Source organism: Rhinoderma darwinii (assembly GCF_050947455.1).
Source record: "Rhinoderma darwinii isolate aRhiDar2 chromosome 3 unlocalized genomic scaffold, aRhiDar2.hap1 SUPER_3_unloc_18, whole genome shotgun sequence".
Lineage (NCBI taxonomy): Eukaryota > Metazoa > Chordata > Amphibia > Anura > Rhinodermatidae > Rhinoderma > Rhinoderma darwinii.
This window is the reverse complement of record NW_027461743.1, coordinates 586,550-658,638: the sequence shown is the minus strand read 5'-3', so window position 1 is coordinate 658,638 and position 72,089 is coordinate 586,550.

Sequence of the window (72,089 nt, the reverse complement as noted above, 5' to 3'; positions counted from 1 at the left end):
CCAGTGATACATCCTGTGATACATCCAGTGATACAACCAGTGATACAACCAGTGATATAACCAGAGATACAACCAGAGATATAACCAGTGATACAACCAGAGATACAACCAGAGATACAACGAGTGATACAATGAGTGATACATCCAGTGATACATCCAGTGATACATCCAGTGAAACAACCAGAGATACATCCAGTGATACATCCAGTGATACAAACAGTGGTACATCCAGTGATACATCCAGTGATACAACCAGAAATACATTCAGTGATACAACCAGAGATACATCCAGTGATACATCCAGTGATACATCCAGTGATACAACCAGAGATACATCCAGTGATACATCCAGTGGTACAACCAGAGATACATCCAGTGATACAACGAGTGATACATCCAGTGATGCATCCAGAGATACATCCAGTGATACATCCAGTGATACATCCAGTGAAACAACCAGAGATACATCCAGTGATACAACCAGTGATACATCCAGTGATACATCCAGTGATACATCCAGTGATACAACCAGTGATACATCCAGTGATATAACCAGAGATACACCCAGTGGCACATCCAGTGATACACCCAGTGATACATCCAGTGATACAACCAGAGATACAACCAGTGATACATCCAGTTATACATCCAGAGATACATCCAGTTATATAACCAGAGATACATCCAGTGATACATCCAGTGATACATCCAGTGAAACAACCAGAGATACATCCAGTGATACAACCAGTGATACATCCAGTGATACATCCAGTGATACAACCAGAGATACAACCAGAGATACAACCAGAGATACATCCAGTGAAACAACCAGAGATACAACCAGAGATACATCCAGTGATACATCCAGTGATACAACCAGTGATATAACCAGAGATACAACCAGAGATACAACGAGTGATACATCCAGTGATACATCCAGTGATACAACCAGTGATACAACCAGTGATACATCCAGTGATACAACCAGTGATACAACCAGTGATATAACCAGAGATACAACCAGAGATAAAACCAGTGACACAACGAGTGATACATCCAGTGATACATCCTGTGATACATCCAGTGATACAACCAGTGATACAACCAGTGATATAACCAGAGATACAACCAGAGATATAACCAGTGATACAACCAGAGATACAACCAGAGATACAACGAGTGATACAATGAGTGATACATCCAGTGATACATCCAGTGATACATCCAGTGAAACAACCAGAGATACATCCAGTGATACATCCAGTGATACAAACAGTGGTACATCCAGTGATACATCCAGTGATACAACCAGAAATACATTCAGTGATACAACCAGAGATACATCCAGTGATACATCCAGTGATACATCCAGTGATACAACCAGAGATACATCCAGTGATACATCCAGTGGTACAACCAGAGATACATCCAGTGATACAACGAGTGATACATCCAGTGATGCATCCAGAGATACATCCAGTGATACATCCAGTGATACATCCAGTGAAACAACCAGAGATACATCCAGTGATACAACCAGTGATACATCCAGTGATACATCCAGTGATACATCCAGTGATACAACCAGTGATACATCCAGTGATATAACCAGAGATACACCCAGTGGCACATCCAGTGATACACCCAGTGATACATCCAGTGATACAACCAGAGATACAACCAGTGATACATCCAGTTATACATCCAGAGATACATCCAGTTATATAACCAGAGATACATCCAGTGATACATCCAGTGATACATCCAGTGAAACAACCAGAGATACATCCAGTGATACAACCAGTGATACATCCAGTGATACATCCAGTGATACAACGAGTGATACAACCAGTGATGCATCCAGTGATATAACCAGAGATACACCCAGTGGTACATCCAGTGATACACCCAGTGATACATCCAGTGATACAACCAGAGATACAACCAGAGATACAACCAGTGATACATCCAGTGATACATCCAGTGAAACAACCAGAGATACATCCAGTGATACATCCAGTGATATATCCAGTGATACATCCAGTGATACATCCAGTGGTACAACCAGTGATACAACCAGAGATACATCCAGAGATATATCCAGTGATCCAGTGATACAACCAGAAATACAACCAGTGATACATTCAGTGATACATCCAGTGATACATCCAGTGATACAACCAGAGATACATCCAGTGATACATCAAGTGATACAACCAGAGATACATCCAGTGATACAACCAGAGATTCATACAGTGATACATCCAGTGATACATACAGTGATACAACCAGTGATACATCCAGTGATACATCCAGTGATACATCCAGTGATACAACCAGTGATACATCCAGTGATACAACCAGAGATATAACCAGAGATACAACCAGTGATACAACCAGAGATACAACCAGTGATACATCCAGTGATACATCCAGAGATACATCCAGTGATACATCCAGTGAAACAACCAGAGATACATCCAGTGATACATCCAGAGATACATCCAGAGATACATCCAGTGATACATCCAGTGAAACAACCAGAGATACATCCAGTGATACATCCAGTGATACATCCAGTGGTACAACCAGTGATACAACCAGAGATACATCCAGAGATACATCCAGTGATCCAGTGATACAACCAGAGATACATCCAGTGATACATCCAGTGAAACAACCAGAGATACATCCAGTGATACATCCAGAGATACATCCAGAGATATAACCAGTGATACAACCAGTGATACAACCAGAGATACAACCAGTGATACATCCAGTGATACATCCAGAGATACATCCAGTGATACATCCAGTGAAACAACCAGAGATACATCCAGTGATACATCCAGTGAAACAACCAGAGATACATCCAGTGATACATCCAGTGATACATCCAGTGGTACAACCAGTGATACAACCAGAGATACATCCAGAGATACATCCAGTGATCCAGTGATACAACCAGTGATACATCCAGTGATACATCCAGAGATACATCCAGAGATATAACCAGTGATACAACCAGTGATACAACCAGAGATACAACCAGTGATACATCCAGTGATACATCCAGAGATACATACAGTGATACATCCAGTGAAACAACCAGAGATACATCCAGTGATACATCCAGAGATACATCCAGTGATACATCCAGTGATACATCCAGAGATACATCCAGTGATACAACCAGAGATACAACCAGAGATACATCCAGTGATACATCCAGTGAAACAACCAGAGATACATCCAGTGATACATCCAGTGATACATCCAGTGGTACAACCAGTGATACAACCAGAGATACATCCAGAGATACATCCAGTGATCCAGTGATACAACCAGAGATACATCCAGTGATACATCCAGTGAAACAACCAGAGATACATCCAGTGATACATCCAGAGATACATCCAGAGATATAACCAGTGATACAACCAGTGATATAACCAGAGATACAACCAGAGATACATCCAGTGATACAACCAGAGATACATCCAGAGATACATCCAGAGATACATCCAGTGATACAACCAGAGATACATCCAGTGATACATCCAGTGAAAAAAACCAGAGATACATCCAGAGATACATCCAGTGATACATCCAGTGATACATCCAGTGATACATCCAGAGATACATCTAGAGATACATCCAGTGATACATCCAGTGATACATTCAGTGAAACAACCAGAGATACATCCAGTGATACATCCAGTGATACATCCAGAGATACATCTAGAGATACATCCAGAGATACATCCAGTGATACATCCAGTGATACATCCAGTGATACAACCAGAGATACAACCAGAGATACATCCAGAGATACATCCAGTGATTCATCCAGTGATACATCCAGTGAAACAACCAGAGATACATCCAGAGATACATCCAGAGATACATCCAGAGATACAACCAGTGATACATCCAGTGATACATCCAGAGATACATCCAGAGATACATCTAGAGATACATCCAGTGATACATCCAGTGATACATTCAGTGAAACAACCAGAGATACATCCAGTGATACATCCAGTGATACATCCAGAGATACATCTAGAGATACATCCAGAGATACAACCAGTGATACATCCAGTGATACAACCAGTGATACATCCAGTGATACATCCAGTGATACAACCAGAGATACAACCAGAGATACATCCAGAGATACATCCAGTGATTCATCCAGTGATACATCCAGTGAAACAACCAGAGATACATCCAGAGATACATCCAGAGATACATCCAGAGATACAACCAGTGATACAACCAGTGATACATCCAGTGATACAACCAGTGATACAACCAGTGATACATCCAGTGATACATCCAGAGATACATCCAGTGATACATCCAGAGATACATCCAGTGATACATCCAGTGATACATCCAGAGATACATCCAGAGATACAACCAGTGATACATCCAGAGATACATCCAGTGATACATCCAGAGATACATCCAGTGATACATCCAGTGATACATCCAGAGATACATCCAGTGATACATCAAGTGATACATCCAGAGATACATCCAGTGATACATCCAGTGATACATCCAGAGATACAACTAGAGATACATCCAGTGATACATCCAGTGATACAACCAGAGATACATCCAGTGATACATCCAGTGATACATCCAGAGATACATCCAGTGATACATCAAGTGATACATCCAGAGATACATCCAGTGATACATCCAGTGATACATCCAGAGATACAACTAGAGATACATCCAGTGATACATCCAGTGATACAACCAGAGATACATCCAGTGATACATCCAGTGATACATCCAGTGAAAAAAACCAGAGATACATCCAGAGATACATCCAGTGATACATCCAGAGATACATCCAGTGATACATCCAGTGATACATCCAGAGATACATCCAGTGATACATCAAGTGATACATCCAGAGATACATCCAGTGATACATCCAGTGATACATCCAGAGATACAACTAGAGATACATCCAGTGATACATCCAGTGATACAACCAGAGATACATCCAGTGATACATCCAGTGATACATCCAGTGAAAAAAACCAGAGATACATCCAGAGATACATCCAGTGATACATCCAGTGATACATCCAGTGATACATCCAGAGATACATCTAGAGATACATCCAGTGATACATCCAGTGATACATTCAGTGAAACAACCAGAGATACATCCAGTGATACATCCAGTGATACATCCAGAGATACATCTAGAGATACATCCAGAGATACAACCAGTGATACATCCAGTGATACAACCAGTGATACATCCAGTGATACATCCAGTGATACAACCAGAGATACAACCAGAGATACATCCAGAGATACATCCAGTGATTCATCCAGTGATACATCCAGTGAAACAACCAGAGATACATCCAGAGATACATCCAGAGATACATCCAGAGATACAACCAGTGATACAACCAGTGATACATCCAGTGATACAACCAGTGATACAACCAGTGATACATCCAGTGATACATCCAGAGATACATCCAGTGATACATCCAGAGATACATCCAGTGATACATCCAGTGATACATCCAGAGATACATCCAGAGATACAACCAGTGATACATCCAGAGATACATCCAGTGATACATCCAGAGATACATCCAGTGATACATCCAGTGATACATCCAGAGATACATCCAGTGATACATCAAGTGATACATCCAGAGATACATCCAGTGATACATCCAGTGATACATCCAGAGATACAACTAGAGATACATCCAGTGATACATCCAGTGATACAACCAGAGATACATCCAGTGATACATCCAGTGATACATCCAGAGATACAACCAGAGATACATCCAGTGATACATCCAGTGATACAACCAGAGATACATCCAGTGATACATCCAGTGATACATCCAGAGATACAACCAGAGATACATCCAGTGATACATCCAGTGATACATCCAGAGATACAACCAGAGATACATCCAGTGATACATCCAGTGATACATCCAGAGATACATCCAGTGATACAACCAGAGATACATCCAGTGATACATCCAGTGATACATCCAGAGATACAACCAGACATACATCCAGTGATACATCCAGTGATACATCCAGAGATACAACCAGAGATACATCCAGTGATACATCCAGTGATACATCCAGAGATACATCCAGTGATACATCCAGAGATACATCCAGTGATACATCCAGTGATACATCCAGAGATACATCCAGAGATACAACCAGTGATACATCCAGAGATACATCCAGAGATACATCCAGTGATACATCCAGAGATACATCCAGTGATACATCCAGTGATACATCCAGAGATACATCCAGTGATACATCAAGTGATACATCCAGAGATACATCCAGAGATACATCCAGTGATACATCCAGAGATACATCCAGTGATACATCCAGTGATACATCCAGAGATACATCCAGTGATACATCCAGTGATACATCCAGTGATACAACCAGAGATACATCCAGTGATACAACCAGAGATGCATCCAGTGATACAACCAGAGATGCATCCAGTGATACATCCAGAGATACATCCAGAGATACAACCAGAGATACATCCAGAGATACAACCAGTGATACATCCAGTGATACAACCAGAGATACATCCAGTGATACATCCAGTGATACATCCAGAGATACATCCAGTGATACATCCAGTGATACAGCCAGTGATACATCCAGTGATACATCCAGAGATACATCCAGTGATACATCCAGTGATACATCCAGTGATACAGAGCTCGACTTCAAGAGCCTGTCAGAAATATTAAAAGGGCACATGCATTATCTTTGATGGAAAAAGACAAATTAAAGAAGCTGAAACCAGTAGCGAAACATTTCAGAGAATTCCATCATGGCCAATGGAATAAAGTCTGAGGATTGAATGTAAATGGGTCACTGGACTCAGAACCATCTCACCCATGGGGCTAAATGAACGCTTGGCATCTCCATCATATTTGGGAGTGGTCTATGATCTCCCGTGACCTCTGCTTATACTTTGATTAAACATTCATATTTTGATGCAACATAATAATATAATATATATGGGATTATTGTTTAATACATTTGGTGATTCTGTAACGGAACCACTTCTTTTTGGGTGGGCAGGACTTTGAGAGGTTGGTCTGTTTTTTTGGGCATATTTACAATTGGCCATTTTTGAGTCTACCATGTAAGGTTTTTTCTATAGGGCTGTGGATATCAGTGCGGATGTTCTTATCAGTCTTATATTTACATCATCATGAGTGATGGACTGTATCTGAACATTATATACTCTATGAGTGATGGACTGTATCTGAACATTATATACTCTATGAGTGATGGACTGTACCTGAACATTATATACTCTATGAGTGATGGATTGTACCTGAACATTATATACTCTATGAGTGATGGACTGTATCTGAACATTATATACTCTATGAGTGATGGACTGTATCTGAACATTATATACTCTATGAGTGATGGACTGTATCTGAACATTATATACTCTATGAGTGATGGACTGTATCTGAACATTATATACTCTATGAGTGATGGATTGTATCTGAACATTATATACTCTATGAGTGATGGACTGTACCTGAACATTATATACTCTATGAGTGATGGACTGTACCTGAACATTATATACTCTATGAGTGATGGACTGTACCTGAACATTATATACTCTATGAGTGATGGATTGTACCTGAACATTATATACTCTATGAGTGATGGACTGTACCTGAACATTATATACTCTATGAGTGATGGACTGTACCTGAACATTATATACTCTATGAGTGATGGATTGTGCCTGAACATTATATACTCTATGAGTGATGGACTGTATCTGAACATTATATACTCTATGAGTGATGGACTGTATCTGAACATTATATACTCTATGAGTGATGGACTGTAACTGAACATTATATACTCTATGAGTGATGGACTGTACCTAAACTTTATATACTCTATGAGTGATGGACTGTACCTGAACATTATATACTCTATGAGTGATGGATTGTATCTGAACATTATATACTCTATGAGTGATGGACTGTATCTGAACATTATATACTCTATGAGTGATGGACTGTATCTGAACATTATATACTCTATGAGTGATGGACTGTATATGAACATTATATACTCTATGAGTGATGGACTGTACCTGAACATTATATACTCTATGAGTGATGGACTGTACCTGAACATTATATACTCTATGAGTGATGGACTGTACCTGAACATTATATACTCTATGAGTGATGGATTGTACCTGAACATTATATACTCTATGAGTGATGGACTGTATCTGAACATTATATACTCTATGAGTGATGGACTGTATCTGAACATTATATACTCTATGAGTGATGGACTGTACCTGAACATTATATACTCTATGAGTGATGGACTGTACCTGAACATTATATACTCTATGAGTGATGGACTGTATATTAACATTATTTACTCTATAAGTGATGGACTGTACCTGCACATTATATACTCTATGAGTGATGGACTGTACCTGAACATTATATACTCTATGAGTGATGGACTGTACCTGAACATTATATACTCTATGAGTGATGGACTGTAACTGAACATTATATACTCTATGAGTGATGGACTGTAACTGAACATTATATACTCTATGAGTGATGGATTGTACATGAACGTTATATACTCTATGAGTGATGGACTGTACCTGAACGTTATATACTCTATGAGTGATGGATTGTACCTGAACATTATATACTCTATGAGTGATGGACTGTACCTGAACATTATATACTCTATGAGTGATGGACTGTACCTGAACATTATATACTCTATGAGTGATGGATTGTACCTGAACATTATATACTCTATGAGTGATGGACTGTACCTGAACATTATATACTCTATGAGTGATGGACTGTACCTGAACATTATATACTCTATGAGTGATGGACTGTACCTGAACATTATATACTCTATGAGTGATGGACTGTACCTGAACATTATATACTCTATGAGTGATGGACTGTACCTGAACATTATATACTCTATGAGTGATGGACTGTACCTGAACATTATATACTCTATGAGTGATGGATTGTACCTGAACATTATATACTCTATGAGTGATGGATTGTGCCTGAACATTATATACTCTATGAGTGATGGACTGTACCTGAACATTATATACTCTATGAGTGATGGACTGTACCTGAACATTATATACTCTATGAGTGATGGATTGTGCCTGAACATTATATACTCTATGAGTGATGGACTGTATCTGAACATTATATACTCTATGAGTGATGGACTGTATCTGAACATTATATACTCTATGAGTGATGGACTGTATATGAACATTATATACTCTATGAGTGATGGACTGTACCTGAACATTATATACTCTATGAGTGATGGACTGTACCTGAACATTATATACTCTATGAGTGATGGACTGTACCTGAACATTATATACTCTATGAGTGATGGATTGTACCTGAACATTATATACTCTATGAGTGATGGACTGTACCTGAACATTATATACTCTATGAGTGATGGACTGTACCTGAACATTATATACTCTATGAGTGATGGACTGTACCTGAACATTATATACTCTATGAGTGATGGATTGTACCTGAACATTATATACTCTATGAGTGATGGACTGTACCTGAACATTATATACTCTATGAGTGATGGACTGTACCTGAACATTATATACTCTATGAGTGATGGATTGTGCCTGAACATTATATACTCTATGAGTGATGGACTGTATCTGAACATTATATACTCTATGAGTGATGGACTGTATCTGAACATTATATACTCTATGAGTGATGGACTGTAACTGAACATTATATACTCTATGAGTGATGGATTGTACCTGAACATTATATACTCCATGAGTGATGGATTGTACCTGAACGTTATATACTCTATGAGTGATGGATTGTACCTGAACATTATATACTCTATGAGTGATGGACTGTACCTGAACGTTATATACTCTATGAGTGATGGATTGTACCTGAACATTATATACTCTATGAGTGATGGACTGTACCTGAACATTATATACTCTATGAGTGATGGACTGTACCTGAACATTATATACTCTATAAGTGATGGATTGTACCTGAACATTATATACTCTATGAGTGATGGACTGTACCTGAACATTATATACTCTATGAGTGATGGACTGTACCTGAACATTATATACTCTATGAGTGATGGACTGTACCTGAACATTATATACTCTATGAGTAATGGATTGTACCTAAACATTATATACTCTATGAGTGATGGACTGTACCTGAACATTATATACTCTATGAGTGATGGACTGTACCTGAACATTATATACTCTATGAGTGATGGATTGTGCCTGAACATTATATACTCTATGAGTGATGGACTGTATCTGAACATTATATACTCTATGAGTGATGGACTGTATCTGAACATTATATACTCTATGAGTGATGGACTGTATATGAACATTATATACTCTATGAGTGATGGGCTGTATATAAACATAATATACTCTATGAGTGATGGATTGTACCTGAACATTATATACTCTATGAGTGATGGACTGTATCTGAACATTATATACTCTATGAGTGATGGACTGTATCTGAACATTATATACTCTATGAGTGATGGACTGTACCTGAACATTATATACTCTATGAGTGATTGACTGTACCTGAACATTATATACTCTATGAGTGATGGACTGTATATGAACATTATATACTCTATAAGTGATGGACTGTACCTGCACATTATATACTCTATGACTGATGGACTGTACCTGAACATTATATACTCTATGAGTGATGGACTGTACCTGAACATTATATACTCTATGAGTGATGGACTGTAACTGAACATTATATACTCTATGAGTGATGGACTGTAACTGAACATTATATACTCTATGAGTGATGGATTGTACCTGAACATTATATACTCTATGAGTGATGGACTGTACCTGAACGTTATATACTCTATGAGTGATGGATTGTACCTGAACATTATATACTCTATGAGTGATGGATTGTACCTGAACATTATATACTCTATGAGTGATGGACTGTACCTGAACATTATATACTCTATGAGTGATGGACTGTACCTGAACATTATATACTCTATGAGTGATGGATTGTGCCTGAACATTATATACTCTATGAGTGATGGACTGTATCTGAACATTATATACTCTATGAGTGATGGACTGTATCTGAACATTATATACTCTATGAGTGATGGACTGTATATGAACATTATATACTCTATGAGTGATGGACTGTATATGAACATTATATACTCTATGAGTGATGGACTGTACCTGCACATTATATACTCTATGAGTGATGGACTGTACCTGAACATTATATACTCTATGAGTGATGGACTGTACCTGAACATTATATACTCTATGAGTGATGGACTGTACCTGAACATTATATACTCTATGAGTGATGGACTGTACCTGAACATTATATACTCTATGAGTGATGGACTGTACCTGAACATTATATACTCTATGAGTGATGGACTGTACCTGAACATTATATACTCTATGAGTGATGGACTGTATATGAACATTATATACTCTATGAGTGATGGACTGTACCTGCACATTATATACTCTATGAGTGATGGAGTGTACCTGAACATTATATACTCTATGAGTGATGGACTGTACCTGAACATTATATACTCTATGAGTGATGGACTGTACCTGAACATTATATACTCTATGAGTGATGGACTGTATCTGAACATTATATACTCTATGAGTGATGGACTGTATCTGAACGTTATATACTCTATGAGTGATGGACTGTACCTGAACATTATATACTCTATGAGTGATGGACTGTACCTGAACATTATATACTCTATGAGTGATGGACTGTATATGAACATTATATACTCTATAAGTGATGGACTGTACCTGCACATTATATACTCTATGACTGATGGACTGTACCTGAACATTATATACTCTATGAGTGATGGACTGTACCTGAACATTATATACTCTATGAGTGATGGACTGTAACTGAACATTATATACTCTATGAGTGATGGACTGTAACTGAACATTATATACTCTATGAGTGATGGATTGTACCTGAACATTATATACTCTATGAGTGATGGACTGTACCTGAACGTTATATACTCTATGAGTGATGGATTGTACCTGAACATTATATACTCTATGAGTGATGGATTGTACCTGAACATTATATACTCTATGAGTGATGGACTGTACCTGAACATTATATACTCTATGAGTGATGGACTGTACCTGAACATTATATACTCTATGAGTGATGGATTGTGCCTGAACATTATATACTCTATGAGTGATGGACTGTATCTGAACATTATATACTCTATGAGTGATGGACTGTATCTGAACATTATATACTCTATGAGTGATGGACTGTATATGAACATTATATACTCTATGAGTGATGGACTGTATATGAACATTATATACTCTATGAGTGATGGACTGTATATGAACATTATATACTCTATGAGTGATGGACTGTACCTGAACATTATATACTCTATGAGTGATGGACTGTACCTGAACATTATATACTCTATGAGTAATGGATTGTACCTAAACATTATATACTCTATGAGTGATGGACTGTACCTGAACATTATATACTCTATGAGTGATGGACTGTACCTGAACATTATATACTCTATGAGTGATGGATTGTGCCTGAACATTATATACTCTATGAGTGATGGACTGTATCTGAACATTATATACTCTATGAGTGATGGACTGTATCTGAACATTATATACTCTATGAGTGATGGACTGTATATGAACATTATATACTCTATGAGTGATGGGCTGTATATAAACATAATATACTCTATGAGTGATGGATTGTACCTGAACATTATATACTCTATGAGTGATGGACTGTATCTGAACATTATATACTCTATGAGTGATGGACTGTATCTGAACATTATATACTCTATGAGTGATGGACTGTACCTGAACATTATATACTCTATGAGTGATGGACTGTACCTGAACATTATATACTCTATGAGTGATGGACTGTATATGAACATTATATACTCTATAAGTGATGGACTGTACCTGCACATTATATACTCTATGACTGATGGACTGTACCTGAACATTATATACTCTATGAGTGATGGACTGTACCTGAACATTATATACTCTATGAGTGATGGACTGTAACTGAACATTATATACTCTATGAGTGATGGACTGTAACTGAACATTATATACTCTATGAGTGATGGATTGTACCTGAACATTATATACTCTATGAGTGATGGACTGTACCTGAACGTTATATACTCTATGAGTGATGGATTGTACCTGAACATTATATACTCTATGAGTGATGGATTGTACCTGAACATTATATACTCTATGAGTGATGGACTGTACCTGAACATTATATACTCTATGAGTGATGGACTGTACCTGAACATTATATACTCTATGAGTGATGGATTGTGCCTGAACATTATATACTCTATGAGTGATGGACTGTATCTGAACATTATATACTCTATGAGTGATGGACTGTATCTGAACATTATATACTCTATGAGTGATGGACTGTATATGAACATTATATACTCTATGAGTGATGGACTGTATATGAACATTATATACTCTATGAGTGATGGACTGTACCTGCACATTATATACTCTATGAGTGATGGACTGTACCTGAACATTATATACTCTATGAGTGATGGACTGTACCTGAACATTATATACTCTATGAGTGATGGACTGTATATGAACATTATATACTCTATGAGTGATGGACTGTATCTGAACATTATATACTCTATGAGTGATGGACTGTATATGAACATTATATACTCTATGAGTGATGGACTGTATATGAACATTATATACTCTATGAGTGATGGATTGTACCTGAACATTATATACTCTATGAGTGATGGACTGTATCTGAACATTATATACTCTATGAGTGATGGACTGTATCTGAACATTATATACTCTATGAGTGATGGACTGTACCTGAACATTATATACTCTATGAGTGATGGACTGTACCTGAACATTATATACTCTATGAGTGATGGACTGTATATGAACATTATATACTCTATAAGTGATGGACTGTACCTGCACATTATATACTCTATGAGTGATGGACTGTACCTGAACATTATATACTCTATGAGTGATGGACTGTACCTGAACATTATATACTCTATGAGTGATGGACTGTAACTGAACATTATATACTCTATGAGTGATGGACTGTAACTGAACATTATATACTCTATGAGTGATGGATTGTACCTGAACATTATATACTCTATGAGTGATGGACTGTACCTGAACGTTATATACTCTATGAGTGATGGATTGTACCTGAACATTATATACTCTATGAGTGATGGACTGTACCTGAACATTATATACTCTATGAGTGATGGACTGTACCTGAACATTATATACTCTATGAGTGATGGATTGTACCTGAACATTATATACTCTATGAGTGATGGACTGTACCTGAACATTATATAGTCTATGAGTGATGGACTGTACCTGAACATTATATACTCTATGAGTGATGGACTGTACCTGAACATTATATACTCTATGAGTGATGGATTGTACCTGAACATTATATACTCTATGAGTGATGGACTGTACCTGAACATTATATACTCTATGAGTGATGGACTGTACCTGAACATTATATACTCTATGAGTGATGGATTGTGCCTGAACATTATATACTCTATGAGTGATGGACTGTATCTGAACATTATATACTCTATGAGTGATGGACTGTATCTGAACATTATATACTCTATGAGTGATGGACTGTATATGAACATTATATACTCTATGAGTGATGGACTGTATATGAACATTATATACTCTATGAGTGATGGACTGTACCTGAACATTATATACTCTATGAGTGATGGACTGTATATGAACATTATATACTCTATGAGTGATGGACTGTACCTGCACATTATATACTCTATGAGTGATGGACTGTACCTGAACATTATATACTCTATGAGTGATGGACTGTACCTGAACATTATATACTCTATGAGTGATGGACTGTACCTGAACATTATATACTCTATGAGTGATGGACTGTACCTGAACATTATATACTCTATGAGTGATGGACTGTACCTGAACATTATATACTCTATGAGTGATGGACTGTACCTGAACATTATATACTCTATGAGTGATGGACTGTATATGAACATTATATACTCTATGAGTGATGGACTGTACCTGAACATTATATACTCTATGAGTGATGGATTGTGCCTGAACATTATATACTCTATGAGTGATGGACTGTATCTGAACATTATATACTCTATGAGTGATGGACTGTATCTGAACATTATATACTCTATGAGTGATGGACTGTAACTGAACATTATATACTCTATGAGTGATGGATTGTACCTGAACATTATATACTCCATGAGTGATGGATTGTACCTGAACGTTATATACTCTATGAGTGATGGATTGTACCTGAACATTATATACTCTATGAGTGATGGACTGTACCTGAACGTTATATACTCTATGAGTGATGGATTGTACCTGAACATTATATACTCTATGAGTGATGGACTGTACCTGAACATTATATACTCTATGAGTGATGGACTGTACCTGAACATTATATACTCTATAAGTGATGGATTGTACCTGAACATTATATACTCTATGAGTGATGGACTGTACCTGAACATTATATACTCTATGAGTGATGGACTGTACCTGAACATTATATACTCTATGAGTGATGGACTGTACCTGAACATTATATACTCTATGAGTAATGGATTGTACCTAAACATTATATACTCTATGAGTGATGGACTGTACCTGAACATTATATACTCTATGAGTGATGGACTGTACCTGAACATTATATACTCTATGAGTGATGGATTGTGCCTGAACATTATATACTCTATGAGTGATGGACTGTATCTGAACATTATATACTCTATGAGTGATGGACTGTATCTGAACATTATATACTCTATGAGTGATGGACTGTATATGAACATTATATACTCTATGAGTGATGGGCTGTATATAAACATAATATACTCTATGAGTGATGGATTGTACCTGAACATTATATACTCTATGAGTGATGGACTGTATCTGAACATTATATACTCTATGAGTGATGGACTGTATCTGAACATTATATACTCTATGAGTGATGGACTGTACCTGAACATTATATACTCTATGAGTGATGGACTGTACCTGAACATTATATACTCTATGAGTGATGGACTGTATATGAACATTATATACTCTATAAGTGATGGACTGTACCTGCAAGTTATATACTCTATGACTGATGGACTGTACCTGAACATTATATACTCTATGAGTGATGGACTGTACCTGAACATTATATACTCTATGAGTGATGGACTGTAACTGAACATTATATACTCTATGAGTGATGGACTGTAACTGAACATTATATACTCTATGAGTGATGGATTGTACCTGAACATTATATACTCTATGAGTGATGGACTGTACCTGAACGTTATATACTCTATGAGTGATGGATTGTACCTGAACATTATATACTCTATGAGTGATGGATTGTACCTGAACATTATATACTCTATGAGTGATGGACTGTACCTGAACATTATATACTCTATGAGTGATGGACTGTACCTGAACATTATATACTCTATGAGTGATGGATTGTGCCTGAACATTATATACTCTATGAGTGATGGACTGTATCTGAACATTATATACTCTATGAGTGATGGACTGTATCTGAACATTATATACTCTATGAGTGATGGACTGTATATGAACATTATATACTCTATGAGTGATGGACTGTATATGAACATTATATACTCTATGAGTGATGGACTGTACCTGCACATTATATACTCTATGAGTGATGGACTGTACCTGAACATTATATACTCTATGAGTGATGGACTGTACCTGAACATTATATACTCTATGAGTGATGGACTGTACCTGAACATTATATACTCTATGAGTGATGGACTGTACCTGAACATTATATACTCTATGAGTGATGGACTGTACCTGAACATTATATACTCTATGAGTGATGGACTGTACCTGAACATTATATACTCTATGAGTGATGGACTGTATATGAACATTATATACTCTATGAGTGATGGACTGTACCTGCACATTATATACTCTATGAGTGATGGAGTGTACCTGAACATTATATACTCTATGAGTGATGGACTGTACCTGAACATTATATACTCTATGAGTGATGGACTGTACCTGCACATTATATACTCTATGAGTGATCGACTGTACCTGAACATTATATACTCTATGAGTGATGGACTGTACCTGAACATTATATACTCTATGAGTGATGGACTGTAACTGAACATTATATACTCTATGAGTGATGGACTGTAACTGAACATTATATACTCTATGAGTGATGGATTGTACCTGAACGTTATATACTCTATGAGTGATGGACTGTACCTGAACGTTATATACTCTATGAGTGATGGACTGTACCTGAACATTATATACTCTATGAGTGATGGATTGTACCTGAACATTATATACTCTATGAGTGATGGACTGTACCTGAACATTATATACTCTATGAGTGATGGATTGTACCTGAACATTATATACTCTATGAGTGATGGACTGTACCTGAACATTATATACTCTATGAGTGATGGACTGTACCTGAACATTATATACTCTATGAGTGATGGACTGTACCTGAACATTATATACTCTATGAGTGATGGACTGTATCTGAACATTATATACTCTATGAGTGATGGACTGTATCTGAACGTTATATACTCTATGAGTGATGGACTGTATCTGAACATTATATACTCTATGAGTGATGGACTGTATATGAACATTATATACTCTATGAGTGATGGACTGTATATGAACATTATATACTCTATGAGTGATGGACTGTACCTGAACATTATATACTCTATGAGTGATGGACTGTATATGAACATTATATACTCTATGAGTGATGGACTGTACCTGAACATTATATACTCTATGAGTAATGGATTGTACCTAAACATTATATACTCTATGAGTGATGGACTGTACCTGAACATTATATACTCTATGAGTGATGGACTGTACCTGAACATTATATACTCTATGAGTGATGGATTGTGCCTGAACATTATATACTCTATGAGTGATGGACTGTATCTGAACATTATATACTCTATGAGTGATGGACTGTATCTGAACATTATATACTCTATGAGTGATGGACTGTATATGAACATTATATACTCTATGAGTGATGGGCTGTATATAAACATAATATACTCTATGAGTGATGGATTGTACCTGAACATTATATACTCTATGAGTGATGGACTGTATCTGAACATTATATACTCTATGAGTGATGGACTGTATCTGAACATTATATACTCTATGAGTGATGGACTGTACCTGAACATTATATACTCTATGAGTGATGGACTGTACCTGAACATTATATACTCTATGAGTGATGGACTGTATATGAACATTATATACTCTATAAGTGATGGACTGTACCTGCACATTATATACTCTATGACTGATGGACTGTACCTGAACATTATATACTCTATGAGTGATGGACTGTACCTGAACATTATATACTCTATGAGTGATGGACTGTAACTGAACATTATATACTCTATGAGTGATGGACTGTAACTGAACATTATATACTCTATGAGTGATGGATTGTACCTGAACATTATATACTCTATGAGTGATGGACTGTACCTGAACGTTATATACTCTATGAGTGATGGATTGTACCTGAACATTATATACTCTATGAGTGATGGATTGTACCTGAACATTATATACTCTATGAGTGATGGACTGTACCTGAACATTATATACTCTATGAGTGATGGACTGTACCTGAACATTATATACTCTATGAGTGATGGATTGTGCCTGAACATTATATACTCTATGAGTGATGGACTGTATCTGAACATTATATACTCTATGAGTGATGGACTGTATCTGAACATTATATACTCTATGAGTGATGGACTGTATATGAACATTATATACTCTATGAGTGATGGACTGTATATGAACATTATATACTCTATGAGTGATGGACTGTACCTGCACATTATATACTCTATGAGTGATGGACTGTACCTGAACATTATATACTCTATGAGTGATGGACTGTACCTGAACATTATATACTCTATGAGTGATGGACTGTATATGAACATTATATACTCTATGAGTGATGGACTGTATCTGAACATTATATACTCTATGAGTGATGGACTGTATATGAACATTATATACTCTATGAGTGATGGACTGTATATGAACATTATATACTCTATGAGTGATGGATTGTACCTGAACATTATATACTCTATGAGTGATGGACTGTATCTGAACATTATATACTCTATGAGTGATGGACTGTATCTGAACATTATATACTCTATGAGTGATGGACTGTACCTGAACATTATATACTCTATGAGTGATGGACTGTACCTGAACATTATATACTCTATGAGTGATGGACTGTATATGAACATTATATACTCTATAAGTGATGGACTGTACCTGCACATTATATACTCTATGAGTGATGGACTGTACCTGAACATTATATACTCTATGAGTGATGGACTGTACCTGAACATTATATACTCTATGAGTGATGGACTGTAACTGAACATTATATACTCTATGAGTGATGGACTGTAACTGAACATTATATACTCTATGAGTGATGGATTGTACCTGAACATTATATACTCTATGAGTGATGGACTGTACCTGAACGTTATATACTCTATGAGTGATGGATTGTACCTGAACATTATATACTCTATGAGTGATGGACTGTACCTGAACATTATATACTCTATGAGTGATGGACTGTACCTGAACATTATATACTCTATGAGTGATGGATTGTACCTGAACATTATATACTCTATGAGTGATGGACTGTACCTGAACATTATATAGTCTATGAGTGATGGACTGTACCTGAACATTATATACTCTATGAGTGATGGACTGTACCTGAACATTATATACTCTATGAGTGATGGATTGTACCTGAACATTATATACTCTATGAGTGATGGACTGTACCTGAACATTATATACTCTATGAGTGATGGACTGTACCTGAACATTATATACTCTATGAGTGATGGATTGTGCCTGAACATTATATACTCTATGAGTGATGGACTGTATCTGAACATTATATACTCTATGAGTGATGGACTGTATCTGAACATTATATACTCTATGAGTGATGGACTGTATATGAACATTATATACTCTATGAGTGATGGACTGTATATGAACATTATATACTCTATGAGTGATGGACTGTACCTGAACATTATATACTCTATGAGTGATGGACTGTATATGAACATTATATACTCTATGAGTGATGGACTGTACCTGCACATTATATACTCTATGAGTGATGGACTGTACCTGAACATTATATACTCTATGAGTGATGGACTGTACCTGAACATTATATACTCTATGAGTGATGGACTGTACCTGAACATTATATACTCTATGAGTGATGGACTGTACCTGAACATTATATACTCTATGAGTGATGGACTGTACCTGAACATTATATACTCTATGAGTGATGGACTGTACCTGAACATTATATACTCTATGAGTGATGGACTGTATATGAACATTATATACTCTATGAGTGATGGACTGTACCTGAACATTATATACTCTATGAGTGATGGATTGTACCTGAACATTATATACTCTATGAGTGATGGACTGTACCTGAACATTATATACTCTATGAGTGATGGACTGTATCTGAACATTATATACTCTATGAGTGATGGACTGTATCTGAACATTATATACTCTATGAGTGATGGACTGTATATGAACATTATATACTCTATGAGTGATGGACTGTATATGAACATTATATACTCTATGAGTGATGGACTGTACCTGAACATTATATACTCTATGAGTGATGGACTGTATATGAACATTATATACTCTATGAGTGATGGACTGTACCTGCACATTATATACTCTATGAGTGATGGACTGTACCTGAACATTATATACTCTATGAGTGATGGACTGTACCTGAACATTATATACTCTATGAGTGATGGACTGTACCTGAACATTATATACTCTATGAGTGATGGACTGTATATGAACATTATATACTCTATGAGTGATGGACTGTACCTGCACATTATATACTCTATGAGTGATGGACTGTACCTGAACATTATATACTCTATGAGTGATGGACTGTACCTGAACATTATATACTCTATGAGTGATGGACTGTAACTGAACATTATATACTCTATGAGTGATGGACTGTAACTGAACATTATATACTCTATGAGTGATGGACTGTAACTGAACATTATATACTCTATGAGTGATGGACTGTACCTGAACATTATATACTCTATGAGTGATGGACTGTACCTGAACATTATATACTCTATGAGTGATGGACTGTACCTGAACATTATATACTCTATGAGTGATGGATTGTACCTGAACATTATATACTCTATGAGTGATGGACTGTACCTGAACATTATATACTCTATGAGTGATGGACTGTATCTGAACATTATATACTCTATGAGTGATGGACTGTATCTGAACATTATATACTCTATGAGTGATGGACTGTATATGAACATTATATACTCTATGAGTGATGGACTGTATATGAACATTATATACTCTATGAGTGATGGACTGTACCTGAACATTATATACTCTATGAGTGATGGACTGTATATGAACATTATATACTCTATGAGTGATGGACTGTACCTGCACATTATATACTCTATGAGTGATGGACTGTACCTGAACATTATATACTCTATGAGTGATGGAATGTACCTGAACATTATATACTCTATGAGTGATGGACTGTACCTGAACATTATATACTCTATGAGTGATGGACTGTATATGAACATTATATACTCTATGAGTGATGGACTGTACCTGCACATTATATACTCTATGAGTGATGGACTGTACCTGAACATTATATACTCTATGAGTGATGGACTGTACCTGAACATTATATACTCTATGAGTGATGGACTGTAACTGAACATTATATACTCTATGAGTGATGGACTGTAACTGAACATTATATACTCTATGAGTGATGGATTGTACCTGAACATTATATACTCTATGAGTGATGGACTGTACCTGGACATTATATACTCTATGAGTGATGGACTGTAACTGAACATTATATACTCTATGAGTGATGGACTGTACCTAAACATTATATACTCTATGAGTGATAGACTGTACCTGAACATTATATACTCTATGAGTGATGGACTGTAACTGAACATTATATACTCTATGAGTGATGGATTGTACCTGAACATTATATACTCCATGAGTGATGGATTGTACCTGAAAGTTATATACTCTATGAGTGATGGATTGTACCTGAACATTATATACTCTATGAGTGATGGACTGTACCTGAACGTTATATACTCTATGAGTGATGGATTGTACCTGAACATTATATACTCTATGAGTGATGGACTGTACCTGAACATTATATACTCTATGAGTGATGGACTGTACCTGAACATTATATACTCTATGAGTGATGGACTGTATATGAACATTATATACTCTATGAGTGATGGACTGTACCTGAACATTATATACTCTATGAGTGATGGACTGTATATGAACATTATATACTCTATGAGTGATGGACTGTACCTGCACATTATATACTCTATGAGTGATGGACTGTACCTGAACATTATATACTCTATGAGTGATGGACTGTACCTGAACATTATATACTCTATGAGTGATGGACTGTACCTGAACATTATATACTCTATGAGTGATGGACTGTATATGAACATTATATACTCTATGAGTGATGGACTGTACCTGCACATTATATACTCTATGAGTGATGGACTGTACCTGAACATTATATACTCTATGAGTGATGGACTGTACCTGAACATTATATACTCTATGAGTGATGGACTGTAACTGAACATTATATACTCTATGAGTGATGGACTGTAACTGAACATTATATACTCTATGAGTGATGGACTGTAACTGAACATTATATACTCTATGAGTGATGGACTGTACCTGAACATTATATACTCTATGAGTGATGGACTGTACCTGAACATTATATACTCTATGAGTGATGGACTGTACCTGAACATTATATACTCTATGAGTGATGGATTGTACCTGAACATTATATACTCTATGAGTGATGGACTGTACCTGAACATTATATACTCTATGAGTGATGGACTGTATCTGAACATTATATACTCTATGAGTGATGGACTGTATCTGAACATTATATACTCTATGAGTGATGGACTGTATATGAACATTATATACTCTATGAGTGATGGACTGTATATGAACATTATATACTCTATGAGTGATGGACTGTACCTGAACATTATATACTCTATGAGTGATGGACTGTATATGAACATTATATACTCTATGAGTGATGGACTGTACCTGCACATTATATACTCTATGAGTGATGGACTGTACCTGAACATTATATACTCTATGAGTGATGGACTGTACCTGAACATTATATACTCTATGAGTGATGGACTGTACCTGAACATTATATACTCTATGAGTGATGGACTGTATATGAACATTATATACTCTATGAGTGATGGACTGTACCTGCACATTATATACTCTATGAGTGATGGACTGTACCTGAACATTATATACTCTATGAGTGATGGACTGTACCTGAACATTATATACTCTATGAGTGATGGACTGTAACTGAACATTATATACTCTATGAGTGATGGACTGTAACTGAACATTATATACTCTATGAGTGATGGATTGTACCTGAACATTATATACTCTATGAGTGATGGACTGTACCTGGACATTATATACTCTATGAGTGATGGACTGTAACTGAACATTATATACTCTATGAGTGATGGACTGTACCTAAACATTATATACTCTATGAGTGATAGACTGTACCTGAACATTATATACTCTATGAGTGATGGACTGTAACTGAACATTATATACTCTATGAGTGATGGATTGTACCTGAACATTATATACTCCATGAGTGATGGATTGTACCTGAACGTTATATACTCTATGAGTGATGGATTGTACCTGAACATTATATACTCTATGAGTGATGGACTGTACCTGAACGTTATATACTCTATGAGTGATGGATTGTACCTGAACATTATATACTCTATGAGTGATGGACTGTACCTGAACATTATATACTCTATGAGTGATGGACTGTACCTGAACATTATATACTCTATGAGTGATGGACTGTATATGAACATTATATACTCTATGAGTGATGGATTGTACCTGAACATTATATACTCCATGAGTGATGGATTGTACCTGAACGTTATATACTCTATGAGTGATGGATTGTACCTGAACATTATATACTCTATGAGTGATGGACTGTACCTGAACGTTATATACTCTATGAGTGATGGATTGTACCTGAACATTATATACTCTATGAGTGATGGACTGTACCTGAACATTATATACTCTATGAGTGATGGACTGTACCTGAACATTATATACTCTATGAGTGATGGATTGTACCTGAACATTATATACTCTATGAGTGATGGACTGTACCTGAACATTATATACTCTATGAGTGATGGACTGTACCTGAACATTATATACTCTATGAGTGATGGACTGTACCTGAACATTATATACTCTATGAGTGATGGATTGTACCTGAACATTATATACTCTATGAGTGATGGACTGTAACTGAACATTATATACTCTATGAGTGATGGATTGTACCTGAACGTTATATACTCTATGAGTGATGGACTGTACCTGAACGTTATATACTCTATGAGTGATGGACTGTATATGAACATTATATACTCTATGAGTGATGGACTGTATATGAACATTATATACTCTATGAGTGATGGACTGTACCTGCACATTATATACTCTATGAGTGATGGACTGTACCTGAACATTATATACTCTATGAGTGATGGACTGTACCTGAACATTATATACTCTATGAGTGATGGACTGTACCTGAACATTATATACTCTATGAGTGATGGACTGTACCTGAACATTATATACTCTATGAGTGATGTACTGTATATGAACATTATATACTCTATGAGTGATGGACTGTACCTGCACATTATATACTCTATGAGTGATGGACTGTACCTGAACATTATATACTCTATGAGTGATGGACTGTACCTGAACATTATATACTCTATGAGTGATGGACTGTACCTGAACATTATATACTCTATGAGTGATGGATTGTACCTGAACATTATATACTCTATGAGTGATGGACTGTGTATGAACATTATATACTCTATGAGTGATGGACTGTACCTGAACATTATATACTCTATGAGTGATGGATTGTACCTGAACATTATATACTCTATGAGTGATGGACTGTATCTGAACATTATATACTCTATGAGTGATGGACTGTACCTGAACATTATATACTCTATGAGTGATGGACTGTAACTGAACATTATATACTCTATGAGTGATGGACTGTAACTGAACATTATATACTCTATGAGTGATGGATTGTACCTGAACATTATATACTCTATGAGTGATGGACTGTACCTGAACATTATATACTCTATGAGTGATGGACTGTAACTGAACATTATATACTCTATGAGTGATGGACTGTACCTAAACATTATATACTCTATGAGTGATGGACTGTACCTGAACATTATATACTCTATGAGTGATGGACTGTACCTGAACATTATATACTCTATGAGTGATGGACTGTACCTGAACATTATATACTCTATGAGTGATGGATTGTACCTAAACATTATATACTCTATGAGTGATGGACTGTACCTGAACATTATATACTCTATGAGTGATGGACTGTACCTGAACATTATATACTCTATGAGTGATGGATTGTGCCTGAACATTATATACTCTATGAGTGATGGACTGTATCTGAACATTATATACTCTATGAGTGATGGACTGTATCTGAACATTATATACTCTATGAGTGATGGACTGTCTATGAACATTATATACTCTATGAGTGATGGGCTGTATATAAACATTATATACTCTATGAGTGATGGATTGTACCTGAACATTATATACTCTATGAGTGATGGACTGTATCTGAACATTATATACTCTATGAGTGATGGACTGTATCTGAACATTATATACTCTATGAGTGATGGACTGTACCTGAACATTATATACTCTATGAGTGATGGACTGTACCTGAACATTATATACTCTATGAGTGATGGACTGTATATGAACATTATATACTCTATAAGTGATGGACTGTACCTGAACATTATATACGCTATGAGTGATGGACTGTACCTGAACATTATATACTCTATGAGTGATGGACTGTACCTGAACATTATATACTCTATGAGTGATGGACTGTACCTGAACATTATATACTCTATGAGTGATGGACTGTACCTGAACATTATATACTCTATGAGTGATGGATTGTACCTGAACATTATATACTCTATGAGTGATGGACTGTACCTGAACATTATATACTCTATGAGTGATGGACTGTACCTGAACATTATATACTCTATGAGTGATGGATTGTGCCTGAACATTATATACTCTATGAGTGATGGACTGTATCTGAACATTATATACTCTATGAGTGATGGACTGTATCTGAACATTATATACTCTATGAGTGATGGACTGTATATGAAAATTATATACTCTATGAGTGATGGACTGTATATGAACATTATATACTCTATGAGTGATGGATTGTACCTGAACATTATATACTCTATGAGTGATGGACTGTATCTGAACATTATATACTCTATGAGTGATGGACTGTAACTGAACATTATATACTCTATGAGTGATGGACTGTAACTGAACATTATATACTCTATGAGTGATGGATTGTACCTGAACATTATATACTCTATGAGTGATGGACTGTACCTGAACGTTATATACTCTATGAGTGATGGATTGTACCTGAACATTTTATACTCTATGAGTGATGGACTGTACCTGAACATTATATACTCTATGAGTGATGGACTGTACCTGAACATTATATACTCTATGAGTGATGGATTGTACCTGAACATTATATACTCTATGAGTGATGGACTGTACCTGAACATTATATACTCTATGAGTGATGGACTGTACCTGAACATTATATACTCTATGAGTGATGTACTGTACCTGAACATTATATACTCTATGAGTGATGGATTGTACCTGAACATTATATACTCTATGAGTGATGGACTGTACCTGAACATTATATACTCTATGAGTGATGGACTGTACCTGAACATTATATACTCTATGAGTGATGGATTGTGCCTGAACATTATATACTCTATGAGTGATGGACCTGTATCTGAACATTATATACTCTATGAGTGATGGACTGTATCTGAACATTATATACTCTATGAGTGATGGACTGTATCTGAACATTATATACTCTATGAGTGATGGACTGTATATGAACATTATATACTCTATGAGTGATGGACTGTATATGAACATTATATACTCTATGAGTGATGGACTGTACCTGAACATTATATACTCTATGAGTGATGGACTGTATATGAACATTATATACTCTATGAGTGATGGACTGTACCTGCACATTATATACTCTATGAGTGATGGACTGTACCTGAACATTATATACTCTTTGAGTGATGGACTGTACCTGAACATTATATACTCTATGAGTGATGGACTGTACCTGAACATTATATACTCTATGAGTGATGGACTGTACCTGAACATTATATACTCTATGAGTGATGGACTGTACCTGAACATTATATACTCTATGAGTGATGGATTGTACCTGAACATTATATACTCTATGAGTGATGGACTGTACCTGAACATTATATACTCTATGAGTGATGGACTGTAACTGAACATTATATACTCTATGAGTGATGGACTGTACCTGCACATTATATACTCTATGAGTGATGGACTGTACCTGAACATTATATACTCTATGAGTGATGGACTGTACCTGAACATTATATACTCTATGAGTGATGGACTGTACCTGAACATTATATACTCTATGAGTGATGGACTGTAACTGAACATTATATACTCTATGAGTGATGGACTGTAACTGAACATTATATACTCTATGAGTGATGGATTGTACCTGAACATTATATACTCTATGAGTGATGGACTGTACCTGGACATTATATACTCTATGAGTGATGGACTGTAACTGAACATTATATACTCTATGAGTGATGGACTGTACCTAAACATTATATACTCTATGAGTGATAGACTGTACCTGAACATTATATACTCTATGAGTGATGGACTGTAACTGAACATTATATACTCTATGAGTGATGGATTGTACCTGAACATTATATACTCCATGAGTGATGGATTGTACCTGAACGTTATATACTCTATGAGTGATGGATTGTACCTGAACATTATATACTCTATGAGTGATGGACTGTACCTGAACGTTATATACTCTATGAGTGATGGATTGTACCTGAACATTATATACTCTATGAGTGATGGACTGTACCTGAACATTATATACTCTATGAGTGATGGACTGTACCTGAACATTATATACTCTATGAGTGATGGACTGTATATGAACATTATATACTCTATGAGTGATGGATTGTACCTGAACATTATATACTCCATGAGTGATGGATTGTACCTGAACGTTATATACTCTATGAGTGATGGATTGTACCTGAACATTATATACTCTATGAGTGATGGACTGTACCTGAACGTTATATACTCTATGAGTGATGGATTGTACCTGAACATTATATACTCTATGAGTGATGGACTGTACCTGAACATTATATACTCTATGAGTGATGGACTGTACCTGAACATTATATACTCTATGAGTGATGGATTGTACCTGAACATTATATACTCTATGAGTGATGGACTGTACCTGAACATTATATACTCTATGAGTGATGGACTGTACCTGAACATTATATACTCTATGAGTGATGGACTGTACCTGAACATTATATACTCTATGAGTGATGGATTGTACCTGAACATTATATACTCTATGAGTGATGGACTGTAACTGAACATTATATACTCTATGAGTGATGGATTGTACCTGAACGTTATATACTCTATGAGTGATGGACTGTACCTGAACGTTATATACTCTATGAGTGATGGACTGTATATGAACATTATATACTCTATGAGTGATGGACTGTATATGAACATTATATACTCTATGAGTGATGGACTGTACCTGCACATTATATACTCTATGAGTGATGGACTGTACCTGAACATTATATACTCTATGAGTGATGGACTGTACCTGAACATTATATACTCTATGAGTGATGGACTGTACCTGAACATTATATACTCTATGAGTGATGGACTGTACCTGAACATTATATACTCTATGAGTGATGTACTGTATATGAACATTATATACTCTATGAGTGATGGACTGTACCTGCACATTATATACTCTATGAGTGATGGACTGTACCTGAACATTATATACTCTATGAGTGATGGACTGTACCTGAACATTATATACTCTATGAGTGATGGACTGTACCTGAACATTATATACTCTATGAGTGATGGATTGTACCTGAACATTATATACTCTATGAGTGATGGACTGTGTATGAACATTATATACTCTATGAGTGATGGACTGTACCTGAACATTATATACTCTATGAGTGATGGATTGTACCTGAACATTATATACTCTATGAGTGATGGACTGTATCTGAACATTATATACTCTATGAGTGATGGACTGTACCTGAACATATATACTCTATGAGTGATGGACTGTAACTGAACATTATATACTCTATGAGTGATGGACTGTAACTGAACATTATATACTCTATGAGTGATGGATTGTACCTGAACATTATATACTCTATGAGTGATGGACTGTACCTGAACATTATATACTCTATGAGTGATGGACTGTAACTGAACATTATATACTCTATGAGTGATGGACTGTACCTAAACATTATATACTCTATGAGTGATAGACTGTACCTGAACATTATATACTCTATGAGTGATGGACTGTAACTGAACATTATATACTCTATGAGTGATGGATTGTACCTGAACATTATATACTCCATGAGTGATGGATTGTACCTGAAAGTTATATACTCTATGAGTGATGGATTGTACCTGAACATTATATACTCTATGAGTGATGGACTGTACCTGAACGTTATATACTCTATGAGTGATGGATTGTACCTGAACATTATATACTCTATGAGTGATGGACTGTACCTGAACATTATATTACTCTATGAGTGATGGACTGTACCTGAACATTATATACTCTATGAGTGATGGACTGTATATGAACATTATATACTCTATGAGTGATGGACTGTACCTGAACATTATATACTCTATGAGTGATGGACTGTATATGAACATTATATACTCTATGAGTGATGGACTGTACCTGCACATTATATACTCTATGAGTGATGGACTGTACCTGAACATTATATACTCTATGAGTGATGGACTGTACCTGAACATTATATACTCTATGAGTGATGGACTGTACCTGAACATTATATACTCTATGAGTGATGGACTGTATATGAACATTATATACTCTATGAGTGATGGACTGTACCTGCACATTATATACTCTATGAGTGATGGACTGTACCTGAACATTATATACTCTATGAGTGATGGACTGTACCTGAACATTATATACTCTATGAGTGATGGACTGTAACTGAACATTATATACTCTATGAGTGATGGACTGTAACTGAACATTATATACTCTATGAGTGATGGACTGTAACTGAACATTATATACTCTATGAGTGATGGACTGTACCTGAACATTATATACTCTATGAGTGATGGACTGTACCTGAACATTATATACTCTATGAGTGATGGACTGTACCTGAACATTATATACTCTATGAGTGATGGATTGTACCTGAACATTATATACTCTATGAGTGATGGACTGTACCTGAACATTATATACTCTATGAGTGATGGACTGTATCTGAACATTATATACTCTATGAGTGATGGACTGTATCTGAACATTATATACTCTATGAGTGATGGACTGTATATGAACATTATATACTCTATGAGTGATGGACTGTATATGAACATTATATACTCTATGAGTGATGGACTGTACCTGAACATTATATACTCTATGAGTGATGGACTGTATATGAACATTATATACTCTATGAGTGATGGACTGTACCTGCACATTATATACTCTATGAGTGATGGACTGTACCTGAACATTATATACTCTATGAGTGATGGACTGTACCTGAACATTATATACTCTATGAGTGATGGACTGTACCTGAACATTATATACTCTATGAGTGATGGACTGTATATGAACATTATATACTCTATGAGTGATGGACTGTACCTGCACATTATATACTCTATGAGTGATGGACTGTACCTGAACATTATATACTCTATGAGTGATGGACTGTACCTGAACATTATATACTCTATGAGTGATGGACTGTAACTGAACATTATATACTCTATGAGTGATGGACTGTAACTGAACATTATATACTCTATGAGTGATGGATTGTACCTGAACATTATATACTCTATGAGTGATGGACTGTACCTGGACATTATATACTCTATGAGTGATGGACTGTAACTGAACATTATATACTCTATGAGTGATGGACTGTACCTAAACATTATATACTCTATGAGTGATAGACTGTACCTGAACATTATATACTCTATGAGTGATGGACTGTAACTGAACATTATATACTCTATGAGTGATGGATTGTACCTGAACATTATATACTCCATGAGTGATGGATTGTACCTGAACGTTATATACTCTATGAGTGATGGATTGTACCTGAACATTATATACTCTATGAGTGATGGACTGTACCTGAACGTTATATACTCTATGAGTGATGGATTGTACCTGAACATTATATACTCTATGAGTGATGGACTGTACCTGAACATTATATACTCTATGAGTGATGGACTGTACCTGAACATTATATACTCTATGAGTGATGGACTGTATATGAACATTATATACTCTATGAGTGATGGATTGTACCTGAACATTATATACTCCATGAGTGATGGATTGTACCTGAACGTTATATACTCTATGAGTGATGGATTGTACCTGAACATTATATACTCTATGAGTGATGGACTGTACCTGAACGTTATATACTCTATGAGTGATGGATTGTACCTGAACATTATATACTCTATGAGTGATGGACTGTACCTGAACATTATATACTCTATGAGTGATGGACTGTACCTGAACATTATATACTCTATGAGTGATGGATTGTACCTGAACATTATATACTCTATGAGTGATGGACTGTACCTGAACATTATATACTCTATGAGTGATGGACTGTACCTGAACATTATATACTCTATGAGTGATGGACTGTACCTGAACATTATATACTCTATGAGTGATGGATTGTACCTGAACATTATATACTCTATGAGTGATGGACTGTAACTGAACATTATATACTCTATGAGTGATGGATTGTACCTGAACGTTATATACTCTATGAGTGATGGACTGTACCTGAACGTTATATACTCTATGAGTGATGGACTGTATATGAACATTATATACTCTATGAGTGATGGACTGTATATGAACATTATATACTCTATGAGTGATGGACTGTACCTGCACATTATATACTCTATGAGTGATGGACTGTACCTGAACATTATATACTCTATGAGTGATGGACTGTACCTGAACATTATATACTCTATGAGTGATGGACTGTACCTGAACATTATATACTCTATGAGTGATGGACTGTACCTGAACATTATATACTCTATGAGTGATGTACTGTATATGAACATTATATACTCTATGAGTGATGGACTGTACCTGCACATTATATACTCTATGAGTGATGGACTGTACCTGAACATTATATACTCTATGAGTGATGGACTGTACCTGAACATTATATACTCTATGAGTGATGGACTGTACCTGAACATTATATACTCTATGAGTGATGGATTGTACCTGAACATTATATACTCTATGAGTGATGGACTGTGTATGAACATTATATACTCTATGAGTGATGGACTGTACCTGAACATTATATACTCTATGAGTGATGGATTGTACCTGAACATTATATACTCTATGAGTGATGGACTGTATCTGAACATTATATACTCTATGAGTGATGGACTGTACCTGAACATTATATACTCTATGAGTGATGGACTGTAACTGAACATTATATACTCTATGAGTGATGGACTGTAACTGAACATTATATACTCTATGAGTGATGGATTGTACCTGAACATTATATACTCTATGAGTGATGGACTGTACCTGAACATTATATACTCTATGAGTGATGGACTGTAACTGAACATTATATACTCTATGAGTGATGGACTGTACCTAAACATTATATACTCTATGAGTGATAGACTGTACCTGAACATTATATACTCTATGAGTGATGTACTGTATATGAACATTATATACTCTATGAGTGATGGACTGTACCTGCACATTATATACTCTATGAGTGATGGACTGTACCTGAACATTATATACTCTATGAGTGATGGACTGTACCTGAACATTATATACTCTATGAGTGATGGACTGTAACTGAACATTATATACTCTATGAGTGATGGACTGTAACTGAACATTATATACTCTATGAGTGATGGATTGTGCCTGAACATTATATACTCTATGAGTGATGGACTGTACCTGAACATTATATACTCTATGAGTGATGGACTGTAACTGAACATTATATACTCTATGAGTGATGGACTGTACCTAAACATTATATACTCTATGAGTGATAGACTGTACCTGAACATTATATACTCTATGAGTGATGGACTGTAACTGAACATTATATACTCTATGAGTGATGGATTGTACCTGAACATTATATACTCCATGAGTGATGGATTGTACCTGAACGTTATATACTCTATGAGTGATGGATTGTACCTGAACATTATATACTCTATGAGTGATGGACTGTACCTGAACGTTATATACTCTATGAGTGATGGATTGTACCTGAACATTATATACTCTATGAGTGATGGACTGTACCTGAACATTATATACTCTATGAGTGATGGACTGTACCTGAACATTATATACTCTATAAGTGATGGATTGTACCTGAACATTATATACTCTATGAGTGATGGACTGTACCTGAACATTATATACTCTATGAGTGATGGACTGTACCTGAACATTATATACTCTATGAGTGATGGACTGTACCTGAACATTATATACTCTATGAGTGATGGATTGTACCTAAACATTATATACTCTATGAGTGATGGACTGTACCTGAACATTATATACTCTATGAGTGATGGACTGTACCTGAACATTATATACTCTATGAGTGATGGATTGTGCCTGAACATTATATACTCTATGAGTGATGGACTGTATCTGAACATTATATACTCTATGAGTGATGGACTGTATCTGAACATTATATACTCTATGAGTGATGGACTGTCTATGAACATTATATACTCTATGAGTGATGGGCTGTATATAAACATTATATACTCTATGAGTGATGGATTGTACCTGAACATTATATACTCTATGAGTGATGGACTGTATCTGAACATTATATACTCTATGAGTGATGGACTGTATCTGAACATTATATACTCTATGAGTGATGGACTGTACCTGAACATTATATACTCTATGAGTGATGGACTGTACCTGAACATTATATACTCTATGAGTGATGGACTGTATATGAACATTATATACTCTATAAGTGATGGACTGTACCTGAACATTATATACGCTATGAGTGATGGACTGTACCTGAACATTATATACTCTATGAGTGATGGACTGTACCTGAACATTATATACTCTATGAGTGATGGACTGTACCTGAACATTATATACTCTATGAGTGATGGACTGTACCTGAACATTATATACTCTATGAGTGATGGATTGTACCTGAACATTATATACTCTATGAGTGATGGACTGTACCTGAACATTATATACTCTATGAGTGATGGACTGTACCTGAACATTATATACTCTATGAGTGATGGATTGTGCCTGAACATTATATACTCTATGAGTGATGGACTGTATCTGAACATTATATACTCTATGAGTGATGGACTGTATCTGAACATTATATACTCTATGAGTGATGGACTGTATATGAAAATTATATACTCTATGAGTGATGGACTGTATATGAACATTATATACTCTATGAGTGATGGATTGTACCTGAACATTATATACTCTATGAGTGATGGACTGTATCTGAACATTATATACTCTATGAGTGATGGACTGTAACTGAACATTATATACTCTATGAGTGATGGACTGTAACTGAACATTATATACTCTATGAGTGATGGATTGTACCTGAACATTATATACTCTATGAGTGATGGACTGTACCTGAACGTTATATACTCTATGAGTGATGGATTGTACCTGAACATTTTATACTCTATGAGTGATGGACTGTACCTGAACATTATATACTCTATGAGTGATGGACTGTACCTGAACATTATATACTCTATGAGTGATGGATTGTACCTGAACATTATATACTCTATGAGTGATGGACTGTACCTGAACATTATATACTCTATGAGTGATGGACTGTACCTGAACATTATATACTCTATGAGTGATGTACTGTACCTGAACATTATATACTCTATGAGTGATGGATTGTACCTGAACATTATATACTCTATGAGTGATGGACTGTACCTGAACATTATATACTCTATGAGTGATGGACTGTACCTGAACATTATATACTCTATGAGTGATGGATTGTGCCTGAACATTATATACTCTATGAGTGATGGACTGTATCTGAACATTATATACTCTATGAGTGATGGACTGTATCTGAACATTATATACTCTATGAGTGATGGACTGTATCTGAACATTATATACTCTATGAGTGATGGACTGTATATGAACATTATATACTCTATGAGTGATGGACTGTATATGAACATTATATACTCTATGAGTGATGGACTGTACCTGAACATTATATACTCTATGAGTGATGGACTGTATATGAACATTATATACTCTATGAGTGATGGACTGTACCTGCACATTATATACTCTATGAGTGATGGACTGTACCTGAACATTATATACTCTTTGAGTGATGGACTGTACCTGAACATTATATACTCTATGAGTGATGGACTGTACCTGAACATTATATACTCTATGAGTGATGGACTGTACCTGAACATTATATACTCTATGAGTGATGGACTGTACCTGAACATTATATACTCTATGAGTGATGGACTGTATATGAACATTATATACTCTATGAGTGATGGACTGTACCTGCACATTATATACTCTATGAGTGATGGAGTGTACCTGAACATTATATACTCTATGAGTGATGGACTGTACCTGAACATTATATACTCTATGAGTGATGGACTGTAACTGAACATTATATACTCTATGAGTGATGGACTGTAACTGAACATTATATACTCTATGAGTGATGGATTGTACCTGAACATTATATACTCTATGAGTGATGGACTGTACCTGAACATTATATACTCTATGAGTGATGGACTGTAACTGAACATTATATACTCTATGAGTGATGGACTGTACCTGAACATTATATACTCTATGAGTGATGGACTGTAACTGAACATTATATACTCTATGAGTGATGGATTGTACCTGAACATTATATACTCTATGAGTGATGGACTGTACCTGAACATTATATACTCTATGAGTGATGGACTGTAACTGAACATTATATACTCTATGAGTGATGGACTGTACCTAAACATTATATACTCTATGAGTGATGGACTGTACCTGAACATTATATACTCTATGAGTGATGGATTGTATCTGAACATTATATACTCTATGAGTGATGGACTGTAACTGAACATTATATACTCTATGAGTGATGGACTGTATCTGAACATTATATACTCTATGAGTGATGGACTGTATATGAACATTATATACTCTATGAGTGATGGACTGTACCTGAACATTATATACTCTATGAGTGATGGACTGTACCTGAACATTATATACTCTATGAGTGATGGACTGTACCTGAACATTATATACTCTATGAGTGATGGATTGTACCTGAACATTATATACTCTATGAGTGATGGACTGTACCTGAACATTATATACTCTATGAGTGATGGACTGTACCTGAACATTATATACTCTATGAGTGATGGACTGTACCTGAACATTATATACTCTATGAGTGATGGATTGTACCTGAACATTATATACTCTATGAGTGATGGACTGTACCTGAACATTATATACTCTATCAGTGATGGACTGTACCTGAACATTATATACTCTATGAGTGATGGATTGTGCCTGAACAATATATACTCTATGAGTGATGGACTGTATCTGAACATTATATACTCTATGAGTGATGGACTGTATCTGAACATTATATACTCTATGAGTGATGGACTGTATATGAACATTATATACTCTATGAGTGATGGACTGTATATGAACATTATATACTCTATGAGTGATGGATTGTACCTGAACATTATATACTCTATGAGTGATGGACTGTATCTGAACATTATATACTCTATGAGTGATGGACTGTATCTGAACATTATATACTCTATGAGTGATGGACTGTACCTGAACATTATATACTCTATGAGTGATGGACTGTACCTGAACATTATATACTCTATGAGTGATGGACTGTATATGAACATTATTTACTCTATAAGTGATGGACTGTACCTGCACATTATATACTCTATGAGTGATGGACTGTACCTGAACATTATATACTCTATGAGTGATGGACTGTACCTGAACATTATATACTCTATGAGTGATGGACTGTAACTGAACATTATATACTCTATGAGTGATGGACTGTAACTGAACATTATATACTCTATGAGTGATGGATTGTACCTGAACGTTATATACTCTATGAGTGATGGACTGTACCTGAACGTTATATACTCTATGAGTGATGGATTGTACCTGAACATTATATACTCTATGAGTGATTGACTGTACCTGAACATTATATACTCTATGAGTGATGGACTGTACCTGAACATTATATACTCTATGAGTGATGGATTGTACCTGAACATTATATACTCTATGAGTGATGGACTGTACCTGAACATTATATACTCTATGAGTGATGGACTGTACCTGAACATTATATACTCTATGAGTGATGGACTGTACCTGAACATTATATACTCTATGAGTGATGGATTGTGCCTGAACATTATATACTCTATGAGTGATGGACTGTATCTGAACATTATATACTCTATGAGTGATGGACTGTATCTGAACATTATATACTCTATGAGTGATGGACTGTACCTGAACATTATATACTCTATGAGTGATGGATTGTACCTGAACATTATATACTCTATGAGTGATGGACTGTACCTGAACATTATATACTCTATGAGTGATGGACTGTACCTGAACATTATATACTCTATGAGTGATGGACTGTACCTGAACATTATATACTCTATGAGTGATGGATTGTGCCTGAACATTATATACTCTATGAGTGATGGACTGTACCTGAACATTATATACTCTATGAGTGATGGACTGTACCTGAACATTATATACTCTATGAGTGATGGACTGTATCTGAACATTATATACTCTATGAGTGATGGACTGTACCTGAACATTATATACTCTATGAGTGATGGACTGTACCTGAACATTATATACTCTATGAGTGATGGATTGTGCCTGAACATTATATACTCTATGAGTGATGGACTGTATCTGAACATTATATACTCTATGAGTGATGGACTGTATCTGAACATTATATACTCTATGAGTGATGGACTGTATATGAACATTATATACTCTATGAGTGATGGACTGTACCTGAACATTATATACTCTATGAGTGATGGACTGTACCTGAACATTATATACTCTATGAGTGATGGACTGTATATGAACATTATATACTCTATAAGTGATGGACTGTACCTGCACATTATATACTCTATGAGTGATGGACTGTACCTGAACATTATATACTCTATGAGTGATGGACTGTACCTGAACATTATATACTCTATGAGTGATGGACTGTAACTGAACATTATATACTCTATGAGTGATGGATTGTACCTGAACATTATATACTCTATGAGTGATGGACTGTACCTGAACGTTATATACTCTATGAGTGATGGATTGTACCTGAACATTATATACTCTATGAGTGATGGACTGTACCTGAACATTATATACTCTATGAGTGATGGACTGTACCTGAACATTATATACTCTATGAGTGATGGATTGTACCTGAACATTATATACTCTATGAGTGATGGACTGTACCTGAACATTATATACTCTATGAGTGATGGACTGTACCTGAACATTATATACTCTATGAGTGATGGACTGTACCTGAACATTATATACTCTATGAGTGATGGACTGTACCTGAACATTATATACTCTATGAGTGATGGATTGTACCTGAACATTATATACTCTATGAGTGATGGACTGTACCTGAACATTATATACTCTATGAGTGATGGACTGTACCTGAACATTATATACTCTATGAGTGATGGACTGTACCTGAACATTATATACTCTATGAGTGATGGATTGTGCCTGAACATTATATACTCTATGAGTGATGGACTGTATCTGAACATTATATACTCTATGAGTGATGGACTGTACCTGAACATTATATACTCTATGAGTGATGGACTGTACCTGAACATTATATACTCTATGAGTGATGGACTGTACCTGAACATTATATACTCTATGAGTGATGGACTGTATCTGAACATTATATACTCTATGAGTGATGGACTGTACCTGAACATTATATACTCTATGAGTGATGGACTGTACCTGAACATGATATACTCTATGAGTGATGGACTGTATCTGAACATTATATACTCTATGAGTGATGGACTGTACCTGAACATTATATACTCTATGAGTGATGGACTGTACCTGAACATTATATACTCTATGAGTGATGGACTGTATCTGAACATTATATACTCTATGAGTGATGGACTGTATATGAACATTATATACTCTATGAGTGATGGACTGTATATGAACATTATATACTCTATGAGTGATGGACTGTACCTGAACATTATATACTCTATGAGTGATGGACTGTACCTGAACATTATATACTCTATGAGTGATGGACTGTATATGAACATTATATACTCTATAAATGATGGACTGTACCTGCACATTATATACTCTATGAGTGATGGACTGTACCTGAACATTATATACTCTATGAGTGATGGACTGTACCTGAACATTATATACTCTATGAGTGATGGACTGTAACTGAACATTATATACTCTATGAGTGATGGACTGTAACTGAACATTATATACTCTATGAGTGATGGATTGTACCTAAACATTATATACTCTATGAGTGATGGACTGTACCTGAACGTTATATACTCTATGAGTGATGGATTGTACCTGAACATTATATACTCTATGAGTGATGGACTGTACCTGAACATTATATACTCTATGAGTGATGGACTGTACCTGAACATTATATACTCTATGAGTGATGGATTGTACCTGAACATTATATACTCTATGAGTGATGGACTGTACCTGAACATTATATACTCTATGAGTGATGGACTGTACCTGAACATTATATACTCTATGAGTGATGGACTGTACCTGAACATTATATAGTCTATGAGTGATGGATTGTACCTGAACATTATATACTCTATGAGTGATGGACTGTACCTGAACATTATATACTCTATGAGTGATGGACTGTACCTGAACATTATATACTCTATGAGTGATGGATTGTGCCTGAACATTATATACTCTATGAGTGATGGACTGTATCTGAACATTATATACTCTATGAGTGATGGACTGTATCTGAACATTATATACTCTATGAGTGATGGACTGTATATGAACATTATATACTCTATGAGTGATGGACTGTATCTGAACATTATATGCTCTATGAGTGATGGACTGTACCTGAACATTATATACTCTATGAGTGATGGACTGTATATGAACATTATATACTCTATGAGTGATGGACTGTACCTGCACATTATATACTCTATGAGTGATGGACTGTACCTGAACATTATATACTCTATGAGTGATGGACTGTACCTGAACATTATATACTCTATGAGTGATGGACTGTACCTGAACATTATATACTCTATGAGTGATGGACTGTACCTGAACATTATATACTCTATGAGTGATGGACTGTACCTGAACATTATATTCTCTATGAGTGATGGACTGTATATGAACATTATATACTCTATGAGTGATGGACTGTATCTGAACATTATATACTCTATGAGTGATGGACTGTATCTGAACATTATATACTCTATGAGTGATGGACTGTACCTGAACATTATATACTCTATGAGTGATGGACTGTACCTGAACATGATATACTCTATGAGTGATGGATTGTACCTGAACATTATATACTCTATGAGTGATGGACTGTGTATGAACATTATATACTCTATGAGTGATGGACTGTACCTGAACATTATATACTCTATGAGTGATGGATTGTACCTGAACATTATATACTCTATGAGTGATGGACTGTATCTGAACATTATATACTCTATGAGTGATGGACTGTACCTGAACATTATATACTCTATGAGTGATGGACTGTACCTGAACGTTATATACTCTATGAGTGATGGACTGTATCTGAACATTATATACTCTATGAGTGATGGACTGTACCTGAACATTATATACTCTATGAGTGATGGACTGTACCTGAACATTATATACTCTATGAGTGATGGACTGTACCTGAACATTATATACTCTATGAGTGATGGACTGTATATGAACATTATATACTCTATGAGTGATGGACTGTATCTGAACATTATATACTCTATGAGTGATGGACTGTATCTGAACATTATATACTCTATGAGTGATGGACTGTACCTGAACATTATATACTCTATGAGTGATGGACTGTACCTGAACATGATATACTCTATGAGTGATGGACTGTATCTGAACATTATATACTCTATGAGTGATGGACTGTACCTGAACATTATATACTCTATGAGTGATGGACTGTACCTGAACATTATATACTCTATGAGTGATGGACTGTACCTGAACATTATATACTCTATGAGTGATGGACTGTATATGAACATTATATACTCTATGAGTGATGGACTGTATCTGAACATTATATACTCTATGAGTGATGGACTGTATCTGAACATTATATACTCTATGAGTGATGGACTGTATCTGAACATTATATACTCTATGAGTGATGGACTGTATCTGAACATTATATACTCTATGAGTGATGGACTGTACCTGAACATGATATACTCTATGAGTGATGGACTGTATATGAACATTATATACTCTATGAGTGATGGACTGTATCTGAACATTATATACTCTATGAGTGATGGACTGTACCTGAACATTATATACTCTATGAGTGATGGACTGTACCTGAACTTTATATACTCTATGAGTGATGGACTGTACCTGAACATTATATACTCTATGAGTGATGGATTGTACCTGAACATTATATACTCTATGAGTGATGGACTGTGTATGAACATTATATACTCTATGAGTGATGGACTGTACCTGAACATTATATACTCTATGAGTGATGGATTGTACCTGAACATTATATACTCTATGAGTGATGGACTGTATCTGAACATTATATACTCTATGAGTGATGGACTGTATCTGAACATTATATACTCTATGAGTGATGGACTGTATCTGAACATTATATACTCTATGAGTGATGGACTGTACCTGAACATTATATACTCTATGAGTGATGGACTGTACCTGAACATGATATACTCTATGAGTGATGGACTGTATATGAACATTATATACTCTATGAGTGATGGACTGTATCTGAACATTATATACTCTATGAGTGATGGACTGTACCTGAACATTATATACTCTATGAGTGATGGACTGTACCTGAACATTATATACTCTATGAGTGATGGACTGTACCTGAACATTATATACTCTATGAGTGATGGATTGTACCTGAACATTATATACTCTATGAGTGATGGACTGTGTATGAACATTATATACTCTATGAGTGATGGACTGTACCTGAACATTATATACTCTATGAGTGATGGATTGTACCTGAACATTATATACTCTATGAGTGATGGACTGTATCTGAACATTATATACTCTATGAGTGATGGACTGTACCTGAACATTATATACTCTATGAGTGATGGACTGTACCTGAACGTTATATACTCTATGAGTGATGGACTGTATCTGAACATTATATACTCTATGAGTGATGGACTGTACCTGAACATTATATACTCTATGAGTGATGGACTGTACCTGAACATTATATACTCTATGAGTGATGGACTGTACCTGAACATTATATACTCTATGAGTGATGGACTGTATATGAACATTATATACTCTATGAGTGATGGACTGTATCTGAACATTATATACTCTATGAGTGATGGACTGTATCTGAACATTATATACTCTATGAGTGATGGACTGTACCTGAACATTATATACTCTATGAGTGATGGACTGTACCTGAACATGATATACTCTATGAGTGATGGACTGTATCTGAACATTATATACTCTATGAGTGATGGACTGTACCTGAACATTATATACTCTATGAGTGATGGACTGTACCTGAACATTATATACTCTATGAGTGATGGACTGTACCTGAACATTATATACTCTATGAGTGATGGACTGTATATGAACATTATATACTCTATGAGTGATGGACTGTATCTGAACATTATATACTCTATGAGTGATGGACTGTATCTGAACATTATATACTCTATGAGTGATGGACTGTATCTGAACATTATATACTCTATGAGTGATGGACTGTACCTGAACATTATATACTCTATGAGTGATGGACTGTACCTGAACATGATATACTCTATGAGTGATGGACTGTATATGAACATTATATACTCTATGAGTGATGGACTGTATCTGAACATTATATACTCTATGAGTGATGGACTGTACCTGAACATTATATACTCTATGAGTGATGGACTGTACCTGAACATTATATACTCTATGAGTGATGGACTGTACCTGAACATTATATACTCTATGAGTGATGGATTGTACCTGAACATTATATACTCTATGAGTGATGGACTGTGTATGAACATTATATACTCTATGAGTGATGGACTGTACCTGAACATTATATACTCTATGAGTGATGGATTGTACCTGAACATTATATACTCTATGAGTGATGGACTGTATCTGAACATTATATACTCTATGAGTGATGGACTGTACCTGAACATTATATACTCTATGAGTGATGGACTGTACCTGAACATTATATACTCTATGAGTGATGGACTGTATCTGAACATTATATACTCTATGAGTGATGGACTGTACCTGAACATTATATACTCTATGAGTGATGGACTGTACCTGAACATTATATACTCTATGAGTGATGGACTGTACCTGAACATTATATACTCTATGAGTGATGGACTGTATATGAACATTATATACTCTATGAGTGATGGACTGTATCTGAACATTATATACTCTATGAGTTATGGACTGTATCTGAACATTATATACTCTATGAGTGATGGACTGTACCTGAACATTATATACTCTATGAGTGATGGACTGTACCTGAACATGATATACTCTATGAGTGATGGACTGTATATGAACATTATATACTCTATGAGTGATGGACTGTATCTGAACATTATATACTCTATGAGTGATGGACTGTACCTGAACATTATATACTCTATGAGTGATGGACTGTACCTGAACATTATATACTCTATGAGTGATGGACTGTACCTGAACATTATATACTCTATGAGTGATGGATTGTACCTGAACATTATATACTCTATGAGTGATGGACTGTGTATGAACATTATATACTCTATGAGTGATGGACTGTACTTGAACATTATATACTCTATGAGTGATGGATTGTACCTGAACATTATATACTCTATGAGTGATGGACTGTATCTGAACATTATATACTCTATGAGTGATGGACTGTACCTGAACATTATATACTCTATGAGTGATGGACTGTACCTGAACGTTATATACTCTATGAGTGATGGACTGTATCTGAACATTATATACTCTATGAGTGATGGACTGTACCTGAACATTATATACTCTATGAGTGATGGATTGTACCTGAACATTATATACTCTATGAGTGATGGACTGTATATGAACATTATATACTCTTATTCCGTTATGCGTTACTCATTTTTCTTAGTATGGAATATGAATGTATAACATATAATAATGCGGACGACTCCACCAATCATTGTATCTCCATCTGGATTATAACAATGTCCTCATGTTGTATTATTGACGGCCACATTGTTTATTTATTAACATCTATTATTCCTTTACTGTTTTTTGGTTTTATTATTTTTTATTTCTCTCTTTTAGTAGCACTGGCGGATTCTGTTTTAGGGGATGTTCACACGGAGTATTTTGCCGAGTTTTTTTACGCGGAAGCCGCTTCGCAAAACTCGGCAAAAACGGCCCGAGAACGCCTCCCATTGATTTCAATGGGAGGCGTCGGCGTCTTTTTCCCGCGAGCAGTAAAACTGCCTCGCGGGAAAAAGAAGCGACATGCCCTATCCTCGGGCGCTTCCGCCTCTGACCTCCCATTGACTTCAATGGGAGGCAGGAGAAAGCGTATTTCGCGCTGTTTTATGCCCGCGGCGCTCAATGGCCGCGGGCGAAAAACGGCGCGAGAATCGCAGCGAAAATCGGCGTGCAGGGAGAGGAAAATCTGCCTCAAAGTTCCAAGTGGAATTTTGAGGCAGATATTCCTCCCCCGAAATACTCCGTGTGAACATGGCCTTATCTTTACGCTTTTCTGTATATTCTTGTATACGCTTCACATCCGTGCGCGGATAATTTAGGTAAATATCAATGTCATTCTTTCATATCGGCACAAACTTCTATTATTTCCATCTTAATATTTCTATAGACATTTCACCATCAGCACATACTTTGCTCTTCTTCACACCGTATCATCACTGTAATATTTGGGTCTCGTGAATACTTGTTGTTATTATTATTATTGTCTGTGTTTATACAGATTTATTATCCGCAATAACATTCCAATATTCTGGGACTACTTTGGTTCGTCAGATACTATTTCGACTACAAACATCCAGAATTATTCCTAATTGTGCATTTCTAGAACTTTGTTTCTGTCGGTATATTGGTCTGGTATTAGTCCAGGGTTTATATGGCTGCTCCCCTATATTGCCCCTATTGATTTTCCAGGTATATATGCAATGCCCTTAACCACAATAGCGATTCTTGCCTAATTGCCACTGGGTAAGATGGCCACTGTGTTATTGTGCGCTCACTGCACATGCGCGGTCCCGCCGCTGGGATGGATGTCGTCATATCCGCTTCTCTGAGCATGCCGACAGCGCGGTTTGGCGGAAGTGGTGGGCGTCGCTAGATTCCCTCTGTTCGGGATGGCGTGGATGCGTGGAGGATGGCGTGGATGCGTGGAGGATGGCGTGGATGCGTGGAGGATGGCGTGGATGCGTGGAGGATGGCGTGGATGCGTGGAGGATGGCGTGGATGCGTTGAGGATGGCGTGGATGCGTGGAGGATGGCGTGGATGCGTGGAGGATGGCGTGGAGGATGGCGTGGATGCGTGGAGGATGGCGTGGATGCGTGGAGGATGGCGTGGATGCGTGGAGGATGGCGTGGAGGATGGCGTGGATGCGTGGAGGATGGCGTGGATGCGTGGAGGATGGCGTGGAGGATGGCGTGGATGCGTGGAGGATGGCGTGGATGCGTGGAGGATGGAGTGGATGCGTGGAGGATGGCGTGGATGCGTGGAGGATGGCGTGGATGCGTGGAGGATGGCGTGGATTCGTGGAGGATGGCGTGGATGCGTGGAGGATGGCGTGGGTGCGTGAGGAGCGCCATGTTGGTAACACCTGACACATTTATAATATCACTGAGTAGCTGAATATCTGCCCATATAAACACCTCCTCTCTGCCCTCTCACCTCACTCCCCCAGGAGAAGGATTGTGAAACGCGTGTTGGAGGGTGCGGTGAGAGGACGCGGCGGGAGGCCTGTCTGCAGTATCTGTAAAGCTTCTATCCCACATTGTTATGACTTTAAACTTTATATTATTCTTTCTCCATGTGGGATTATAAATATATGTGACCATTACCAAGATTTTACCTTCCATGTAGTTTGAAGCATCTACACTGATATGTATTGTGTAAAAAAAGTTCAAATGCTTGACTGAACTGGAGGAGTGTCAGTATTTACTGTTCACTTGCATTATACTCCTCTATATTATACTGTCTATATGCATACCTATGCCTCCCATCTGCAGTCTCTGTACTTTCTGTAGATATTACAACCTGCTGTTTCCTCCACTGCTCTACCACACTCTGATTTTATCATTTCATACGTCTATTGTGTATAAGTTGTTTGCAGTTGTGGTCAACTGATTTCTGTCCAATATCCATCAATACAATCATTTTTGTACTGTTACTTTATGGATAATTTTTCTGAGACTATGGATTTAGGTTTTGGTTTCACAACCAGTGATAAAACCAGTGATACAATAAGGAATGCACTAGGGGGAGGTCCCTACATACTGATATATACAGCTCCCATAGAGTTACATGATAACATTCTGCTGCCTGCAGCCACCACTAGGGGAACCCACTACATACTGATATATACAGCTCCCATAGAGTTACATGATAACATTCTGCTGCCTGCAGCCACCACTAGGGGGAACCCACTACATACTGATATATACAGCTCCCATAGAGTTACATGATAACATTCTGCTGCCTGAAGCCACCACTAGGGGAACCCACTACATACTGATATATACAGCTCCCATAGAGTTACATGATAACATTCTGCTGCCTGCAGCCACCACTAGGGGGAGCTCACTACATACAGATATATACAGCTCCCATAGAGTTACATGATAACATTCTTCTGCCTACAGTCACCACTAGGGGGAGCTCACTACATACAGATATATACAGCTCCCATAGAGTTACATGATAACATTCTGCTGCCTACAGTCACCACTAGGGGGAACCCACTACATACTGATATATACAGCTCCCATAGAGTTACACGATAATATTCTGCTGCCTGCAGTCACCACTAGAGGGAGCTCACTACATACAGATATATACAGCTCCCATAGAGTTACATGATAAGATTCTGCTGCCTGCAGCCACCACTAGGGGGAACCCACTACATACTGATATATACAGCTCCCATAGAGTTACATGATATCATTCTGCTGCCTGCAGCCACCACTAGGGGGAGCTCACTACATACAGATATATACAGCTCCCATAGAGTTACATGATAACATTCTGCTGCCTACAGTCACCACTAGGGGGAGCTCACTACATACAGATATATAGAGCTCCCATAGAGTTACATGATAACATTCTGCTGCCTGCAGCCACCACTAGGGGGAACCCACTACATACTGATATATACAGCTCCCATAGAGTTACATGATAACATTCTGCTGCCTGAAGCCACCACTAGGGGGAGCTCACTACATACAGATATATACAGCTCCCTTAGAGTTATATGATATCATTCTGCTGCCTGCAGTCACCACTAGGGGGAGCTCACTACATACAGATATATACAGCTCCCATATACTTACATGATAACATTATGCTGCCTGCAGCCACCACTAGGGGGAGCTCACTACATACAGATATATACAGCTCCCATAGAGTTACATGATAACATTCTTCAGCCTACAGTCACCACTAGGGGGAGCTCACTACATACAGATATATACAGCTCCCATACTTACATGATAACATTCTGCTGCCTGCAGTCACCACTAGGGGGAGCTCACTACATACAGATATATACAGCTCCCATAGAGTTACATGATAAGATTCTGCTGCCTGCAGCCACCACTAGGGGGAACCCACTACATACTGATATATACAGCTCCCATAGAGTTACATGATATCATTCTGCTGCCTGCAGCCACCACTAGGGGGAGCTCACTACATACAGATATATACAGCTCCCATAGAGTTACATGATAACATTCTGCTGCCTACAGTCACCACTAGGGGGAGCTCACTACATACAGATATATACAGCTCCCATAGAGTTACATGATAACATTCTGCTGCCTGCAGCCACCACTAGGGGGAACCCACTACATACTGATATATACAGCTCCCATAGAGTTACATGATAACATTCTGCTGCCTGAAGCCACCACTAGGGGGAGCTCACTACATACAGATATATACAGCTCCCTTAGAGTTATATGATATCATTCTGCTGCCTGCAGTCACCACTAGGGGGAGCTCACTACATACAGATATATACAGCTCCCATATACTTACATGATAACATTATGCTGCCTGCAGCCACCACTAGGGGGAGCTCACTACATACAGATATATACAGCTCCCATAGAGTTACATGATAACATTCTTCAGCCTACAGTCACCACTAGGGGGAGCTCACTACATACAGATATATACAGCTCCCATACTTACATGATAACATTCTGCTGCCTGCAGTCACCACTAGGGGGAGCTCACTACATACAGATATATACAGCTCCCATAGAGTTACATGATAAGATTCTGCTGCCTGCAGTCACCACTAGGGGGAGCTCACTACATACAGATATATACAGCTCCCATATACTTACATGATAACATTATGCTGCCTGCAGCCACCACTAGAGGGAGCTCACTACATACAGATATATACAGCTCCCATAGAGTTACATGATAACATTCTTCTGCCTACAGTCACCACTAGGGGGAGCTCACTACATACAGATATATACAGCTCCCATACTTACATGATAACATTCTGCTGCCTGCAGTCACCACTAGGGGGAGCTCACTACATACAGATATATACAGCTCCCATAGAGTTACATGATAAGATTCTGCTGCCTGCAGTCACCACTAGGGGGAGCTCACTACATACAGATATATACAGCTCCCATATACTTACATGATAACATTATGCTGCCTGCAGCCACCACTAGAGGGAGCTCACTACATACAGATATATACAGCTCCCATAGAGTTACATGATAAGATTCTGCTGCCTGCAGCCACCACTAGGGGGAGCTCACTACATACCGATATATACAGCTCCCATATACTTACATGATAACATTATGCTGCCTGCAGCCACCACTAGAGGGAGCTCACTACATACAGATATATACAGCTCCCATAGAGTTACATGATAACATTCTGCTGCCTGCAGCCACCACTAGGGGGAGCTCACTACATACAGATATATACAGCTCCCTTAGAGTTACATGATAACATTCTGCTGCCTGCAGTCACCACTAGAGGGAGCTCACTACATACAGGTATATACAGCACCCATAGAGTTACATGATAACATTCTGCTGCCTGCAGCCACCACTAGGGGGACATCACTACATACAGATATATACAGCTCCCATAGAGTTACATGATAACATTCTGCTGCCTGCAGTCACCACTTTGCGGAGCTCACTACATGCAGATATATACAGCTCCCATAGAGTTACATGATAACATTCTGCTACCTGCAGTCACCACTAGGGGGAGCTCACTACATACAGATATATACAGCTCCCATATACTTACATGATAACATTCTGCTGCCTGCAGCCACCACTAGGGGGGGCTCACTACATACTGATATATACAGCTCCCATAGAGTTACATGATAACATTCTGCTGCCTGCAGCCACCACTAGGGGGAGCTCACTACATACAAATATAGAGTTACATAATAACATGTCATGTGTCATACATCATGCCTTATACTCCAGTCACAATCAGAGCTGATGTCCCAATTCTGCTGTTACATCATGTCTTATACTCCAGTCACCTCCAGAGCTGCAGTCTCAATTCTGCTGTTAAGTACTGTCTTATGCTCTAGTCACATCCAGAGCTGAAGTCACAATTCTGCTGTTACTTAATGTCTTATACTCCAGTGACAATCAGAGCTGCAGTCACAATTTTGGTTATATCATGTCTTATACTCTAGTCACATCTAGAACTGCAGTCACTATTCTGCTGTTACAGCATGTCTTATACTCCAGTCACCCCTAGAGCTGCAGTCACAGTTCTCTGTTACATTATATCTTATACTCCAGTCACATCCAGATCTGCAGTTACAATTCTGCCGTTACATCTTGTCGTATACTCCAGTCACATCCAGAGCTGCATGATGCTATAAAGTTTACAGTAGAGCTGAGATTTCACAGTTGATCTTTAAATTTTCTCTAAATTTTGTATTTTTTGTGTTTCCATGTGGTTGTGGTCACGGGCCCTATTATACTATTCTAATAGGAGCCTCACTTGATGATTGGTATTCAATAACAGCAAGCAGAGATCTTGAAAATGGTGAAGAACTCAACCACAAGGTGTATTAGGAACCTGATGAATCCTCCATTACACAGTGATGCAGCTTTATTTACAGGACCGGCCCTTTAATGACGTCGTAATTACTAGAGAGCGCCGGCGGTTGTGTGTGTGGCCGCGGTGGCGGAGGCGGCAGCTCATTATCTTCCCCGCTGCTCCCAGAAGTGTCTTCCTTTCACTTAGGACACAAGTTGTCGCCTGACAAACATGAGTGCGAGCGATCAGCGTGCGCCGCAGAGTCATTGTGCGCTCCAGGCAGCCTCCCGCCGTCACGCGCGCTCTATCTTCAGCGCATTGAGCTGAGCCGCTCGGATTGATAATTCTGTAATTATTGAGCTTCACCCTAAAATTCCACCTCAGGTAATTGACGCAGAAGACATTACCCACAATCCTCTGCTTGCTGCTAGTTAAGGGACAGATAAGTGGAGCTGGAAACGGTCGTCTCTTATTTGATTTTAATCTCGCCACTTTGCGAGCATTTAAATTGCCTTAATCAGGAGCTTCCGGCGCCGCCGCTGATCTCTTATCTCATTTGAAACGAGATTTTTTTAAATGTCAATGTTGGCTGCGAGTTGGAATCCTTTGAATCCATTTTGGACTTGGATTCATCAACCGTCCTTTGTGGGCGCCCCCCCCCCCAATAATAGATCCAATGCCGACGCCGCTGAATGTAATTACTGTAAATACACGGGACGCGACGTCAGGGAAAAACACGCTTTTCTGAGGCACTAATTAGATCGCGGCGTAACCTTGACAAATGTAATTAACTATTGATGATTGTGAATGGGGCGCTGCGACCGTCCGCACGCCGCGACACGGAGAAAATAATCAATTTTATTATCCAGCTGATAAAAGAAGAATCGTGCGCTTCATATGCCGTCTCCTCCCGGATAATGGTCGCTCTGAGCTCACTGTACACTGTCAGCCCCCTCTTCATGTGCCGTCTCCTCCCGGATGATGGTCGCTCTGAGCTCACTGTATACTGTCAGCCACCTCTTCATGTGCCGTCTACTCCCGGATGATGGTTGCTCTGAGCTCACTGTACACTGTCAGCCACCTCTTCATGTGCCGTCTCCTCCCGGATGATGGTCGCTCTGAGCTCACTGTACACTGTCAGCCTCCTCTTCATGTGACGTCTCCTCCCGGATGATGGTCGCTCTGAGCTCACTGTACACTGTCAGCCCCCTCTTCATGTGCCGTCTACTCCCGGATAATGGTCGCTCTGAGCTCACTGTACACTGTCAGCCCCCTCTTCATGTGCCGTCTCCTCCTGGATGATGGTCGCTCTGAGCTCAATGTACACTGTCAGCCCCCTCTTCATGTGCCGTCTACTCCCGGATGATGGTCGCTCTGAGCTCACTGTACACTGTCAGCCCCCTCTTCATGTGCCGTCTCCTCCTGGATGATGGTCGCTCTGAGCTCACTGTACACTGTCAGCCCCCTCTTCATGTGCCGTCTACTCCCGGATGATGGTCGCTCTGAGCTCACTGTACACTGTCAGCCCCCTCTTCATGTGCCGTCTCCTCCTGGATGATGGTCGCTCTGAGCTCACTGTACACTGTCAGCCCCCTCTTCATGTGCCGTCTCCTCCCGGATGATGGTCGCTCTGAGCTCACTGTACACTGTCAGCCCCCTCTTCATGTGCCGTCTCCTCCCGGATGATGGTCGCTCTGAGCTCACTGTACACTGTCAGCCCCCTCTTCATGTGCCGTGTCCTCCCGGATGATGGTCGCTCTGAGCTCACTGTACACTGTCAGCCACCTCTTCATGTGCCGTCTCCTCCCGGATGATGGTCGCTCTGAGCTCACTGTACACTGTCAGCCTCCTCTTCATGTGCCGTCTCCTCCCGGATGATGGTCGCTCTGAGCTCAATGTACACTGTCAGCCCTCTCTTCATGTGCCGTCTACTCCCGGATGATGGTCGCTCTGAGCTCACTGTACACTGTCAGCCCCCTCTTCATGTGCCGTGTCCTCCCGGATGATGGTTGCTCTGAGCTCACTGTACACTGTCAGCCACCTCTTCATGTGCCGTCTCCTCCCGGATGATGGTCGCTCTGAGCTCACTGTACACTGTCAGCCTCCTCTTCATGTGCCGTCTCCTCCTGGATGATGGTCGCTCTGAGCTCAATGTACACTGTCAGCCCCCTCTTCATGTGCCGTCTACTCCCGGATGATGGTCGCTCTGAGCTCACTGTACACTGTCAGCCCCCTCTTCATGTGCGGTCTCCTCCTGGATGATGGTCGCTCTGAGCTCACTGTACACTGTCAGCCCCCTCTTCATGTGCCGTCTACTCCCGGATGATGGTCGCTCTGAGCTCACTGTACACTGTCAGCCCCCTCTTCATGTGCCGTCTCCTCCCGGATGATGGTCGCTCTGAGCTCACTGTACACTGTCAGCCCCCTCTTCATGTGCCGTGTCCTCCCGGATGATGGTTGCTCTGAGCTCACTGTACACTGTCAGCCACCTCTTCATGTGCCGTCTCCTCCCGGATGATGGTCGCTCTGAGCTCACTGTACACTGTCAGCCTCCTCTTCATGTGACGTCTCCTCCCGGATGATGGTCGCTCTGAGCTCACTGTACACTGTCAGCCCCCTCTTCATGTGCCGTCTACTCCCGGATAATGGTCGCTCTGAGCTCACTGTACACTGTCAGCCCCCTCTTCATGTGCCGTCTCCTCCAGGATGATGGTCGCTCTGAGCTCAATGTACACTGTCAGCCCCCTCTTCATGTGCCGTCTACTCCCGGATGATGGTCGCTCTGAGCTCACTGTACACTGTCAGCCCCCTCTTCATGTGCCGTCTCCTCCTGGATGATGGTCGCTCTGAGCTCACTGTACACTGTCAGCCCCCTCTTCATGTGCCGTCTACTCCCGGATGATGGTCGCTCTGAGCTCACTGTACACTGTCAGCCCCCTCTTCATGTGCCGTCTCCTCCCGGATGATGGTCGCTCTGAGCTCACTGTACACTGTCAGCCCCCTCTTCATGTGCCGTCTCCTCCCGGATGATGGTCGCTCTGAGCTCACTGTACACTGTCAGCCCCCTCTTCATGTGCCGTGTCCTCCCGGATGATGGTCGCTCTGAGCTCACTGTACACTGTCAGCCACCTCTTAATGTGCCGTCTCCTCCCGGATGATGGTCGCTCTGAGCTCACTGTACACTGTCAGCCTCCTCTTCATGTGCCGTCTCCTCCCGGATGATGGTCGCTCTGAGTTCAATGTACACTGTCAGCCCTCTCTTCATGTGCCGTCTACTCCCGGATGATGGTCGCTCTGAGCTCACTGTACACTGTCAGCCCCCTCTTCATGTGCCGTCTGCTCCCGGATGATGGTCGCTCTGAGCTCACTGTACACTGTCAGCCCCCTCTTCATGTGCCGTCTGCTCCCGGATAATGGTTGCTCTGAGCTCACTGTACACTGTCAGCCCCCTCTTCATGTGCCGTCTCCTCCTGGATGATGGTCGCTCTGAGCTCAATGTACACTGTCAGCCCCCTCTTCATGTGCCGTCTACTCCCGGATGATGGTCGCTCTGAGCTCACTGTACACTGTCAGCCCCCTCTTCATGTGCCGTCTCCTCCTGGATGATGGTCGCTCTGAGCTCACTGTACACTGTCAGCCCCCTCTTCATGTGCCGTCTACTCCCGTATGATGGTCGCTCTGAGCTCACTGTACACTGTCAGCCCCCTCTTCATGTGCCGTCTCCTCCCGGATGATGGTCGCTCTGAGCTCACTGTACACTGTCAGCCCCCTCTTCATGTGCCGTGTCCTCCCGGATGATGGTTGCTCTGAGCTCACTGTACACTGTCAGCCACCTCTTCATGTGCCGTCTCCTCCCGGATGATGGTCGCTCTGAGCTCACTGTACACTGTCAGCCTCCTCTTCATGTGCCGTCTCCTCCTGGATGATGGTCGCTCTGAGCTCAATGTACACTGTCAGCCCCCTCTTCATGTGCCGTCTACTCCCGGATGATGGTCGCTCTGAGCTCACTGTACACTGTCAGCCCCCTCTTCATGTGCCGTCTCCTCCTGGATGATGGTCGCTCTGAGCTCACTGTACACTGTCAGCCCCCTCTTCATGTGCCGTCTACTCCCGGATGATGGTCGCTCTGAGCTCACTGTACACTGTCAGCCTCCTCTTCATGTGCCGTCTCCTCCCGGATGATGGTCGCTCTGAGCTCACTGTATACTGTCAACCTCCTCTTCATGTGCCGTCTCCTCCCGGATGATGGTTGCTCTGAGCTCACTGTATACTGTCAACCTCCTCTTCATGTGCCGTCTACTCCCGGATGATGGCCGCTCTGAGCTCACTGTACACTGTCAGCCCCCTCTTCATGTGCCGTCTACTCCCGGATGATGGTCGTTCTGAGCTCACTGTACACTGTCAGCCCCCTCTTCATGTGCCGTCTCCTCCCGGATGATGGTCGCTCTGAGCTCACTGTACACTGTCAGCCCCCTCTTCATGTGCCGTCTCCTCCCAGATGATGGTCGCTCTGAGCTCACTGTACACTGTCAGCCTCCTCTTTATGTGCCGTCTACTCCCGGATGATGGTCGCTCTGAGCTCACTGTACACTGTCAGCCCCCTCTTCATGTGCCGTCTACTCCCGGGTGATGGTCGCTCTGAGCTCACTGTACACTGTCAGCCCCCTCTTCATGTGCCGTCTCCTCCCGGATGATGGTCGCTCTGAGCTCACTGTACACTGTCAGCCCCCTCTTCATGTGCCGTGTCCTCCCGGATGATGGTCGCTCTGAGCTCACTGTACACTGTCAGCCACCTCTTCATGTGCCGTCTCCTCCCGGATGATGGTCGCTCTGAGCTCACTGTACACTGTCAGCCTCCTATTCATGTGCCGTCACCTCCCGGATGATGGTTGCTCTGAGCTCAATGTATACTGTCAACCTCCTTTCATGTGCCGTCTACTCCCGGATGATGGCCGTTCTGAGCTCACTGTACACTGTCAGCCCCCTCTTCATGTGCCGTCTACTCCTGGATGATGGTCGTTCTGAGCTCACTGTACACTGTCAGCCACCTCTTCATGTGCCGTCTCCTCCCGGATGATGGTCGCTCTGAGCTCACTGTACACTGTCAGCCTCCTCTTCATGTGCCGTCTCCTCCCGGATGATGGTCGCTCTGAGCTCACTGTATACTGTCAACCTCCTCTTCATGTGCCGTCAACTCCCGGATGATGGTTGCTCTGAGCTCACTGTATACTGTCAGCCCCCTCTTCATGTGCCGTCTCCTCCCGGATGATGGTCGCTCTGAGCTCACTGTACACTGTCAGCCACCTCTTCATGTGCCGTCTCCTCCCGAGTGATGGTCGCTCTGAGCTCACTGTACACTGTCAGCCTCCTCTTCATGTGCCGTCTCCTCCCGGATGATGGTCACTCTGAGCTCACTGTACACTGTCAGCCCCCTCTTCATGTGCCGTGTCCTCCCGGATGATGGTCGCTCTGAGCTCACTGTACACTGTCAGCCACCTCTTCATGTGCCGTCTCCTCCCGGATGATGGTCGCTCTGAGCTCACTGTACACTGTCAGCCTCCTCTTCATGTGCCGTCTCCTCCCGGATGATGGTTGCTCTGAGCTCACTGTATACTGTCAACCTCCTCTTCATGTGCCGTCTACTCCCGGATGATGGCCGCTCTGAGCTCACTGTACACTGTCAGCCCCCTCTTCATGTGCCGTCTACTCCCGGATGATGGTCGTTCTGAGCTCACTGTACACTGTCAGCCACCTCTTCATGTGCCGTCTCCTCCCGGATGATGGTCGCTCTGAGCTCACTGTACACTGTCAGCCTCCTCTTCATGTGCCGTCTCCTCCCGGATGATGGTCGCTCTGAGCTCACTGTATACTGTCAACGTCCTCTTCATGTGCCGTCTCCTCCCGGATGATGGTTGCTCTGAGCTCACTGTATACTGTCAACCTCCTCTTCATGTGCCGTCTACTCCCGGATGATGGGCGCTTTGAGCTCACTGTACACTGTCAGCCCCCTCTTCATGTGCCGTCTACTCCCGGATGATGGTCGTTCTGAGCTCACTGTACACTGTCAGCCCCCTCTTCATGTGCCGTCTCCTCCCGGATGATGGTCGCTCTGAGCTCACTGTACACTGTCAGCCCCCTCTTCATGTGCCGTCTCCTCCCAGATGATGGTCGCTCTGAGCTCAGTGTACACTGTCAGCCTCCTCTTTATGTGCCGTCTACTCCCGGATGATGGTCGCTCTGAGCTCACTGTACACTGTCAGCCCCCTCTTCATGTGCCGTCTACTCCCGGATGATGGTCGCTCTGAGCTCACTGTACACTGTCAGCCCCCTCTTCATGTGCCGTCTCCTCCCGGATGATGGTCGCTCTGAGCTCACTGTACACTGTCAGCCCCCTCTTCATGTGCCGTGTCCTCCCGGATGATGGTCGCTCTGAGCTCACTGTACACTGTCAGCCACCTCTTCATGTGCCGTCTCCTCCCGGATGATGGTCGCTCTGAGCTCACTGTACACTGTCAGCCTCCTCTTCATGTGCCGTCTCCTCCCGGATGATGGTTGCTCTGAGCTCACTGTATACTGTCAACCTCCTCTTCATGTGCCGTCTACTCCCGGATGATGGCCGCTCTGAGCTCACTGTACACTGTCAGTCCCCTCTTCATGTGCCGTCTACTCCCGGATGATGGTCGTTCTGAGCTCACTGTACACTGTCAGCCCCCTCTTCATGTGCCGTCTCCTCCCGGATGATGTTCGCTCTGAGCTCACTGTACACTGTCAGCCCCCTCTTCATGTGTCGTCTCCTCCCAGATGATGGTCGCTCTGAGCTCACTGTACACTGTCAGCCTCCTCTTTATGTGCCGTCTACTCCCGGATGATGGTCGCTCTGAGCTCACTGTACACTGTCAGCCCCCTCTTCATGTGCCGTCTACTCCCGGATGATGGTCGCTCTGAGCTCACTGTACACTGTCAGCCCCCTCTTCATGTGCCATCTCCCAGGTGATGGTCGCTCTGAGCTCACTGTACACTGTCAGCCCCCTCTTCATGTGCCGTGTCCTCCCGGATGATGGTCGCTCTGAGCTCACTGTACACTGTCAGCCACCTCTTCATGTGCCGTCTCCTCCCGGATGATGGTCGCTCTGAGCTCACTGTACACTGTCAGCCTCCTCTTCATGTGCCGTCTCCGCCCGGATGATGGTTGCTCTGAGCTCACTGTATACTGTCAACCTCCTCTTCATGTGCCGTCTACTCCCGGATGATGGCCGCTCTGAGCTCACTGTACACTGTCAGCCCCCTCTTCATGTGCCGTCTACTCCCGGATGATGGTCGCTCTGAGCTCACTGTACACTGTCAGCCCCCTCTTCATGTAAAGTCTCCCCCCTCTTATGATGGTCGCTCTGAGCTCACTGTACACTGTCAGCCTCCTCTTCATGTGCCGTCTCCTCCCGGATGATGGTCGCTCTGAGCTCACTGTACACTGTCAGCCTCCTCTTCATGTGCCGTCTCCTCCCGGATGATGGTGGCTCTAAGCTCACTGCATACTGTCAGCCCCCTCTTCATGTGCCGTCTCCTCCCGGATGATGGTCGCTCTGAGCTCACTGTATACTGTGAGCCCCTTCTTCATGTGCAGTCTCCTCCCGGATGATGGTCGCTCTGAGCTCACTGTATACTGTCAGCCCCCTCTTCATGTGCCGTCACCTCCCGGATTATGGTCGCTCTGAGCTCACTGAACACTGTCAGCCTCCTCTTCATGTGACGTCTCCTCCCGGATGATGGTCGCTCTGAGCTCACTGTACACTGTCAGCCCCTGCTTTACATGTGCCGTCTCCTCCCGGATGATGGTCGCTCTGAGCTCACTGTACACTGTCAGCCCTCTCTTCATGTGCCGTCTCCTCCCGGATGATGGTCGCTCTGAGCTCACTGTACACTGTCAGCCCCCTCTTCATGTGCCGTCTACTCCCGGATGATGGTCGCTCTGAGCTCACTGTATACTGTCAGCCCCCTCTTCATGTGCCGTCTCCTCCCGGATTATGGTCGCTCTGAGCTCACTGTACACTGTCAGCCTCCTCTTCATGTGCGGTCTCTCCCGGATGATGGTCGCTCTGAGCTCACTGTATACTGTCAGCGGCCTCTTCATGTGCCGTCTCCTCCCGGATGATGGTCGCGCTGAGCTCACTGCACACTGTCAGCCCCCTCTTCATGTGCCGTCTACTCCCGAATGATGGTCGCTCTGAGCTCACTGTATACTGTCAGCCCCCTCTTTATGTACCGCCTCCTCCCAGATGATGGTTACTCTGAGCTCACTGTACACTGTCAGCCCCCTCTTCATGTGCCGCCTACTCCCCGATGATGGTCGCTCTGAGCTCACTGTACACTGTCAGCCCCCTCTTCATGTGCCGTCTACTCCCGGATGATGGTCGCTCTGACCTCACTATATACTGTCAGCCCCCTCTTCATGTGCCGTCTCCTCCCGGATTATGGTCGCTCTGAGCTCACTGTACACTGTCAGCCTCCTCTTCATGTGCGGTCTCTCCCGGATGATGGTCGCTCTGAAATCACTGTATACTGTCAGCCGCCTCTTCATGTGCCGTCTCCTCCCGGATGATGGTCGTGCTGAGCTCACTGCACACTGTCAGCCCCCTCTTCATGTGCAGTCTCCTCCCGGATGATGGTCGCTCTGAGCTCACTGTACACTGTCAGCCTCCTCTTCATGTGCCGTCTACTCCCGGATGAAGGTCGCTCTGAGCTTACTGTACACTGTCAGCCTCCTCTTCATGTGCAGTCTCCTCCCGGATGATGGTCGCTCTGAGCTCACTGTACACTGTCAGCCCCCTCTTCATGTGCCGTCTCCTCCAGGATGATGGTCGCTCTGAGCTCACTGTACACTGTCAGCCCCCTCTTCATGTGCCGTGTCCTCCCGGATGATGGTCGCTCTGAGCTCACTGTACACTGTCAGCCACCTCTTCATGTGCCGTCTCCTCCCGGATGATGGTCGCTCTGAGCTCACTGTACACTGTCAGCCCCCTCTTCATGTGCCGTCACCTCCCGGATGATGGTCGCTCTGAGCTCACTGTACACTGTCAGCCTCCTCTTCATGTGCCGTCTCCTCCCGGATGATGGTTGCTCTGAGCTCACTGTATACTGTCAACCTCCTCTTCATGTGCCGTCTACTCCCGGATGATGGCCTCTCTGAGCTCACTGTACACTGTCAGCCCCCTCTTCATGTGCCGTCTCCTCCCGGATGATGGTCGCTCTGAGCTCACTGTATACTGTCAACCTCCTCTTCATGTGCCGTCTCCTCCCGGATGATGGTTGCTCTGAGCTCACTGTATACTGTCAACCTCCTCTTCATGTGCCGTCTACTCCCGGATGATGGTCACTCTGAGTTCACTGTACACTGTCAGCCCCCTCTTCATGTGCCGTCTCCTCCCGGATGATGGTCGCTCTGAGCTCACTGTACACTGTCAGCCCCCTCTTCATGTGCCGTGTCCTCCCGGATGATGGTCGCTCTGAGCTCACTGTACACTGTCAGCCACCTCTTCATGTGCCGTCTCCTCCCGGATGATGGTCGCTCTGAGCTCACTGTACACTGTCAGCCTCCTCTTCATGTGCCGTCTCCTCCCGGATGATGGTTGCTCTGAGCTCACTGTATACTGTCAACCTCCTCTTCATGTGCCGTCTACTCCCGGAGGATGGCCGCTCTGAGCTCACTGTACACTGTCAGCCCCCTCTTCATGTGCCATCTACTCCCGGATGATGGTCGTTCTGAGCTCACTGTACACTGTCAGCCACCTCTTCATGTGCCGTCTCCTCCCGGATGATGGTCGCTCTGAGCTCACTGTACACTGTCAGCCTCCTCTTCATGTGCCGTCTCCTCCCGGATGATGGTCGCTCTGAGCTCACTGTATACTGTCAACCTCCTCTTCATGTGCCGTCTCCTCCCGGATGATGGTTGCTCTGAGCTCACTGTATACTGTCAACCTCCTCTTCATGTGCCGTCTACTCCCGGATGATGGTCGCTCTGAGCTCACTGTACACTGTCAGCCCCCTCTTCATGTGCCATCTCCTCCCGGATGATGGTCGCCCTGAGCTCACTGTACACTGTCAGCCCCCTCTTCATGTGCCGTGTCCTCCCGGATGATGGTTGCTCTGAGCTCACTGTACACTGTCAGCCACCTCTTCATGTGCCGTCTCCTCCCAGATGATGGTCGCTCTGAGCTCACTGTACACTGTCAGCCCCCTTTTCATGTGCCGTCTCCTCCCAGATGATGGTCGCTCTGAGCTCACTGTACACTGTCAGCCTCCTCTTCATGTGCCGTCTCCTCCCGGATGATGGTCGCTCTGAGCTCACTGTACACTGTCAGCCCCCTCTTCATGTGCCGTCTCCTCCCGGATGATGGTCGCTCTGAGCTCACTGTACACTGTCAGCCCCCTTTTCATGTGCCGTCCACTCCCGGATGATGGTTGCTCTGAGCTCACTGTATACTGTCATCCCCCTCTTCATGTGCCGTCTCCTCCCGGATGATGGTCGCTCTGAGCTCACTGTACACTGTCAGCCCCCTCTTCATGTGCCGTCTACTCCCGGATGATGGTCGCTCTGAGCTCACTGTATACTGTCAGCCCCCTCTTCATGTGCCGTATCCTCCCGGATTATGGTCGCTTTGAGCTCACTGTACACTGTCAGCCTCCTCTTCATGTGCGGTCTCTCCCGGATGATGGTCGCTCTGAGCTCACTGTATACTGTCAGCCGCCTCTTCATGTGCCGTCTCCTCCCGGATGATGGTCGCGCTGAGCTCACTGCACACTGTCAGCCCCCTCTTCATGTGCCGTCTACTCCCGGATGATGGTCGCTCTGAGCTCACTGTATACTGTCAGCCCCCTCTTTATGTACCGCCTCCTCCCAGAAGATGGTTAGTCTGAGCTCACTGTACACTGTCAGCCCCCTCTTCATGTGCCGCCTACTCCCCGATGATGGTCGCTCTGAGCTCACTGTATACTGTCAGCCCCCTTTTCATGTGCAGTCTCCTCCCGGATGATGGTCGCTCTGAGCTCACTGTACACTGTCAGCCCCTTCTTCATGTGCAGTCTCCTCCCGGATGATGGTCGCTCTGAGCTCACTGTATACTGTCAGCCCCCTCTTTATGTACCGCCTCCTCCCAGATGATGGTTACTCTGAGCTCACTGTACACTGTCAGCCCCCTCTTCATGTGCCGTCTACTCCCGGATGATGGTCGCTCTTAGCTCAATGTATACTGTCAGCCCCCTTTCATGTGCAGTCTCCTCCCGGATGATGGTCGCTCTGAGCTCACTGTATACTGTCAGCCCCCTCTTCATGTGCCGTCTCCTCCCGGATGATGGTCGCTCTGAGCTCACTGTATACTGTCAGCCTCCTCTTCATGTGCCGTCTACTCCCGGATGATGGTCGCTCTTAGCTCAATGTATACTGTCAGCCCCCTTTCATGTGCGGTCTTCTCCCGGATGATGGTCGCTCTGAGCTCACTGTATACTGTCAGCCCCCTCTTCATGTGCCGTCTCCTCCCGGATGATGGTCGCTCTGAGCTCACTGTACACTGTCAGCCACCTCCTCATGTGCCGTCTCCTCCCGGGTGATGGTCGCTCTGAGCTCACTGTATACTGTCAACCTCCTCTTCATGTGCCGTCTCCTCCCGGATGATGGTCGCTCTGAGCTCAATGTACACTGTCAGCCCTCTCTTCATGTGCCGTCTACTCCCGGATGATGGTCGCTCTGAGCTCACTGTACACTGTCAGCCCCCTCTTCATGTGCCGTCTGCTCCCGGATGATGGTCGCTCTGAGCTCAATGTACACTGTCAGCCCTCTCTTCATGTGCCGTCTACTCCCGGATGATGGTCGCTCTGAGCTCACTGTACACTGTCAGCCCCCTCTTCATGTGCCGTCTGCTCCCGGATGATGGTCGCTCTGAGCTCACTGTACACTGTCAGCCCCCTCTTCATGTGCCGTCTGCTCCCGGATGATGGTCGCTCTGAGCTCACTGTACACTGTCAGCCCCTGCTTTACATGTGCCGTCTCCTCCCGGATGATGGTCGCTCTGAGCTCACTGTACACTGTCAGCCACCTCCTCATGTGCCGTCTCCTCCCGGGTGATGGTCGCTCTGAGCTCACTGTATACTGTCAACCTCCTCTTCATGTGCCGTCTCCTCCCGGATGATGGTCGCTCTGAGCTCAATGTACACTGTCAGCCCTCTCTTCATGTGCCGTCTACTACCGGATGATGGTCGCTCTGAGCTCACTGTACACTGTCAGCCCCCTCTTCATGTGCCGTCTGCTCCCGGATGATGGTCGCTCTGAGCTCAATGTACACTGTCAGCCCTCTCTTCATGTGCCGTCTACTCCCGGATGATGGTCGCTCTGAGCTCACTGTACACTGTCAGCCCCCTCTTCATGTGCCGTCTGCTCCCGGATGATGGTCGCTCTGAGCTCACTGTACACTGTCAGCCCCCTCTTCATGTGCCGTCTGCTCCCGGATGATGGTCGCTCTGAGCTCATTGTACACTGTCAGCCTCCTCTTCATGTGCCGTCTCCTCCCGGGTGATGGTCGCTCTGAGCTCACTGTACACTGTCAGCCCCGTCTTCATGTGCCGTCTCCTCCCGGATGATGGTCACTTTGAGCTCACTGTACACTGTCAGCCCCCTCTTCATGTGCCGTCTCCTCCCGGATGATGGTTGCTCTGAGCTCACTGTACACTGTGAGCCCCCTCTTCATGTGCCGTCTCCTCCCGGATGATGGTCGCTCTGAGCTCACTGTACACTGTCAGCCCCATCTTCATGTGCCGTCTCCTCCCAGATGATGGTCGCTCTGAGCTCATTGTACATTGTTAACCCCCTCTTCATGTGCCGTCTCCTCCCGGATGATGGTCACTCTGAGCTCACTGTACACTGTCAGCCCCCTCTTCATGTGTGGTCTCCTCCCAGATGATGGTCGCTCTGAGCTCCCTGTACACTGTCAGTCCCATCTTCATGTGCCGTCTCCTCCCGGATGATGGTCGCTCTGAGCTCATTGTACACTGTCAGCCCCCTTTTCATGTGCCGTCTCCTCCCAGATGATGGTCGCTCTGAGCTCACTGTACACTGTCAGCCTCCTCTTCATGTGCCGTCTCCTCCCGGATGATGGTCGCTCTGAGCTCACTGTACACTGTCAGCCCCCTCTTCATGTGCCGTCTCCTCCCGGATGATGGTCGCTCTGAGCTCACTGTACACTGTCAGCCCCCTTTTCATGTGCCGTCTACTCCCGGATGATGGTTGCTCTGAGCTCACTGTATACTGTCATCCCCCTCTTCATGTGCCGTCTCCTCCCGGATGATGGTCGCTCTGAGCTCACTGTACACTGTCAGCCCCCTCTTCATGTGCCGTCTACTCCCGGATGATGGTCGCTCTGAGCTCACTGTATACTGTCAGCCCCCTCTTCATGTGCCGTATCCTCCCGGATTATGGTCGCTTTGAGCTCACTGTACACTGTCAGCCTCCTCTTCATGTGCGGTCTCTCCCGGATGATGGTCGCTCTGAGCTCACTGTATACTGTCAGCCGCCTCTTCATGTGCCGTCTCCTCCCGGATGATGGTCGCGCTGAGCTCACTGCACACTGTCAGCCCCCTCTTCATGTGCCGTCTACTCCCGGATGATGGTCGCTCTGAGCTCACTGTATACTGTCAGCCCCCTCTTTATGTACCGCCTCCTCCCAGAAGATGGTTAGTCTGAGCTCACTGTACACTGTCAGCCCCCTCTTCATGTGCCGCCTACTCCCCGATGATGGTCGCTCTGAGCTCACTGTATACTGTCAGCCCCCTTTTCATGTGCTGTCTCCTCCCGGATGATGGTCGCTCTGAGCTCACTGTACACTGTCAGCCCCTTCTTCATGTGCAGTCTCCTCCCGGATGATGGTCGCTCTGAGCTCACTGTATACTGTCAGCCCCCTCTTTATGTACCGCCTCCTCCCAGATGATGGTTACTCTGAGCTCACTGTACACTGTCAGCCCCCTCTTCATGTGCCGTCTACTCCCGGATGATGGTCGCTCTTAGCTCAATGTATACTGTCAGCCCCCTTTCATGTGCAGTCTCCTCCCGGATGATGGTCGCTCTGAGCTCACTGTATACTGTCAGCCCCCTCTTCATGTGCCGTCTCCTCCCGGATGATGGTCGCTCTGAGCTCACTGTATACTGTCAGCCTCCTCTTCATGTGCCGTCTACTCCCGGATGATGGTCGCTCTTAGCTCAATGTATACTGTCAGCCCCCTTTCATGTGCGGTCTTCTCCCGGATGATGGTCGCTCTGAGCTCACTGTATACTGTCAGCCCCCTCTTCATGTGCCGTCTCCTCCCGGATGATGGTCGCTCTGAGCTCACTGTACACTGTCAGCCACCTCCTCATGTGCCGTCTCCTCCCGGGTGATGGTCGCTCTGAGCTCACTGTATACTGTCAACCTCCTCTTCATGTGCCGTCTCCTCCCGGATGATGGTCGCTCTGAGCTCAATGTACACTGTCAGCCCTCTCTTCATGTGCCGTCTACTCCCGGATGATGGTCGCTCTGAGCTCACTGTACACTGTCAGCCCCCTCTTCATGTGCCGTCTGCTCCCGGATGATGGTCGCTCTGAGCTCAATGTACACTGTCAGCCCTCTCTTCATGTGCCGTCTACTCCCGGATGATGGTCGCTCTGAGCTCACTGTACACTGTCAGCCCCCTCTTCATGTGCCGTCTGCTCCCGGATGATGGTCGCTCTGAGCTCACTGTACACTGTCAGCCCCCTCTTCATGTGCCGTCTGCTCCCGGATGATGGTCGCTCTGAGCTCACTGTACACTGTCAGCCCCTGCTTTACATGTGCCGTCTCCTCCCGGATGATGGTCGCTCTGAGCTCACTGTACACTGTCAGCCACCTCCTCATGTGCCGTCTCCTCCCGGGTGATGGTCGCTCTGAGCTCACTGTATACTGTCAACCTCCTCTTCATGTGCCGTCTCCTCCCGGATGATGGTCGCTCTGAGCTCAATGTACACTGTCAGCCCTCTCTTCATGTGCCGTCTACTACCGGATGATGGTCGCTCTGAGCTCACTGTACACTGTCAGCCCCCTCTTCATGTGCCGTCTGCTCCCGGATGATGGTCGCTCTGAGCTCAATGTACACTGTCAGCCCTCTCTTCATGTGCCGTCTACTCCCGGATGATGGTCGCTCTGAGCTCACTGTACACTGTCAGCCCCCTCTTCATGTGCCGTCTGCTCCCGGATGATGGTCGCTCTGAGCTCACTGTACACTGTCAGCCCCCTCTTCATGTGCCGTCTGCTCCCGGATGATGGTCGCTCTGAGCTCATTGTACACTGTCAGCCTCCTCTTCATGTGCCGTCTCCTCCCGGGTGATGGTCGCTCTGAGCTCACTGTACACTGTCAGCCCCGTCTTCATGTGCCGTCTCCTCCCGGATGATGGTCACTTTGAGCTCACTGTACACTGTCAGCCCCCTCTTCATGTGCCGTCTCCTCCCGGATGATGGTTGCTCTGAGCTCACTGTACACTGTGAGCCCCCTCTTCATGTGCCGTCTCCTCCCGGATGATGGTCGCTCTGAGCTCACTGTACACTGTCAGCCCCATCTTCATGTGCCGTCTCCTCCCAGATGATGGTCGCTCTGAGCTCATTGTACATTGTTAACCCCCTCTTCATGTGCCGTCTCCTCCCGGATGATGGTCACTCTGAGCTCACTGTACACTGTCAGCCCCCTCTTCATGTGTGGTCTCCTCCCAGATGATGGTCGCTCTGAGCTCCCTGTACACTGTCAGTCCCATCTTCATGTGCCGTCTCCTCCCGGATGATGGTCGCTCTGAGCTCATTGTACACTGTTAGCCCCCTCTTCATGTGCCGTTTCCTCCCGGATGATGGTCGCTTTGAGCTCACTTTACACTGTCAGCCCCCTCTTCATGCGCGTCTCCTCCCGGATGATGGTCGCTCTAAGCTCACTGTACACTGTCAGCCCCCTCTTCATGTGCCGTCTACTCCCGGATGATGGTCGCTCTGAGCTCACTGTACACTGTCAGCCCCCTCTTCATGTGCGTCTCCTCCCGGATGATGGTCGCTCTAAGCTCACTGTACTTTGTCAGCCCCCTCTTCATGTGCCGTCTACTCCCGGATGATGTTCGCTCTGAGCTCACTGTACACTGTCAGCCCCCTCTTCATGTGCCGTCTCCTCCCGGATGATGGTCGCTCTGAGCTCACTGTACACTGTCAGCCTCCTCTTCATGTGCCGCCTACTCCCCGATGATGGTCGCTCTGAGCTCACTGTATACTGTCAGCCCCCTCTTCATGTGCCGTCTCCTCCCGGATGATGGTCGCTCTGAGCTCACTGTACACTGTCAGCCCCCTCTTCATGTGTTGTCTCCTCCGGGTGATGGTCGCTCTGAGCTCACTGTACACTGTCAGCCCCCTCTTCATGTGCCGTTTCCTCCCGGATGATGGTCGCTCTGAGCTCACTGTACACTGTCAGCCCCCTCTTCATGTGCCGCCTACTCCCCAATGATGGTCGCTCTGAGCTCACTGTACACTGTCAGCCCCCTCTTCATGTGTCGTCTCCTCCCGGATGATGGTCGCTCTGAGCTCACTGTACACTGTCAGCCCCCTCTTCATGTGCCGTCTCCTCCCGGATGATGGTCGCTCTGAGCTCACTGTACACTGTCAGCCCCCTCTTCATGTGCCGCCTACTCCCCGATGATGGTCGCTCTGAGCTCACTGTACACTGTCAGCCCCCTCTTCATGTGCCGTCTACTCCCGGATGATGGTCGCTCTGAGCTCACTGTACACTGTCAGCCCCCTCTTCATGTGCATGTCAGCCCAGATGGTGCCCACTCTGCGCTCCCTTTACTTGTATCAGCCTCTGCTTCCTGTGATCCCTGTACCGGATGGAGCCCCCTTTGAGCTCACTGTACAGTCTCAGCCCCCTCTTCACATGCGCAATTCTCCTTTCATCAAGTTAAAGCTTTCCCCTCCTGAGAGAGAGAGATAAATATGGAGAAAATATTTAACATAAAGGCCTGGAGCGATGTACAGATATACGGGGCTGTAATCATGGCTCCCAGAGTGCGGTCGCTTTATCGTTTTAGAAAATTTACGCTGAAATATTTTTGCCACCACGACACCCTCTCCTCGTCTTACTCCCGGCTCCAAATGTTCAGACAGTTTTCTGCAACAAACTAAACACACAATATATACTGATGTTAATACTATAACCCCCCCTGAGAATAGACACTGTATATATCCCCCCAGAATAAGGAAGATATATATATATATATACCACTGGCCACCAGATAAAGGACGCTGTATATACCACTGGCCACCAGATAAAGGACGCTGTATATACCACTGACCACCAGATAATGGACGCTGTATATACCACTGATCACCAGATAATAACACTGTATATACCACTGACCACCAGATAATGGACGCTGTATATACCACTGATCACCAGATAATAACACTGTATATACCACTGATCACCAGATAATAACACTGTATACACCACTGACCAGCAGATAATAACACTGTATACACCACTGACCACCAGATAATAACACTGTATACACCACTGACCACCAGATAATAACACTGTATATACCACTGATCACCAGATAATAACACTGTATATACCACTGACCACCAGATAATGGACGCTGTATATACCACTGACCACCAGATAATGGACGCTGTATATACCACTGATCACCAGATAATGGACACTGTATATACCACTGACCACCAGATAATGGACGCTGTATATACCACTGACCACCAGATAATGGACGCTGTATATACCACTGACCACCAGATAATGGACACTGTATATACCACTAACCACCAGATAATGGACACTGTATATACCACTGACCACCAGATAATGGACGCTGTATATACCACTGATCACCAGATAATAACACTGTATATACCACTGATCACCAGATAATAACACTGTATATACCACTGACCACCAGAGGAAAGGACGCTGTATAGACCACTGACCACCAGATAATGGACACTGTATATACCACTAACCACCAGATAATGGACGCTGTATATACCACTGACCACCAGATAATGGACGCTGTATATACCACTAACCACCAGATAATGGACACTGTATATACCACTAACCACCAGATAATGGACGCTGTATACACCACTGACCACCAGATAATGGACGCTGTATATACCACTGACCACCAGATAATGGACGCTGTATATACCACTGATCACCAGATAATGGACACTGTATATACCACTGACCACCAGATAATGGACACTGTATATACCACTGATCACCAGATAATAACACTGTATATACCACTGATCACCAGATAATAACACTGTATATACCACTGACCACCAGATAATGGACGCTGTATATACCACTGACCACCAGATAATGGACTCTGTATAGACCACTGACCACCAGATAATGGACGCTGTATATACCACTGACCACCAGATAATGGACGCTGTATATACCACTGACCACCAGATAATAACACTGTATATAACACTGACCACCAGATAATGGACGCTGTATAGACCACTGACCACCAGATAATGGACGCTGTATATACCACTGACCACCAGATAATGGACACTGTATATACCACTGACCACCAGATAATGGACGCTGTATATACCACTGACCACCAGATAATGGACGCTGTATACACCACTGATCTCCAGATAATAACACTGTATATACCACTGATCACCAGATAATAACACTGTATATACCACTGATCACCAGATAATAACACTGTATATACCACTGATCACCAGATAATAACACTGTATATACCACTGACCACCAGATAATAACACTGTATACACCACTGACCACCAGATAATAACACTGTATACACCACTGACCACCAGATAATAACACTGTATACACCACTGATCACCAGATAATAACACTGTATACACCACTGACCACCAGATAATAACACTGTATATACCACTGACCTCCAGATAATGGACGCTGTATGTACCACTGACCACCAGATAATGGACGCTGTATATACCACTGACCACCAGATAATGGATGCTGTATATACCACTGACCACCAGATAATGGACGCTGTATAGACCACTGACCACCAGATAATGGACGCTGTATATACCACTGACCACCAGATAATGGACGCTGTATATACCACTGACCACCAGATAATGGACGCTGTATATACCACTGACCACCAGATAATAACACTGTATATATCACTGACCACCAGATAATGGACGCTGTATATACCACTGACCACCAGATAATGGACACTGTATACACCACTGATCACCAGATAATGGACGCTGTATATACCACTGACCACCAGATAATAACACTGTATATACCACTAACCACCAGATAATAACACTGTATACACCACTGATCACCAGATAATAACATTGTATATACCACTGACCACCAGATAATGGACGCTGTATAGACCACTGACCACCAGATAATGGACGCTGTATATACCACTGACCACCAGATAATGGACGCTGTATATACCACTGACCACCAGATAATGGACGCTGTATATACCACTGACCACCAGATAATGGACGCTGTATATACCACTGATCACCAGATAATAACACTGTATATACCACCTACCACCAGATAATGGACGCTGTATATACCACTGACCACCAGATAATGGACGCTGTATATACCACTGACCACCAGATAATGGACGCTGTATATACCACTGATCACCAGATAATGGACGCTGTATATACCACTGACCACCAGATAATGGACGCTTTATATACCACTGACCACCAGATAATGGACGCTGTATATACCACTGACCACCAGATAATGGACGCTGTATATACCACTGACCACCAGATAATGGACGCAGTATATACCACTGACCACCA